The following is a 71,310-nucleotide window of genomic DNA, read 5'->3' as shown; positions in this document are numbered from 1 at the left end:
CACCCAGTGACCCCTACTTCATGCCCAGAAGATGGCCAAGATGCCCTCCCTCTCATGATTTGCATAAGGTCATAGAATCAGCATTGCTGACAGATGGCCATCTAGCCTCTGCTTAAAAACCTCTAGGGAAGGAGAGCTTACCACCTCTTGAGGAAGTCTTTTCCACTGAGGAACTGCTCTGTTAGAAAATTCTTCCTAATTCTTTCTAACTCCCCATTAAAAAATGTTGGGATTTTCCTCCAATGTTTGTGGAAACATAGCTCCTGTCTGTACTGGGCACCATTGGGGAGATTTTTTGTTCCACACTCTGGGGGCCAGCTTCAGAATTAGATATAGGATATAGGATTAGTTTCAATTTTCCAGACCCTGACCTGGATAGCCCCAGACTAGCCTGATCTTGTCAGATCTCAGAAGCTAAGCAGGGTCGGCCCTGGTTCGTACTTGGATGGAAGACTTCCAAGGAATGCCTGTGTTGTGACGCCGAGGCAGGCAATGGCAAACCACCTCCAAAACGTCTCTTGCCTTGAAAACTCTATGGGGTCACCCTAAGTCAGCTTTGACTTGACGGCACACACACAAAAAAGATAGGATAGCATGTAACAGTGGCTTGGACCCTTCCCCTGACTGGGAAAGTTCCCAGTGGGCCACTTGAGAGTCCCTCTGCCATAATGCCAGGGCTAGTGATAATATGCTTCAGGGGATGCTTGACTTGACTTAGACCTGGCTTGGACCTCTTGCCATCAATGGCATCTGTCTGTCACTCCTCACCTTTCTCCTATGCTACCGCTGCCCAGGTAAACGTTGAGCATCCCTTCCCACTGGGCAGTTCCCCCCACCTCTGCTTTCCCTGGGCCACATGGCAATTCCTGACTCATGCACCTCTTTTGCCTCTGACACCTCCATGAGTTGGTACAATTTCAGGCATGTGGCGGAGCTGAGCAGACTCCCTTTTGGGGAGCAGGCCATGGAGCAGGAAGTGACAACAGTAAGGTGCTGGACTCTCAGGGAAGGGCTGGAGTGCAGGAGCCGAGCACACAGGTCCCACGTTCAATTACTGGCCTCTCCAGTTCAAAGTCAGAGGAGCCGGGTGTTGGGACTCAGATACTGTAGCCCTGCAGATAGTAATGAGAACTTGGAAGTTCTTCTAGACTTGTTGATGCTGCAAGCAGACTGACAAAGGGGGATTAAGAGGCGGGAGCCTGTTGTTCTCTGTTTTTCCCTTGCAGGATCCAAGCATCCGCAGCCTTCAGAAGAGCGGAGAACGCCACTGAGCCAACATTTACCTGGCATGGTGGCTCAGCAGGAGATCCTGCCCTATTAGAGTGATAGAAATTAAGCTCCGTTTCTGTTAACACGTTAGCAGCTCTTGATTAAAAAATAATTACCCTCTGCCTTTTCAAAATGAGCTGTGGAAAGCAGTTATTCTGTGTCTGGCATAGCTTCATTCTTTCAGTGTTATTTTTAAGTATCTGGGTAAAATACTTTGGGGACTTCTTATTACAGCCATGAGAGTCCCTCCCTCTGTTAAACTGGCTTACTACACTGCCACACAAGAAAGTGCTCCCCACAATAGCAGTAGGGTTGCCAACCTCCAGGTACTAGCAGGAGATTTCCCACTATTACAACTGATCTCTAGCTGATAGAGATCAGTCCACCTGGAGAAAATGGCAGCTTTGCCAAATGGACTCTATGGCACTGAAGTCCCTCCCAGCAGGCTTCATGTGGAGGAGTGGGAAACAAACCCGGTTCTCCAGATTAGAGTCCATTGCTCTTAACCATGACACCACGTTGGCTCTCCAGACCGTCAACTGGGCGTCGTACGAGAAATTTTCACCCTTCCAAAGAGAACAGGAAGCAGAGAAGACAATTTCCTTGGAGGACACAAGGCATTGTAATTCAGGAGCATCTGCTGATTGTGGTTTGTGTCTTGCTACCGTGTGAGTAATCGTTTATCTCTCACCATGAATGAGAGGAGGGAAGGGAAGACCGAGGACGTGAGGGTCATCAAAACATCTATCCATGGGGGATATAATGAAAGGCACCGAGAAGTCATCTTTGTTGACAAACGTCCGGGCTGGTTATCAACCGGGAGGCAGAAGTCTAGTAAACAGTCTTGGATGATCTTGAGAATTAAAAAGAGCTGGGGCAGCGGAAGAGAACTGGAGCCTCCATTTAGCCAGCTGAAGCTCAGGATATTGACAGGGAATCGGGTGCCATCTTGTTGAGGTGGTTCATTGGGGGATGTGGAAGAAGGAGAAGGAGAAGAAGGAGGAGTAGGAGTTGGTTTTTGTATGCTGACTTTCTCTACCTTTTAAGGAGAATCAAACCGGCTTACAATCGCCTTCTCTTCCTCTCCCCACAAGAGACACTTTGTGAGGTAGGTAGGTGGGGCTGAGAGAGCTCTAAGAAAGCTGTGACTATCCCAAGGTCACCCAGCTGGCTTCATGTGGAGGAGTGTGTGTGTTAAGTGCTGTCAAGTCGCTTCCGAGTTATGGCGACCCTATGAATCAAAGTCCTCCAAAAAGTCCTATCTTTGACAGCCTTGCTCAGATCTTGCAAACTGAAGGCTATGGCTTCCTTTATTGAGTCAGTCCATCTCTTGTTGGGTCTTCCTCTTTTCCTGCTGCCTTCAACTTTTCCTAGCATGATTGTCTTTTCTAGTGACTCTTTGCCTTCTCATAATGTCACCAAAATACGATAGCCTCAATTGAGTCATTTTAGCTTCTAGGGTCAGTTCAGGCTTGATTTGATCTATAACCCACCACTCTTAACCATTACACCACACTGGCTAGAACAGGGGTCCCTAACCTTTTCAAGCCTGTGGGCACCTTTGAAATTCTAAGACTGGGTGACAGGCGCAACTACATAAGCGCACACATACAGAAGAAGCCCAAGTGCAAGGCGCAAGGGGAGTAATTTTTAAAAGTACACAGGGAAAGGGGAGTGTGTGTGTGTGTGAGAGAGAAAAACCAACCCTGTAGGGGCAGCTGCCACCAAAACAATGTTATTTTAACTGTATAGCCAAGGAGATCTTCAGTGGCCTTGCTGGGCAGGAGCCCAACCTGGTCCCACCCATCCGCTTCCTAAAACCTCTTGGTGGGCACCAGCAAAATTAGGCAGTGGTATGGAGAAAATGGAGTGAGAGGATTTCCCCCCTCTGTCGTATAATACTAGAACTCAGGGGCACCCAATGTGGACAGCAGATTCAAGGCAGGCAACAGGAAACACTTCTCAAAGAGCAATTCACCTGTGGAATTCATTGCCGCAGGATGTACCGCCGGCTGCTGGTTTATCTGCCTTTAATGGGGGATAATATTAGACAGGGAGGTACCCAGAGCAGACCCCAGGGCTCCACTCCTGATATTTGCGGAGCCTCTGCAACATCCGAAGAATCCGCTCTTGGGCTCTGCTCTGCTTTCTCGGCATCACAGTTTTCAGAGAGAAATTCAACAGGGGCCTCTTTTCTATTCTGTTATTTTCCTCTTCACTCCCTTAAAAAAATTGTTTAGCAGTCCCTGTCACAATAAACGGATTAATGTTTGCCCTGGATTCTCTTTGGTTATGATTAAGAGGCTTTCACCAGCGTACATTAAGAACCAGACGATTCAACCCTCAGCATAAAAAACTAATTACAATGTCAACTATCTAAACTGCTTTGAACTCCAGAAGCAAAAACAAAATATCTGCCTCTTGGATACTCTGCTTAGGAGACTCTGAGGACCAGTGTGGTGTAGTGGTTAAGAGTGGTGGTGTGGAGTGGTGGTTTGGACTCTGATCTGGAGAACCGGGATTGAGTCCCCACTCCTCCACATGAGCAGCGGACGCTCATCTGGTGAACTGGATTTGTTTCCCCGGTCCTCCACATGAAACCAGCTTGGTGAACCTCGGCTAGTCACAGTTCTCTTAGATCTCTCTTAGCCCCACCTAACTCACAGGGTGTCTGTTGTGGGGAGAGGAAGGGAAGGTGATTGTAAGCTGGTTTGATTCTCCCTTAAGTGGTAGAGAAAGTCGGCATATAAAAAGCAACTCTTCTTCTTTCCCTTGTTTGGCCAAGCCACCCATGATCAGAAGAGCTCTGCTGGTCATATGAACCCATGAACCTGTCTTATACTGAATCAGGTCATCAGTCCATCAAAGTCAGTATTGTCTGCTCAGACTGGCAGCAGCTCTCCAGGGTCTCCCACTACATAAACCTTTACTTGTGATGCTGAGGATCATTCCTGGGACCTTCTGCATGCCAAGCAGATGCTCTGCCACTGAGCCCTGGCCCCTCCCCAAACACACATGAACACAAAAAGTTGCCTTCTACTGAATCAGACCATTGGTCCATCCTCGTCAGTATTGTCTGCTCAGACTGGCAGCAGCTCTCCAGAGTCTTTGGTGGAGGGCTTCCCCACTACCTAAACGTTTACTGGAGATGCCGGGGATTGAACCTGGGACCTTCTGCATGGCAAGCAGATGCTCTACCACTGAGCCATGCTCCCTCCCCAAACACACATGAACACATAAAGCTGTCTTCTACTGAATAAGACCACTGGTCCTTCCTGGTCAGTATTGTCTACTCAGACTGGCAGTGGCTGTCCAGGGTCTCAGGTCAAGGTCGTTCACATCACCTGCTACCTGAACTAGACTTTGAGGCGCCAGCCTGTCAATCTGCTCTTTCCACCAGTCCTCAGCAATGCTGAACTTCTGAACCTGAAAACTGATGGGCAGTTCAGCTCACAAATGCCTGGAGGACAGGGGTGACCCCATTGCGGGCCCATAAAGTTGCCCTCCCTGCCCCAAAGTTCACTAAACTTCAGTGACCGTCTAAGGAGAGTCTCTTGCAGAGACGCTGAAAATTTGGAGACTCCAAAAATGCCCTCTCAGGAGCCATGCTAACAAGCCTCACAGATATGCTGCACGACACATTTTGAACACATGAACACATGAAGCTGCCTTATACTGAATCGGACCCTTGGTCCATCACAGTCAGTATTGTCTACTCAGACAGGCAGCCGCTCTCCAGGGTCTCAGGCAGAGGTCTTCCACATCACATACTTGCCTAGTCCCTTTAATTGGAGATGCTGGGATTGAATCTGGGACCTTCTTCATGCCAAGCAGATACTCTACCACTGAGCCACAGCCCATTTTCAAGTTGTGGGAGGCATTTTCCTTTGCATCTCCTTTTGTGAAAGGGGCAAAGTAAGGATCATTTCCAGAATTGTTTAGGCTGCTAGAAACACAGGTCCAGAGCCCCACAGCAAGATGATGAGATTATGGTAGATGTCTAGCAAAAAGAGATAATTTTCCCAATGTGTCTCTGAGTGATGATCTCTATTGGTTGCCCCAACACGAGAGCCAGCATGGTGTAGTAGTTAAGAGTGGTGATTTGGAGCGGGGGAGTCTGATCTGGAAAACCGGGTTTGATTCCCCACTCCTTCACATGAGTGGCAGAGGCTGATCTGGTGAACTGGATTTGTTTCCCCACTCCAACACATGAAGCCAGCTGGGAGACCTTGGGCTAGTCACAGCTCTGTTAGAGCTCTCTCAGCCCCACCTACCTCACAGGGTGTCTGTTGTGTGGAGGGGGAGGGAAGGTGATTGTAAGCTGGTTTGAGTCTCCCTTAAGTGGTAGAGAAAGTCGGCATATAAAAAACAGCTCTTCTTCTTCTTTTTCAGTGGCATAAGAACATAAGAAGGGCAGATTCTCTGAGATAAATAAGAGAGAAATCAAATGCTATGAACTGTCACCTATCAGACCTTCACAAATCCTAATATAATACTGCTGCATGTCAGCCAGCAAATACAGTCAAATATTGTCTTGTCAAATATAAAAATATCTTAAAATCAAGGTGACAAATTTCATCAGATATCAAATACCGGTGCCAGATACCAAATTCTCAGCAGATATTTGAATGATGGGTGAGCATTTGACATCAACGTGCCCAGAGAAGATATCCTGGCTATTATATCATATGCCACTTCACAGTGCAAAAGTATTGTTCTGGCACCAGGGAGAGTAAGGTAGCATCACCCTCCAGTTTGTAATAAAGCAAAGTACAGATTTTCAGGATTCTGTAGCCGCCACCTGATCCAATATTAGAAGCCAGCTCCCAGTACATTCATAACTATGTAGGTCGAGGTCGCCTTCCCCCAACTGAAGCAGCAATAAAAGCTGATAACTTTTTCTTTTCTTTTCTGGGACGCCTAGAATCACTGGCTTGTGCTTCCATTCCAACAATTTCCCCATGTGGTTTGCTATTTCTGGCCTTACAAAGATTAAGGGGAGTCCCAACAGAACCCTGGGATGTATCTTGTACCTGTGTTTAACTTCCCAGTTTCCCAGACAAAATCCTATATCTAATTTAAAAAGTATACTAGGGTGTAGTGGTTAACAGTAGAGGTTTGGAGTGGTGGACTTTAATCTGGAGAACCGAGTTTGATTCCCTCTCCTCTACATGAGTGGCGGAGGCTAATCTGGTGAACTGGGTTAGTTTCCCCACTCCAACACATGAAGCCAGCTGGATGACCTTGGGCTAGTCAAAGCTCTCTCAGCCCCACCTGTCTCACAGGATGTCTGTTGTGGGGAGGGGAAGGGAAGGTGATTGTAGGCCACTTTGAGACCCCTTAAAGGTAGAGAAAGTTGGCATATAAAAAACAACTCTTCTTCTGAGTAAAGGTATGTGCAAATGAGGTCCAACAGTTGCACTCCACCACCCTGGAAAACTCTAGGTATTTCCCAACCTGGAAATAGCTCCACATAGGGTTGCCAGGTCCCTCTTTGCCACCAGTGGGAGGTTTTAGGGGCGAAGCTTGAGGAGGGCGGGGTTTGTGGAGGGGAGGGACTTCAATGCAATGGAGTCCAATTGTCAAAGCGGCCATTTACTCCTGGTGAACTGATCCCTATCGGCTGGAGATCAGTTGTAATAGCAGGAGATCTCCAGCTAATACCTGGAGGTTGGCAACCCTAGCAGCACAGCAACGGAACTAGAGGCCTTCTGTACTGGGTGCAAAAAACTCTTTACCGTGATGCTTTTAATATTCGGATCGACAGAGTATAAAGTACAGTTGATGCCTTGGGGGGAAAGAATGGGGGGGGGGGAGGGAAGCTCCCACGTAGGTTTTCAGAAAGTGTCCTGATGATGGTTCGTTTCTGATTGACAGCTCCCCGGAGGATGGGCCTGATTATTCACTAAGTAAGTGCCGCGTTGGCGTTAGAAAGAAATCTTCCCCCCATGATGCCCTGATAAGGCTTCGCCGACTGGAAGGGGGTACGCTTCCACGATCAATTACATCTCGTTTTCTCGGCTGGGGGCTGTCAGACAGACGGATGATCGGGGAGGAGAGGAGTCGACAAGCAGATTCAAGCCAATGATCCATCAAGCGCAGCGCTGGCTCAGCCGCCGTACCAGGCCCTCTGGCCCAAAGACCAGGAACGCTATGGGGTGCGAAAGCAGGCCGGCGAATGACAGGCACGGAGACTGGCAAGACCAAAGGCATCGTGTTAGTCATGTCTCTCAAAATGGAGGAGTGAAACTGTTGTGGCACAGGAATAGGGATTTATCTATTTCATCATTTAAAACAAGAAGAAGAAGAAGAAGAAGAAGAAGAAGAAGAAGAAGAAGAAGAAGAAGAAGAAGAAGAAGAAGAAGAAGAAGAAGAAGAAGAAGAAGAAGAAGAAGAAGAAGAAGAAGAAGACTTGGTTTTTATATGCTGGTTTTCTCTACCTTTTAAGGAACATAAAAACATAAGAAAGGCCCTGCTGGATCAGACCAAGTTCCATCAAGCCCAGCAGTCTGTTCACCCTGTGGTCAAATAGGTGCCTCTAGGAAGCCCACAAACACTATGACTGCAGCAGCATTATCCTGCCTGCGTTCCAAAGCACCTAATATAATAGGCATACTCATCTGACTAGTATCCATTTTGACTAGTAGCCATGAAAAGCCTCCTCCTCCATGAACATGTCCACTCCCCTCTTAAAGCCCTCCAAGCTGGCAGCCATCACCACATCCTGGGGCAGGGAGTTCCACAATTTAACTATGCGCTGTGTGAAGAAATACTTCATTTTATTCGTTTTGAATCTCTCACCCTCCAGCTCCAGCAGATGACCCCGCATCCGGTATTATGAGAGAGGGAGAAAAGCTTCTCCCTGTCCACTCTCTCTAATCCATGCATAATTTTATAGACCTCTATCATGTCTCCCCTTAAGGAGTCACAAACCATCTTACAATCACCTTCCTTTCCTCTCCCCACAACCGACACCTTGTGAGGTAGGTGGGGCTGAGAGAGTTCAGAGAGCACCAATAAATCAAGACTGCCAATAAATAAAAATGAAATTAGTCAAATTGCCTCCTGAAAATTAACAGTGAGGGGGCCAGGCGCACCCCCCTGGGGAAGTTGTTGCATAATCATCGGGCTGCCCCTGAAAAGGCCCTCTCTCATGTGCCCATCAGCACCAGTCAAGCCTTTTTGACTGGCAGGACAGATCGCAGGGCCTCTCCCTTTGATTGCAATTTCAGGCCAGAACATATGGGAGAAAACAGTCCTTCAGATACCCCAGAACCTCTCCTGGGAAAGGTTCATCTGGTGAGCATGCCATGCTTGACTGTGGTGACAGGAGATCTCCAGCTAGGATTCTCAGGTCGCTCTTCCCCACAGTTTTTGGGGCGGATACTGAGGAGGGTGGGGTTTGAGGAGGGGAGAGACTTCAATGCCATAGAGCCCAATTGCCAAAGCGGTCATTTTCTCAAGGTGAACTGATCTCTATCAGCTGGAGATCAGTTGTAATAGTAGGAGATCTGCAGCTAGTACCTGGAGATTAGCAACCCTGCCTCTGAACCTAACTTACATCACAAGGTGGTTGTGAGGATAAATCAAGCAAGGGAGAATTTTGTACATTGCTTTGAGCTCCTTGGTAAAAGGGTGGGATGAAAATGCAGTTGATCGACTTCAAGAGCCTGTATGTCTTCTTCTGACAACAGCCCCACAGGAAGGGAAATGTCACTTGAACTTTGTGGCTTCTGGTTTGAACTCAACGGTGCCCAGTTAGTACTGAAGTTTGAAACATTGAGCAGTGGTCAGTGAATTAGGGTTGTCAGCCTTCCAGTGGGGCCTGGAGATCTCCTGGAATTACAAATGACCTCCAGGCAACAGATATCCATTCCCCTGGAGAAAATGGCCATGGACTCTATGGCATTATACCCCACTAAGGTCCCTCCCTTCCCCAAACCCCACCCACCCCAGGATCCACTTCCCAGATCTCCAGGAATTTCCCAGCAGTGGTCAAAGTGAAGCTTCATTCTCCTGTTCCAGAAGTCTATGTGGCCTTCTGCTCTTCCTATGCACTTGAGAGCCAGCGTGGTATAGTGGTTAAGAGTGGTGGTTTGGAGTGGTGGACTCTAATCTGGAGAACTGGGTTTGATTCCCCACTCCTCCACATGAGCGGCGGATGCTAATCTGGTGAACCGGTTTTGGTTTCCCCACTCCTACACACGAAGCCAGCTGGGTGACCTTGGGTTTGTCTCAGCTCTCTCAGCCCCACCTACCTCACAGGGTGTCTGTTGTGGGGAGGGGAAGGGAAGGTGATTGTAAACTGGTTTGATTCTTCCTTAAGTGGCAGAGAAAGTCAACATATAAAAACCAACTCTTCTTCTTCTTCTTCTTCTTCCTGGCTTTCTTACCTGACTTGAGACAATCATCTTAGATGCTGAAGACATGGAAACATCTTGATTTGTTCGACATAACTATCAAATTGAGCGGTAAGAAAACCCCCCACAAAAGATTACCTGGATTCACAGGGAGATTATGGCCAATTGAGCAGCATAATAAACATGCAGGACCCCAATGATGCAAGACGAATGTTTTCCACACATTTGGTCGGCATCTCCTGGTATGAAGGTCCCAGCAATGTCTTGTAGGCACAGATGATTAATTGTTACACAGAGGCAATTAGATTCAGTTAAATGATCCATGCATGTCGAAATAACATCTGCCAAGGCTCTCTGGCTCAAAATACCACAGGATCAACAGAGCAATCCAGGCACTAGCTTGTTCACATTAATAACAACCCCCCCCCCCCAATTTTGATACGGCAGAAGAAATACATGAAGCTTTTAATGGTTTGGACACTATGAGAATTTCTCAATCTTGTCAAGATTTCTAAAATACTCTGCCTATTCTTGTAATGTCATCCATGCATCAAGTTAGGAGGCCGACTAGATAGATTTGCCAACCTCCAGGTGGGGCCTGAAGATCTCCCAGAATTCCAACTGTTATTCAGACTGCAGAGATCAGTTGCCCTGGAGAAAATGGCAGCTTTGGAAGGGGGACTCCTTGACACTATACCTTGCTGAGGTCCCTCCTCTGGTTCCACCACCAAAATCTCTGGGAGTTTTCCAATCTGGAGGGGACAACCCTAGGACCGGGTGCATCCTTGGAGACCTCTCAATTGTCTTTACTACTGAGTACCTACAGATTTTTGTTCTACGGTATGTGGATGACCACCTCCAACTATATTTACCAGTCTTTGCTATAAGGTCAGCTGAAAGGAACGACCCCACAAAGGCTGGAGTCATTTATCTAGATTCTAGAGGGAACACATGCATGATGCAAAGGACTTTTTTCAGTTTGGGATGCCAGCCTCCAGATGGCACCAGGGAATCCCCTGGAATTACCACTCATCTCCAGACTACAGACATCAGTTCCCCCCAGAGAAAACAGATGCTTTGGAGGGGGGACTGTTCGGCATTGTACCCCACTGCGCTTCCTGCCCTCCCCAGGCTCCATACCCAAATCTCCAGGAATTTCCCGGCTTGGATCTGGAAACCCTACCCACCCATCCCCCTGCTGGTGGCGGGGGAGGACCTGGCAATCTTATTCTCAGTAGCTGCCTCATTCTCTGGATTTCTGTTCCCCTCCACCCTCGTGTGTGTCATCTGCTTGCTGAAAGCCTTTTGGCAACAACTGAAGACTTTTAAAATTATTTTGGAAGTTCTTTGTAAAGTTGATTTCCTACTATGGCTTTGTTTGGTTTATGGTATTATATATGGACAGCCTAGGTACCTGCAAAACTGTCAGGGAAGGAAGATCCTATTTTTCCTAGGGTTGCCAGCTCCAGGTTAAGAAATTCCTAGATATTTGAGGGGGTTGCCTCTCAATGGAAGGGTTTGGAAAGAGGAGGGACCTCAGCAGGGTACAATGTAATAGAGTCCACCCTCCAAAGCAGGCATTTTCTTCAGGAGAACTGATCCCGGTAGTCTGGAGATCCGTTGTAATTCCAGGAGATCTCCAGGCCCCATCTGGAGGTTGGCAACCCTATGCCACACTGGCCCCAGCCTTCTACGTCTTTGCAAGCCAGGTTGCCCAAACCAGAGTTGGTAACTCTAGCCAGCAGGTGGAAACATTTTTTGTTTCAATGATCCCTCCTTCCCAACCAGTGTTGGGAAATACCTGGAGATTTTGGGGATGGAACCTGGTTTGAGGAGGCGAGGGACTCCAATGGAGTATAATGCCTTAGAGTCCACCTTCTAAAGCACCCCTGTTCTCCAGGTAAACTGATCTCTGTCACCTGGAGATCAGTTGTAATCCCAGGAGATCTCCAGCCACCACCTGGAGGTTGGCAACCCTAGTTGTGAGGATAAAATGGGATGGCTGCTGTTTACATTGTCCCAAGATCCTTGGAAGAAGGGCAGGGTGAACATCTGCTCAATCCAAGATAACTTTCTGCATGTTGGCAGCTCAGGGCTTTCTTGTCAGAACTTCCTAAGTTTCCACCCCAGCCGAGGGCTGGGTTTGTTCCCTCATCTTGATACACCTGGGCGGCAGAAGAAAAGAAAGCAGGCTTCTCCATACATCTCCCATTTTGTGAAAAGGTCACTTAGCGCTTTCACAGCAAACTATGCAGAATTAATTTTTATTGTTGTAAGGCACACTCTGGAAGTGGAATTCATGGCGGAAGGAAGAAAATCGGTGGGACTAAGATAAACCTGGATGTAAACCCCACGAAGAATAGAAAAGGCGGCATTGTTCTACTTGTTCAACGAGAAAGTAAAATCCAACCATCAAGAAATTTTTAGATTAATTTCCCCCATAAAAATGCTTTGGGTGGGAATGGCAGGCCTAGGGTTGCCAGGTCTCTCTTCACCACCATCAGGAGGTTTTGGGGGCATAGCCTGAGGAGGACGGGATTTGGGAAGGGGGAGGGACGTCAATGCCATAGAGTTCAATTGCCTAAGCAGTCATTTTCTCCAGGGGAACTGATCTGTATCGGCTGGAGATCAGTTATAATAGCAGGAGATCTCCAGCTAATACCTGGAGGTTGGCAACCCTATCCAGGCCCCACCTGGAGTTTGGCAGCCTTAATTGCAGCTTTAATGAGGTTATGGGATAGCATTTCGAGCCATGGAAGCCCCGGCGTCAGGGCACACTCGGGGTGTCCAGTTGTCAGAGTGTTCCTCCGCTGGCAGGTTCAGAGCAGAGACCCAACGACAGACGGAGCACCAGCCGGTGTTCCTCCCCCCCACACACCTCCCCCCACACACCCCAGTGACCCCCTACTCCATGCCCAGAAGATGACCAAGATGCCCTCCCTCTCATGATCTGCCCAAGGTCACAGAATCAGCATTGCTGACAGATGGCCATCTAGCCTCTGCTTAAAAACCTCCAGGGTAGGAGAGCTTACCACCTCCTGAAGAAGCCTGTTCCACTGAGGATCCACTCTGACAGTTAAAAGTTCTTCCTAATGTCTAGACGGAAACTCTTTTGACTTAATTTCAACCCGTTGGTTCTGGTCCGACCTTCTTGGGCAACAGAAAACAACTCGGCCCCCTCCTCTATATGACAGCAGGAGATCTCCAGCTAGTTCCTGGAGGTTGGCAACCCTATCTATGGGGTCAGGTCTGAGGTGATGTTCCTGTTGTCTCGTGTAGTTTGCTGTCCTGGAAGCAGGATTTTTGCAATAACTAATGATACATGGAGTGTCGGAGAGTCAGCAGGTAATCTTGAATAGGAATGAGAAGGCAGTATTGTCAGTGGGGGTGGGCGGCTTAGTGGGAAAGCCACGTCTGAACTGGGCCTGAACTTCAGAAGAGTTTATCCCTGATTATGAATAGGCTTTGTGTGTGTGCATGTGTATATTCTGAGCTGGGGGACTTCAAACAATTTCTAAACTAACACATCACTGCTATTTACAGTTGTCATCTATTCCTGTGGAGCCAATTGGTACCCATTCATTCCAGTTGATTGTTTCCAGGATAGCGCATTTGGCTTTGACTTGTCTTGGAGGGAACCAGAACAGAAGCGTTGATTGTTTACCAACAGAGGATGTAATTAAAAGTGAACGGATGCCGTTTCTTCATCATAATGGAGATCAATTAGAGATAAACACTGTCTCAATATTCATTAAGGGAAAGAGCAAACAGGGCCTGGTCTTGCATAACTGCCAAACACTTTGTCAATGGAATTGCTTCTGAGGGACAAGAGCCACAAACAGAAACCCAACCAAACAGTGCGGTTCGCCGACCAAAATTTCTCTCCCCGATTCTGAGAAACTCAGACATAGAATCATAGAATCATAGAGTTGGAAGGGACCACCAGGGTCATCTAGTCCAACCCCCTGCACAATGCAGGAAATTCACAACTACCTCCCCCACACTCCTCCAGTGACCCATACTCCATGCCCAGAAGATGGTCAAGATGCCCTCCCTGTCATCATCTGCCCAAGGTTATAGAATCAGCATTGCTGACAGATGGCCATCTAGCCTCTGCTTAAAAACCTCCAGGGAAGGAGAGCTCACCACCTCCCAAGGAAGCCTGTTCCACTGAGGAACCGCTCTAACTGTTAGAAAATTCTTCCTAATGTTTAGACGGAAACTCTTTTGATTTCATTTCAAGCCGTTGGTTCTGGTCTGACCTTCTGGGGCAACAGAAAACAACTCAACTCCATTCTCTATATGACAGCCCAAGTTGAAGATGGTTCTCATATCCCCTCTCAGTCTTCTCCTCTTCCGGCTAAACATTCCTAGCTCCTTCAACCTTTCCTCATAGGACTTGGTCTCCAGACTCCTTACCATCTTTGCTGCCCTCCTCTAGACACATTCCAGCTTGTCTACATCCTTCATGTCCAGGATCACTTTATACATTCTTTGAGATGTTCCTGTAGTATAACAAAAGTCAAAATAACAAAGGGTCTTGTGGCATCAGAAAAAGAAACACAACTCTTGAGGTAGAAGCCAGAGAAACCTGATAACCAAAAGGGTTGCCAGTTCTGGGTTGAGAAATACCTGGAGATTTTGGAGGCTGTGGAGGGTGGGGTTTGGGGGAAGAAAGGGGCTTCAGTGGGGTATGATACCATAGAGTCCACCTTCCCAAGTGGCCATTTTCTCCAGGGGAACTGATCTCTGTCACCTGGAGATCAGTTGTAATCCCAGCAGATATCCATCTACCTCCTGGAGGCTGGCAACCCTAGCTTTCCCTCTGTCCATTACGTTTTATACCTCTGCCTAAAAATGTAGAGGGTGGCTGTGACATCAGAGAGACACCTACTCCATGCCCAGAAGATGGCCAAGATGCCCTCCCTCTCACGATCTGCCTAAGGTCATAGAATCAGCATTGCTAACAGATGGCCATCTAACCTCTTCTTAAAAACCTCCAGGGAAGGAGCGCTCACCACCTCCCGAGGAAGCCTGTTCCACTGAGGAACTACTCTGTTAGAAAGTTCCTCCTAATGTCTAGACGGAAACTCTTTTGATTTAATTTAAACCCGTTGGTTCTGGTCTGACCTTCTTGGGCAACAGAAAACTTTATAAAGTTTGAGGAACTACCGGGCCATCTCAAAGATGAGAGCCCAGCAGCAGAATTGGTTGCGGATACTCCACACCCGATTCTCTGGGAGAGAATCTAGGGAGGGGCCAGGGGACCAACCACCTGCAGTCCCCGCCAACCCCAGTCCCAGGAGGTGGGGAAAGGGGTATTTCCTTGGCCTGGTATTTTAGCTCTGTAATTAGTCGCCTTCGCCTTTGGGAAGAAGCCAGCAAATAAGGGTTATTGTTTTTTCTCTCTTTAATTTTGGCATTTTTACAATTGTACTTTCTCATTAGGAGGACATTAGTAGAGCTCATTAGTGTGTCTGAAAGGTAAGGTTTTCACTCCAGCAGACAAGCAAGATGATTAATGAGCTCCCGAATTGGGACCGCCTGGTGCTCCTTCTGTCCTTTGGTCTCTGCTCTGAACCTGCCAGCGGCGGAACACTCTGACAACTGGACACCCCGAGAGCGCCCTGACACCGGGGTTTCCACGGCTCGAAATGCTATCCCATAACCTCATTAAAGCTGCAATTGAGGGTGCCAAACTCCAGGTGAGGCCTGGATAGGGTTGCCAACCTCCAAGTACCAGCTGGAGATCTCCTGCTATTACAACCGATCTCCAGCCGATAGAGATCAGTTCCCCTGGAGAAAATGGCCGCTTTGGCAATTGGACTCTATGGCATTGAAGCCCCTCCCCAAACCCCGCCCTCCTCAGGCTCAGCCTCAAAAACCTCCCACCAGTGGCGAAGAGGGGCCTGGCAACCCTAGGCTGGGAGGTCTCCAGGAATTGCAATTCAACATCCAGACTGCAGAGGTTGGTTCCCCTGAAGGAAGGGGCTCGGCAGCAGAAGGTCCTTGGTTCAGTCCCCAGCATCTCCAATGTAAAAGGACCAGGTAGTAGGTGGTGGGAAAGACCTCTATCTCGAGGCCCTGGAGAGCCTCTGCCAGTCTGAATAGACAAGACAGACCTTGATGAACCAAGGGGCTGATTCGGTATAGGGCAGCTTCATGTGTGTTGCTAACAGGGTTGCCATCCTCCAGGTACTAGCTGGAGATCTCCTGCTATTACAGCTGATCTCCAGACGACAGAGATGATGATGAAGAAGAGTTGGTTTTTATATGCCGTCTTTCTCTGCCACTTAAGGGAGATTGCTACACATTGCATTTCTTACCCTTCATGGGAAGCATAATGTAACCTACACCTTATGAATTTGTGAATATGTGAAACTGTAAGAAGAATATCCATTGAAGGACTGATGAAGAATTAATAATTAGGAATTTGAAACGGCCGTATCCTCATTGTGAACTTGGCTTCTTCTATACAAGATTACATGGAAACAGTTACCTGATGATGACGGATGTACTCTATTAAGAGACATTTTAAAATTCTCATTCGATTTCCTCTATATACATATTTGTTACCTGTATGGTATACCTTGTTGTCACTTTGTAGGTTTCATATGTTTGTTTTGTCTGTTGAATATTTATCAACATGGTTGTATTCAGTTTAGTAGCACACATAAATCTATTCTTGCACTGGATACGTTTTTCGCTCCTGTACTGATTTCCTAATCTCCTTGATACTAGTACAGTGGTGTCAATTTTCCTTCCAACCTCCAGGTACTAGCTGGAGATCTCCTGCTATTACAGCTGATCTCCAGACGACAGAGATGAAGCAGAAGAAGAAGAGTTGGTTTTTATATGCCGACTTTCTCTGCCACTTAAGGGAGACTCAAACCGGCTTACAATCGCCTTCCCTTCCCCTCCCCACAACAGACACCCTGTGAGGTAGGTGGGGCTGAGAGAGAATGACTTGCCCAAGGTCACCCAGCGGGCTTCGTGTGTAGGAGTGGGGAAACAAATCTGGTTCTCCAGATCAGACTCCACCGCTCCAAACCACTGTTCTTAACCACTACACCACGCTGGTTCAGTTCCCCTGGAGCAAACGGCCACTTTGGCAATTGGACTCTATGTCCCTCCCCTCCCCAAACCCTACCCTTCTCAGCCTCCGCCCCAAAAACCTTCCCGCCGGTAGCGAAGAGGGACCTGGCAACCCTAGTTTCTAACCGTGGGAAGGAAAGCCAAAGAAAGTCCATTTTAACTCCAATTAAATCCACACAAGACAACGTTGCTTTCACATATGAATTTCCAACACGGTGGTGGTGGGGGAGTCCAACAACCTCTGCACAGGGATCTTGAAAACAAGCAGAGACATTTCGGCTGCTCAGACAGGTGTGAAATCACCTCAGAGGCAAGCAACGGCTGCGACCAAGGTGATTATGTGGGTGTCGTGATGGGTGGGCGGAATAATCACACTGGCCTTTGTAAAGAAAGCAGGAAGGAAATCCATAGAAAATCCTTCTGCAGACAGCCCTGGGCGGCTGGCCGTGCTAATCTGTGGTGCAAAGGACATCCCATGCATCCCAAGGTGATGGAAAGATGAACATAGAGGATGAGCCCCCCCCCCCTTTGGCAGAGGAATGGAACATCGGGGGGGGGGGTCTGCCTTTAAAACATGGTGGTGGAAAGCGCTGTCAAGTCTCGGCCAATTTAGGATGACCTCTTGGGGTTTTCAAGGCAAGAGACATTCAGAAGTGGTTTGCCAATCGCCTGCCTCTGTGTAGTGGCTCTGGCCTTCCTTGGTGGTCTCCCATCCAAGCACTAACCAGGGCCAAACTGGAAGAAGAAGAAGAAGAAGAAAAAGAAGAAGAAGAAGAAGAGGAGGAGGAGGAGGAGGAGGAGGAGGAGGAGGAGGAGGAGGAGGAGTTGGTTTTTATATGCTGACTTTCTCTGCCACTTAAGGCAGAACCAAACCGGCTTACAATCACCTTCCCTTCCCCTCCCGCAACAGACACCCTGTGAGGTAGGTGAGGCTGAGAGAACTGTGACTAGCCCAAGGTCACCCAGCTGGCTTCGTGTGTAGGAGTGGGGAAACAAATCCAGTTCACCAGATTAGCCTCCGCCGCTCATGTGGAGGAGTGGGGAATCAAACCCGGTTCCCCAGATCAGAGTCCACCTCTCCAAACCACCTCTCTTAACCACTACATCATGTTGGCTCTCTTAGCTTCTGGGATCTGACAAGATCAGGCTAGCCCGGGCCATCCAAGTCAGGGCTTCATAATTGTGTGCTGTCATGTTACAGTTGACTTACGGTGAGCCCTCATGGGGTTTTCAAGGCAAGAGACGTTCAGAGGTGGTTTGACATTGCTTGCCTCTGCGTAGCGACCCTGAACTTGCTTGGTGGTCCAAGCACCAAGCGCTAACCAGGGCCGACCCTACTTAGCTTCTGAGATCCGACAAGATCAGGCTAGACAAGATGGCAAAGACCTCCACTGGAAATCCTGGAGAGCCGCTGCCAGTCTGAGCAGGCAATACCAACCTTGATGGACCAAGTGTCGGGTTCAGTATAAGTAGCTTCATGCATGTTCATGTGAGCCTGTGGCTCCTACATTCGGACTCCGTCCCCAGTGCGCTTTTTGCTGCCGAAACTCCACCAGAGATGGCTACTTGTGAGGAAAGAGATCACAATGGGTAGCCGTGTTAGTCTGTCACTAGCAGTAGAAAAGAGCAAGAGTCCAGGAGCACCGTAAAGACTAACAAAATTTCTGGCTGGGTAGGAGCTTTCATGAGCCACAGCTCACTTCTACAGATGAATCTGAAGCTCCTGTCCTGCCAGAAATTTTGTTAGTCTTTACGATTCTACTGGTCTCTTGCTCTTTTCTACTGTGAGAAAAGAGGTTCCCCTTCCCCACTTCTCCATAAACAGCAGCTGCAATTTAAAGAAACTGGAAAAGATCCATTCACAGATACCTCGTTGGGAAGTTTAATCTTACACGGTTTGGGACCATCGTACCTGCGGGACCGCCTCTCCTGGTACGCCCCCCAGAGAGCCTTACGATCGGCGAATAGTAATTTACTGGTGGTCCCTGGCCCGAAGAATGTACGGCTGCCTCAACAAGGGGCCAGGGCTTATTTTTATATGCCATCTCACCCATCTCGCCCCCTTTTTGAAATCTGGGGGCTGATCAGCTAACATTTGTCGCTGTGGCACCTAGGGTAGTTACGGCCATCTGAGTAGGGTTTTTAATGGTTTTAATGATTATGGTTTTAAGGATGTTTTAGATGCAATCTGTTTTTAATTATTGTTATCCGCCCTGAGCCTGGCTCGCTGGAGATGAGGGCGGGTTATAAATTTGAATAAATAAATCTGACCTTCTGGCAATGTTAGGTCAAGCGTTCCAGGGCAGTGAAACATTTCAACCAGGACCCTGGTTCATACCGAGCACTGCTTGCAGCTTAAATATATAGTATTATTATCAAGTTGCCCAGATTTTTTGTACTGCAGTAGGCACCTTGCCCCAGAGGAAAGCATTGCCTTTCTTGGTGCAGATCCATGTGGCCCAGCCCAGAGGGGTTCAAGCATGGAGAATGAATCTGTGCAGCTCTGAACAACATAGTCTGAAATTTTGGCTGCAAGATTGACCGGTTTGGTGGGGCCCATTTTTGGTCCAGGTGGCCACATTCTGAATCTAGAGCACCTAATCTACTGAATCAGGACAATTTGGAAATAAGGTCCCTTCTTAAAGTAGAGAATGGCTGGCAGTTCTCTAGGTAACTGCATCCCCAGCAGTTTGAGCAAGCGTTCGTAGAGGTTCAGTAACTTGGTGTTATACTGCCCTCTCATGGAAAAAATTACATGGCTTTTGTGTGTGTGCCTGTGTTTTTTTCCAAACAGTGAACTGTGCTTCTGCTCTTCGTTGGAGCAGGGAGTTCCTAAGGTGGCTCCTTGCACACCAGAGGAAAGTGCCATGGCTAGTGGAAAAGGCCCATGCGAGGCAACCCCAAAGGTACACCCCAAACTGCCATATGTATGCATTCACCGTTGCAGCCCCCACCTGCCGGAGGAGGTTGAGAGGGCTCCCCACTCCCCTGGCATTCTGCAAATGATGCAAAATTGAATTATTCAGGAGGGCATTTTTACAAAGGTAATAAGGCTGTATTATAACTGAATGGTTTGGGAAGATGCTTTTATGAAGGCAAAAAGACTGTGGACTGTACTACCACAAATAGAGCCAGCGTGGTGTAGTGATTAAAAGCGGTGGTTTGGAGCAGTGGACACTGATCTGGAGAACCGGGTTTGATTCCCCACTCCTCCATAGGAGCGGCGGATGCTAATCTGGTGAACTTGGTTGGTTTCCCCACTCCTATACATGAAGCCTGCTGGATGACCTTGGGCTAGTCACAGTTCTCTCCGAACTCTCTCAGCCCCACGTACCTCACAGGGTGTCTGTTGTGGGGAGGGGAGAGGAAGGTGATTGTAAGCCGGTTTTATTCTTCCTTAAGTGGTAGAGAAAGTCAGCATATAAAAACCAATTCTTCTTCTACTGTCTGTTGCTGTAAGAATGATCCTACTATGTAACTTCTGCATTTGTTAGTGTGTCATGTTACTGCTTAGTACTTAAGCTGTGTTGAAGCTCAGCTTCAGATTTATCTATGTATAATTTAATCCATTTATACCCCGCCTTTTGCCCCAGCGGAGACCCACAGCGACTCACATCGGTTTCCTCTCCTCCGTTTTATCCTCACAACAACCCAGTGAGGTACGTTAGGCTGAGAGAGTGTGCATCCAGCAAGCTCCATGGCATGAGTGGGGATCTGAAGTAGGTTCTCCCAGATCCTAGGACAATACTCTGAAACACTACCCCACATGGGCTTTCTGCTTGGTTCCATATTTCTGCAGTCCTATTCCCATTGCATTCTTTATTGGGCGCGCCATCCTGTTGATTGTATTGATTTTCACCTGTGCAATGTGCCTTGAGTCTCCGCGAGAAAGGCGGACTATAAATAATGTAAATTTTAAAAGAAAATAAATGTATTTGTGGTCACTGGGGCTTTGCTTGCTTAAACCCTGCCCTGGCCTGCCACCTTGTGGTCATTGTCGAATTCACACTTCGTACTTGCGATAAGACCGTTTTATGAATGGATGGCTTTCGGGGTCATCTAGTCGAGCCCCCTGCATAATGCAGGAAATTCACAACTACCTCCCCCACACCCCCCCCAGTGACTCCTACTGCATGTTTTGTTTATTTATACCCCCATACTTTTTTCCTTAATGGGGACCCAAAGCATCTCACATTGTTTGCCTCTCCTCCACCTTGCCCTCACACCAGCCCTGTGAGGTAGGCTGGGCTAAGAGTGTGTGGCTGGCCCAAGGTCACCCGGCCAGCTTCCACAGCAGAGTGGGGATTTTATTTTTCATTATTTATTTATTCACATTTATAGCCCACCCTCATTCCCGGTCCAACCGGGCTCAGGGCGGGTTACAACCTTTAAAATCAACAAAACCACAAAACATTTAAATCAGTAATTAAAACACACAGTGAAAGTTTGGGCTCCCACACCTTGGCCTGACTCTCCAGCTGCTACCCCACATTGACACTTATTGAGGTGAATCCTTTCGGATGCAGCTTTTTGGTATATGGAAGACATATTGATGTCCCGTTTTTACTTTTTAGGGGAACGTCTCAAAGTTATGTTTTTTTTGGGGGGGACATAGTGGCGTTCCGTGAACATGGCAAAACTAAGAGTGGATAATTGCACTAAGGATTCTAGTCCTCATTATCCAGTTTTCATTCTAGGCATCTTACATGCAGATTGCTTCTTGGTCAGTTATTGCAGTTAAGAAGAAATGATGACACCGCTTGCCCCTTCCCAGAATCAATCGGAGAGGCTGCCGGATCCTCCAAGCAAAGGGGATCGCCCCCAGGAACGATTCCTGAAGTTAGGTCAGAGGAGACCACATGAGCAACATCCAGCCAGGGGGTACGGGCACTGTCGTCCCTTCCAGCTCTAGGATTGTATGATTCCGTGATTCTATGAAAATGAAGGTTGTTGTACAAAATGATTCGCAAAGTGACTTGAATAAATTATTGGGGACTGTGGTCTATACTACTGTGTATAATTTGCTGTAAGTTGAATCCTACTATGTAATTTTGCATCAATTAATGTCATGATAACAATTTGCTTTGCTTCAGTTCTGCTTTTCTATTTCTGGTTGGTTTGACAACCCCAAACCCTATTTCATCCTTTACTGGATGTCCCATCCTATCGATTTTATTGACTCGCACTGTCCATCTTGAGCCCCAGTGAGAAAGGCAGACTATAAATAAGGTAATTAAACAAATAAATAAGAAGCCCCGTGGCACAGAGTGGTAAACTGCAGAACTGCCATCCAAGCTCTGCTCACGACCTGAGTTCGATCCCAACGGAAGTCGGTTTCAGGTAGCCGGCTCAAGGTTGACTCAGCCTTCCATCCTTCTGAGGTCGGTAAAATGAGTACCCAGCTTGCTGGGGGTAAAGGGAAGATGACTGGGGAAGGCAATGGCAAACCATCCTGTAAACACAGTCTGCCTAGTAAACGTCACGATGCGATGTCACCCCATGGGTCAGTAATGACCCGGTGCTGGCACAGGGGACTACCTTTACCTTTTTAAAAAATATCATTGGCTGGAGCTGGATTCTTCTGAAGGGTGTAACTGTGCTCGTCTATAGAAGGACAGTCTTAGAAATATGTGTTCATACATTGCAATCTTTTCATTCCACAGAATATGTAAAACAGAATTGTTTGGGAGAACATAAGAAGAGCAGTGCTGGAACAGGCAGAAGGTCCATCAAGTCCAGCATTTCACACAGGATCCGACCAGCTGCCTCTAGGAAGCCCACAAACAAGACAGCTGCAGCAGCATCCTCCCGCCTGTGCTCCTCAGCAACTGATACAAAGAGGTGTACTGCCTCTGGTACTGGGTGTGCGTGTATATGTACATCTCCATCATAGCTAGTAGTTATGGATAGCCCCTTCCTCCATGAATTTGTCCACTCCCCTTTTAAAGCCTTCCAAGTTGGCGGCTATCACATCCTGCAGCAGTGAGTTCCAGGTATTAAACTATGTGCTGTGTGATGAAATACTGCCTTTTGTCTGTCTTGAATCTCCCACCGGCTTCAGTGGATGATCCTGAGTTCTAGTATTGTAAGAGAGGTCCCTTTTTGTAAAGTGAATAAGGTTGTAGTTGCTGGGTTGGATCCATTGGTCTTTTTCATTCTGCATTGCCCAGTCACCCTCCTTACTGACCCTTCTGCTGTCCGACATGGCTCCCCCCCCCCCGACATTTGTGCCCTGAGATCTCCACCATAGTAATTTCTGGTGGCCTAAGGGACTCCTTTTTTCAGGAGCCAGCATGGCATAGTAGTTAAGAGCAGTGGACTCTAATCTGGAAAACCAGGTTTGTTTCCCCACTCCTCCGCATGAGCAGCGGATTCTAAATCTGGTGAACTGGGTTTGATTCCTCACTCCTCCGCATGAGCAGCGGACTCTAATTTGGAGAACTGGGTTCAATTCCCTACTCCTCCACATGAAGCCTGCTGGGTGACCTTGGGCTAGTCACAGTTCTTTCTGAACTCTCTCAGCCTCCCCTACCACACAAAGTGCCTATTGTGGGGAGAGGAAGAGAAGGGGATTGTAAGCTGCTTTGAGGCTCCTTAAAGGTAGAGAAAAGTGGAATATAAAAACCAACTCATCTTCTTCAGCAACTTAAAAGCTGGGGAGACCCAACCATCACTTCGCATGATCTGGACTATACTTCTGTTGATACAGTCCAAGATTGCATTTGCCTTTTTAGCTATTGCATCACACTGCTGACTCATGTTAAGTGTTTGGTCTACTAAGACCCCAAGATCCTTTTTGCACACACGACTGCCTTGTGCAGGAGGTTACAATGGATCAGGGCCGCCTCCAGCTCTCATTTTGCACAGCTGCTCTGAGCAGCCCCAGGAGAAAATATATAAATGGCCAATGGCTCAATGGAATGACATCGCTCCTGGAGAAAACATGGAAAAGCTGTCAGTCCTCCCTAGGAATCACCAGGAACTTTGTGGTCTTGCCCAGCTCTTACTTAAACATAGCTTTGGGGCTCAACGGCATCATGTCAGAGAAAGTCGGCATATAAAAATCTACTCCTCTTCTTCTATCACTGAAAGGAGAATCAAACTGGCTTACAATCACCTTCCCTTCTCCTCCCCACAACAGACACCCTGTGAGGTAGGTGGGACTGAGAGAGCTCTAAGAGAACTGTGACTAGCCCAAGATCACCCAGCTGGCTTCGTGTGCAGGAGTGGAGAAACCAACCCAGTTCACCAGATTAGCCTCCGCCGCTCATGTGGAGGAGGAGTGGGGAATCAAACCCGGTTCTCCAGATCAGAGTCCTCCTCTCCAAACCACCGCTCTTAACCACTACACCATGCTGGCTGTTCTAGGGAAAACAATGCTGTCAGTCCTCTCTGGGAATCACCGGAAACTCTGTGGATTTACCATAGCTTCTGATCATTCCCAGGAGAGGACCGACGGCACTTCCAGGTTTTCGCCGGAAGTGATGTCACAACGTTTTCCCTGCGTCCTCACCCCGGATCCCCAACCCCCATCTCCCCCGGACAATCCCCAAAGGGCAGTTACTCATGTGGGAAACACACAACACGCAGGCTAGTTCATTGTTGCTGTTTTATTTTTTTGAATTTGTACAGCTATATTTTACAGAATGCATTAATGCAGTTTGATGGAGCCCAAACCCTGTCACCCGAGATCGACTGATTGTAACACAAGTGTATAAAATGAGACCAAAATATTTTTTTAAAAAGGGAGAGAAAACAGACAGACGTTCTCCAATGAGAGATTGCAACGACCTCCTCTTAGCAAGATCAGACCGTACCTCAAACCGGGCTCTAATTTAAGTCCATACGTTAAAAAGAAAGGCACTGTGAAAAAATGAAAAATAAAACCCCAAACATTTTACATATATACAGACTGAAAACTAGAACAAAAAAAAAATTACACTTTATATTATTTTAAATTCCTTCTGCAGCTTGGTTGGTTTAATACACACCTTTTTTTTGTAAATTGTAAACCTTCACTTGCAAAAAAATACAAATACACACTCAATGCTCTTAGACAAAATATTTTCTCACCAATACAGATGCAATACTTTAAAATATCTTCTTAAGTGCTCCAATGCAATAAAGACTCTCAAGATCAGCCATCTGCCAGCAGAGGCCCACGTGAGACTTTAACGCATTTTTAATATATATATATATATATATTTATATATATATTTAATATATATCTTTTAAAGGTTTATATTTTATATATATTTTATTTATATATATATATATCTATTCATATATGTACAACTCTGCCATAGATTCCTTCACCTTTGGTTAAAAAGTTAAAGCCCTCTCCGCTTCCAATAGCATATACAATCTCTTTCTCTTTTGTTAAAACGCACAATTTTGCATAAAAAGAAATAAAATTTGTTCCCGTAAAATGATATACATTCCTCATCTTCTGGCTGCGAAGGGTTCAAAAGCCGACACTCCACGGCACAGACTCTGAAAGAAAAGGTCTCTTCCGACCTCTCCCCTGCACACTAAATAGATCAGACTATGTCTTCTAAAGATTCACATAACTGGGAAACAAAATAATTAAAACAAAACCCGTTTATTTTATGTTTCTTTTCCACCTGTCTGCACTCTGGGCTTCTAGAGGCACTCCATTGTGTGACAAAAAAGGGTTCTTTTTTTCTTAAAAGTGTTATAAGTATCCTTTGGACACGACACCCGTCCGTCCCAATCTCCATCTCCACCACGTCTGATTTTGGCCCTCCCAAAAAACGGGGTCCGTCTTCAGCAAGCCTTTGGGAGCTCTGGGGGGACCTCCGCAGTCGAGACCCGGTACTGCACTTTCGTGTTCGTGATGGCCCCGTGCTTCTGGCGAAGGTGGAGGCGGAGTTGACTTTTGTGGCGGAAGTGCAGGTTACACTTTTCACACTTTGGAGGAAGGGCGAGAGAGAGAGGGGGGGGGGTTCAGGTATTCATATATACAGAATTGATCCAAATACTTATACATATATATTTATACCAACACTGGCAACAATTTGAGCTCAAAACAGGTGGGGGGAGAAAGAGGAAAAAGAAGAGGAAGAAGAAGAGGAAAAGGAGGAGGAGGAAGAAGAGGAGGAAAAAGAAGAAGAGTTTTTATATGCCGACTTTCTCTACTACTTAAGGAAGAATCAACCCGGCTTACAATCACCTTCCCTTCCCCTCTCCACAACAGACACCCTGTGAGGTAGGTGGGGCTGAGAGAGTGTGACTAGCCCAAGGTCACCTTCTTGTATAGGAGTGGGGAAACAAATCCAGTTCACCAGATTAGCCTCCGCTGCTCATATGGAGGAGCGGGGAATCAAACCCAGTTCTCCAGATCAGACTCCATCACTCCACACCACCGCTCTTAACCACTACACCATGCTGGACAAAAGCGACAAGGGATCTAGAAAGCAAATCTTGTAAGGACAGGTTGAAAGAACTGGATAGGATTGGCCTGGAGACGATGAGCAGCATAAAGGAATCTCTACACTGGAGAAGAAGTGCCTGTGAGGCAATAGGATCGCCACCTTCCAAACCCTAAAGGGATGCCATGTTGAGGATAAGGTGGATAGGTTTTCGATTGTGCTGGAGGACAGGACCCAGATTAATGGATGTAAACTATAGCAAAAGAGGTTTTGCCACAAGGGGACTGTTCCATCTCACCATGGAAGCTTGCTGGGTGACCTTGGGCTAATCCCACACTCTCAGCCCTCACCATGGCTAGTACTTGGATGGGAGACGCCCAAGTAATACCAGTGGAAAAGAGCAAGAGTCTAGTAGCACCTTAAAGACTAACAAAATTTCTGGCAGGGTAGGAGCTTTCTCTGAAGAAGTGAGCTGTGACTCACAAAAGCTTTCTTGCTCTTTTCTACTGCTACAGACTAACATGTCGGCTACCCATCGTGATCTATCGCCAAGGAACACCAGGGTCGTGATACGAAGGCAGGAAATGGCAAACCACCTCCAAACAAGCTCTGTGGGGTCACCATAAGTCAGCTGTGACTTGTTAGCAAACCCCCCACCTCCCCCAAAAAAAACCAATAGGACTATAGGGCGATGAAATGTCTCAGGAAAGTGCTTTAATAAAGCAAACAGAACTGCAGCCTATACTACTTATCCGTTTGCTGTCAGCATCATCCTGAAGTTCCTGCGTTAGTTTCTACTGACTTAAACGCCATTTTTTCCTGATCGCATCTGCATTCTGATTCACATCTAATATTCTATGCTTGTATCAGAACGTCTGCCATCCTAGTACATCGCTCATTAGACATCCCATCCTGTCGATCGCATCCGCTTAAACTGCACAATCTGCCTGGTGTCTCAACGAGAAAGGGAGACTCCAGGCACAGCAAAACACACATGAAAAATAAGCCAAAGAGTAAAGGCTCGCTTACATGGTACGGCTTCTCTCCGGTATGGATCCGAAGGTGGCTCTTGAGCGTCTGGAGGTGCCTGAAGCGTGTGCCGCAGATCTCGCATGGATAGGGCTTCTCACCGGTGTGGATCAGCACATGAGCGCGGAGGTGTGCTACCTAGCAGAGAAATGGGGCTGTCAGACACAGAGTCGCACAAAAGGAAGTCGGGACCTTTCTAACTGAGCGGACAGACCCCCCCCATCTAAGTCTGAATAAGAGATTCCCTGCCTCTGAAATCAAACGTCTCAGACAGCTGTCAAGATGTGTTCGTACCAATGTATTTCAGAACACTTCATCTGCTTTCCAGCAAAGACTCAGAAGCTGTGAATTGCAGTGGTCACTGAGAATATGATTGTCCTTCAGGGGAGGGGCTGTGGCTCAGCAGTAGAGCATCTGCTTGGCATGCAGAAGGTCCCAGGAAGAAGGTGATGTGAAGGACCTCAGCCTGGGATCTGGAGAACTGCTGCCAGTCTGAGAAGACAATACTGACCTTGGTAGTCCAAAGGTCTGATTCAGTATGAGGCAGCTTCATGCATGCAAATGCATGAGCTCTCGTTTCAGCAAGACTCAAGAAGATCCCTGCTGGTTGAGACCACAAACCCTGCCCCCAATTTCTCACAGTGGCCAGACAGATGCTTCTGGGGAAACCCTCTAAGCTGGGCGATGGAGCTCCTTTTCTGCTGGCCCTGCCACCATAACTGGCACTATTCATTGCCATATTGCCTCCCAAGACAGAAGGTGGTGAGCCTCGCCCTCACTGGCAGTCTTTAAGCAGAGGCTGGGCAAACAGTTGTCAGGGATGCTGATCCTGCAATGAGCAGGGGGTTGGATTAGGTGGCCTCTATGGCCCCTTCCAACTCTATGGTTCTATCTAATCTCCCTTTCAAGCCACCTGAGCTGGAGGCCATCACTACATCTAATGGCAAGGAGTCCTTTAAATGCCAGGACATGGTGTGGTACAGAAATTATTTTTTCACAGCTGTCCTGAACTGTAGGGTTGGCTTCTTATAAAAGAAGGAGAAGAGTTGGTTTTTATATGCCGAATTTCTCTGTGTCAGGCACTGGACTGGGAGTCATGCCCTGAGCGCAGGTGGCTCTCCAAGGACTCTGGCTTGTGTAGCTTCGGCTATTGCTTTGTCTGCAGAGATTGCTGAAAGTGTGATAACTGTAACTGTACACCTTCCTGGGAACCAGGGAATCGTCCTGGCAATCAACGTACTGCTTGATTTCTGTTATTATGTGCTGCCCTGTCCCTTTCCCCCATTTATTATGTGCTGCCCTGTCCCTTTCCCCCATTGAAGTCCATGAATAGCTTAACGTTAGTTTCTGCTCCTCGCTGTATCCGTTCCTTAATAAATTTGCTTCTTAGGATACCTGCCTGGACGTCTGGTTTTTGGGAATAGCTAGGAGAACTCAGAGCTGACACTCTGCCTTTTAAGGAGAATCAAACTGGCTAACAATCGCCTTCCCCTCCCCACAACAGACACCTCATGAGGTAGGTTGAAGCTGAGAGAATTCGGAGAGAGCTGTGACTAGCCCAAGATCACCCAGTTGGCTTCATGTGGTGGAGTGGGGAATCAAACCCGGTTCTTCAGATCAGAGTCCACCACTCCCAACCACTACACCACGCTGGCTCTTATAATAATATGGCTGGCCCTCTAAAGCAGAAGCTATTTCACATGTCCTTGATTAATAATGCAGATTTTCAATAGCAGAAACATTCAAGGAGTCATGAAAACAATTCTGCTTCAGTGGGCCACCCTTCCCCACGGAAGACATCACTGCGTGGTGAGACAGGTCTCTCTTCCAGCACAGTTTATTCCTCCTGGCCCCAGCTGTCCAAGGTATCCAGCGGAGGCAGGTCTTCCCCAGTTCCGAAACTTGAGGCCTTTTTAACTGAAGACAGCAGGATCTGAACCTTAGACATGCAGAGCTGGTGTTCTATCACCCAGGTTCAGAGGACTGGTCTGGAAAGGTGGGTGTTCATCAAGAGACCTTCCCCCTCTCCAGGGTACAAAATCTGTGCACACACACCTGGACGAATCTTGCCCCACAGGTCTCGCATTTGTACGGCTTCTCTCCAGAGTGGATCCGCGTGTGAGTCTTCAGGTTGGCAGGCCGGTTGAACTGAGCCCCGCAAATCCCGCAGCGATAGGGCTTCTCACCTGCCACGACAAACAAAACAGAGCCCGCTGAGCGCCGGAGCTATGAAGGAGATCTCCAGAAAAAGCCCATGCACAAAGCTCAAAGCCGATTTGGCTTTTTAGCCGCCAGTTACGGACTGATACAAAACTATCACCGTTGCCCTTATAAGACAAACGTCCCGATTTCAACTCTGCCTACTGCTCAACAAGGATTCAGGAACAGAAAGTTTTAGGAGGAATTTGTGGGTCATACATAACCCACCATTTGCTTTTTAAAAAATCATACCAAGGTTCTAGCCCTGAAGCATTCAGACCTCCTGTAAGCGTAGAAGGACAATCATCATGCAGAAGGACAATCATCATGCTTATTTGTCACCATCCGTCTCCCATCTTTCTGTGCACCTCCACCACCCCCAGTTCTTCTACTCTTATAAACCCAGCAATCTCCCTCTTTCCCAACTTAGGGAAAAAACTATTTTTTTTGTCTATGCACAGACAAGTCCAGTTTAAAGAAAAACTGCAAGAGTTCCATAAAATCTGGCTCATTTATTTAAAATAAAGTTTTCTGGCAGTTCTCCAAAGGTATTTGCTTCTCTTAATACAGTGCTCTGGACCTCTGGAAAAAAAATGACCACTGGGCTAATGGCTGAGAAAAACCACCTTTCTATTGCCACAGTAGGTGCTGCACACTTCTTAAATTACTATCTAACAGTACAGGACTGTTACAATGCTCTGCTCAGAGCTCAAAGGCTTTTGCGCGCATCCCCTCTGTAACCCTGGTGTTGGTAGAAAGTTCCATCATGTCACAACCAACTATGGCAAGGATTTCAAAGACAAATGACAAATGGTTTGCCATTGCCTGCCTCTCCGTAGTGACCCTCGATGTCCTGGGTGGTCTCCCATCCAAGTCCTAACCAGGGCCGACCCTGCTTAGCTTCTGAGATCTGACAAGACGAGGCTAGCCTGGGCCTATAACCCTTGTGTGTGTGTTAAGTGCCATCAAGTCACGTCCGACTCATGGCAACCCTATGAATCAACGTCCTCCGAAATGTCCTATCATTTATAACCCTTGCAACTACTGTAAACCAGTAGGATTGTTCTGTATAATGCAGTGTTTCACCACAGGCCTCCCAGAGAGTTGGTGACTGAGATGAAGGTTTTTGGATGAGGGAGGGACTTCCTGACATACTTGGTCATTTGACCCGACCATACTAGAAACTTGAGACCTTGCAGTTGCCATAGATCACAGAGTGCTTTACAAAAAGAAAGGGGGGGAAGCTTTAAAGGCAGGGACATGATTCACCTTCCCCTCCACGAGCAGATGCAGGGCAATTCTCAGCCCCTCAGGGAGGGCATCTCAATACACTTTGTGAACTCTCTCAGGATGGCCAGTGAAGGCTGGCTGAACCATCCACATCTGCTCTCATCTGAATACCCAAAGCCCTTGAATCATCTGAACAGGGTAAGGTGGGCATGTGAACACGTGCTTCTTGGTCCTTCTGAAACCCCCCCACCCCAAGCAGAACAAGTAGAGGCAAGGAAGTTTGAGGTGGGGGCAGAGAAGGGGATCAGCAAAGTAATTTGTCGCATTTTGGCAGCATGTGGATCTTCTGAGCGCTCTCTGCCTCACTGTCCCCAATATACAGATGGGAAAACAGAGGCCCGTAAGATCTGAACCCGGGACGGGACCTCCGTTGCGCTGCTTCCTGGCCCGTGGCCCATCCCGACAGGCCAGTCTGAAGTGCCTTCCCCAGGGGGCCGTACCTGTGTGGACGGTTTTATGGCTGGCTAGGTTCCCCTTGTAGCGGAAGGAGGCCTGGCAGCGGTCACACTTGTAGGGCTTGTCGCTGTGCATTTGGAGGGAGTGTCTCTTGAGAGAAGCCTCTTCGGAAAACCGGCAGTGACACTCGTTGCAGAAAAAGGTTCCGTTTTCTGCCAAGAGACAGAGAGGGGGAAGAGGGAACGGGGCGTGAGATGAGCCAGCCCAGAAACACACGGAAACGTCGCCTGCGCCGCTGCTCCGGCCGGGAAGAGGGTCCCGAGTTGGGGTTCCAGGCGAACCCCCTAAACTAACACCCAACAGGACTAAAGAGGTAGCCCCGGGGCAAGTGGCAAACTGCACAGCTGCGGTGGCTAGTCACAGAAGCACCGCCGGCCCAGCAAGAATGGTTTGTAGAGCACCCTGTGATCGACCTTTCTGGTAGGGCAGATATTCGGGCCGCCCGAGCAAGGCCCTGAACAAGACCCTCCCAGCCGGGAAGCAGAATCACAATTTGGATTCTTGGCACTCCAACGAGAAAGTGTCAGTCCCATTCTTAAATTTCAAGGGGGGTGGTGGTTTCAATGTCTGCAGTTCTGGAATTTGCACATTCAAACTTGAAATTTCACATTCCTGGGAACAACAACAGGTAGGCAACCCGAGACAAAGACATGCTGGATTTCTACATGTGGGGGAGAAGACTGCAGAGACTGGAACCCAGGGATAAAACAGAAGGTTTGGAAGCTTGACATTTTTAAGTGAGTTTAAGACTTTGGACAAGGAAGAGCCACAGTTACTGATTATTATTGGTTATTGAGAGCCAGTGTAGTGTAATGGTTAGGAGTGGCAGACTCTAAACTGGAGATCCAGGTTCGATTCCCCACTCCTCCACACGAGCGGCAGACTCTAATCTGGTGAACCGGGTTGGTTTCCCTACACATGAAGCCAGCTGTGTGACCTTGGGCTAGTCACAGTTCTCTCCGAACTCTCTCAGCCCCCCCCCACCTCACAAGGTGTCTGTTGTGGGGAGAGGAAGGGAAGGAGATTGTAAGCTAGTTTGATTCTCCTTAAAAGGTAAAGAAAGTCGGCAAATAAAAACCAACTATTATCATCATCATCATCATCATCATCATCATCATTTATAGCCTGCCTTTCTCACTGAGATTCAAGGCAAATTACACTGAGTGAGTCAATGCAATCAACTCTTCTGGGCATGGAGTAGGGGTCACTGGGGGTGTGGGGGGAGGTAGTTCGAAATTCCCTGCAATGTGCAGGGGGTTGGACTAGATGACCCTGGTGGACCCTTCCAACTCTATGATTCCATGACAGGATGGGACATCCAATGAACAGGGCTATAGGTTTGGGATGGCAGAAATCAGAAACAGAGCTGACACAAAGTGTATGCATTAACACGGTCTCCATGTAAAATGGAGACGGTCAAAAGAAATGGACGTCACTGTACATTCTGTCTGAAACAGAGCCTGGCTGGTTGGTACCTCTATTTGGAAAGGAAGGACGGCAACAGAGGGAGAGGAATGAAGACGCTGGCCAGGGTGGAATGACGGAGGGGGTCACCCAAGACTCACCACAACTCGAATCTGAGTATTCGGACTGCGTTTCCCCCATCTCTTCTCCAAAGTTCGAGCCGGGGGTATGAAGGCACATCTCTGAATGCTGGGGAGACTGCGAGCCGCAGGAACTGCATTTGGACGAGTGGAGGTATAAGGGCGACTGCCCCTCCATGCTCTGCGGGGAGCCGTCTAACGACCTGTGCAACAGAGAGACAGCGTTGGACAATCGGGACACGAAGAGTCAGGAAGCAGGTTGCAATTTTACTAACAGGACTGAGGAGGGAGGGTTGGGAAATTCCTGGCGATCTGGGGGGGATGAGCCTGAGGAGGAGGGCAGGGTTTGGGGAGGCGAGGGACTTCAGTGGGGTATAATGCCATAGAGCCCCACCTTCCGAAGTGGCCAATTTCTCCAGGTGAACTGTTCTGTCGCCTAGAGAACAACTGTAATACTGGGAGACCTCCAGCCACCACCTGGAAGTTGGTAACCCTAAGGGAGGGGTAGGCGGCCACGCTTGCCTTGAGCTTAAAAAAACCTATAGAACCCCCTGCCCACTATATACAGAATAATTTTGTTGAGCAGAGATGCTATTTGGATACAAGTGGATTCGAGGCACCTTAGAGGCCAGTAAGGTTTTGGGGGTATAAGCTTTCGAAAGTCAAAGCTCCCTCTGTCAGCTTTGTATCTCGAAAGCTTATGCCCCCCAAACCTTACTGGCCTTGAAGGTGCTCCTGGCCTCAAATCTAGCTGTTTGACTGCAGACCAACACGGCTGCCCCATGAAACTATTCTGACACGTGGTTTTTCTCCGGCAGAGAACGGTTCCAACTACTAAGGGGAGCAGAATAAAGGGGAATGCTTTACACCGAAATCACAGATCCATGGGGATGTTTTAGGAAAGGCATATAAGCCAGTCACGAAATGCTGGATTCCCAGAGATCTGCAAGTTGAGCCAATTCACGTGAGGGATTTTTGTGGGTTCCTCCTTCCCACTGTATGTGTGTGTGTTAAGTGCCGTCAAGTCGCTTCCGACTCATGGCGACCCTATGAATGAAAGTCCTCCAAGATGTCCTATCTTTGACAGCCTTGCTCAGATCTTGCAAATTGAAGGCTGTGGCTTCCTTTATTGACTCAATCCATCTCTTGTTGGGTCTTCCTCTTTTCCGTCCCACTGTAGCTCCCTCAAAACCGCCCCTGAGAATCAGGGACACTTGGGAATAGTATGGGATATGAGGTGTAGGTTTCCCATTTGCCTGCTTATTCCCAATTGCAGCCATTGCTTGCGTATGCTCAGCTGGTCGGTAGGTGGAAACTGGGGCTGGGGGATTACAATCCTCCTGGGGAGAAACGTTAAAAAGAAAAATAAGGGATGGGGTGCTTACTGGAAATTCTGGCCATAGAGTTCCCGATGATTCCTAGAGCTACCCAGAAGTGGCAAGGGTAGCTCAAGCAACCACCAGAAACTTCTTGGTAATCTTAAGAGTTGGTGATAATTGCTAGAGCAACCCGTGGCACTTCTGGGTAGCTCTAGGAATGGCCGGGAACATTATGGTCAGAACTTCCACTGAGTGCCTATGACCTTGTTTTTCGTTTTAATTGGGATGCTACACACACACACACACACACCACACACACACACATCCCTCCCTCCAGCTGCCAGGCACTGCCTGGGAACTCTAACTTGGTGTGGCGTGTGTAAAGGGGGCTGCAAAACAAGTCAGGAAATGGACAGAAATTGCCCACCCCCTCCTTTCACAAGCTCCACCCCCAGCCCACACCAGAAGAAGGGTTCTGCAGATTTCCACCTCTGGCTGCAGCTCCCGATGCTGCAATCTGCATGGTTCTTGAGGACGTCCCCACACTCAGAAGCATCTTTGGGGAACGAGGGGGTCATGTATTGGGTGGGAGGAGGCAGCAAAAATCCCACCCACAATCTTGCTCCATTTGCAGGATTTAGCGACTGGTACTGCCTCTGATGCTCAGCTCTTGAAAATCATTCGGGTTCTTTTTAACAGCTGGGGTCAGGAAGCAGTTTCCCTCCTGGCTAGATTGGCCAGGGATCCTGAAGGTTCCCCCCCTCCCCAATCTTCAGGGCATGGAGTAGGGGGTCCCTGGGGGTATGGGGGGGTAGTTGTGAATTTCCTGCATTGTGCAAGGGGTTGGACTAGATGACCCTGGTGGTCCCTTCCAACTCTGTGATTCTGTGAACCACCCAGAATGACTCTATATTTGAATATGGCGGCTCTACATCGACCTTCCAGCAACAAACTATGATTTGGACCACAACATTGCAAGACAAACTGGAAACCAATATTACAAACTGGGCTCACACTGCAGAACAATAAAGGACTCAGCTTCAGCTATAGTTCTCTTTTTCAAACCAAAATAGCCCGATTACCGACCAACAAACAAAAAAGCCTTCAGAATTGTAAGTCTACATTTTGGAATCTGAACAGGGCACCATAATTCAGGTTTTAGGCGCCAAGAGGAAGGGCTTGTGCAGTGGAATATTTGAGCAGCCTCCTCTCACGCAAAGGATCTGAGCGCCACTACTCGATCTCAGCCATCCTTCCAAAATTTGGATTTAGAATTCAGGCACCAAGACTAGATATTCTACTTCCAAATGCCAACCTGGATTTAAAACTTGCATCTCTATTCTGCAGCAAGACTACTTGTCAGATCTTGGAAGCTAAGCAGGGTCGGCCCTGGTTGCTACTTGGATGGGCGACCACCCAGGAAGCCCAGGGTCTCTATGCAGAGGCCGGCAATGGCAAACAACCTCTGCTCATCTCTTAAGGCCGTAAGAAGACATAAGAAAAGCCCTGCTGGATCAGAACAATGCCCATCAAGTCCAGCAGTCTGTTCACACTGTGGACAACCAGGTCCTGAACACCCTAGGAGGTCACCAGAAGTCAGCTGCAACTTGACGGCACTTTTCACCATCAGTCAGTCCTGACCTGGATGGCTCAGCTAGCTCGACCTCATCAGATCTCAAAAGCTAAGCAGGGTTGGCCCTGGTTTGTACTTGGAAGAGAGACCACAAGGATATCCAGGGTCACCATGCAGAGGCAGCCAATGGCCAACCACCTCTGTTCATCTGTTGCCTTGAAAGCCCTTTGCAGGGTCACCATAAGTCGGCTGCAACTTGACCGCACTTTATGCGCATGCACAGTAACCCTACTCAGAATATTGCCTTGATATCGGCACATGTAGGAACCAGTGCCTGACATGTAGGAACCAGTGCCCACATTCCTGACCGCCCAGATTCCCCTCACTGGCAGTCTTTAAGCAGAGGCTGGACAAGCACTTGTCAGGGATGCTCCAGGCTGATCCTGCATTGAGCAGGGGGTTGGACCAGATGGCCTGTATGGCCCCTTCCAACTCTGATTCTATGACCTTTTGTGGAAGCAAGAAACACAACAAAGGGCACGGTGAAACAGGAGCTTCTCAAAGGACACAGCCAAGAAGTGAAATTGAGTCTGGGATCCCGAGGGAGTGGGGTCTGTCCTGGGGGGAGAACTGGAGTTTAAGTTTGCCAGCCTCCAGGTGGGGCCTGGAGATCTCCTGGAATTACAACTGATCTCCAGGTGACAGAGATCAGTTCCCCTGGAGGAAACGGTTGTTTTGGAGGGGGGACTCCATGCCATTACAATCCTCCCCAGGCTCCACCCTGAAATCTCGACATGAGGCGCACCGCATCAATCAAGGAAGCCACGGCCCTCCATTTGCAAGGCCTGATTAAGGCTGTCAACGATAGGATGCTTTGGAAGAAGTAATTCACAGGGTCGCAGTAAGTCGGAAGCAAGTTGACGGCACTTAACACACACGCACACACACACCCTGGTCCTCGTTTGGCATTCTATCCCCTCCACTCACCTGTTCACGATGCTGTTCAGCCTGCTTGCTTGGGGAATCGTCGAGTCTTCTCCGTTAATGCTCATTTTGGTGGGAGACTGCACGTCTAAGTTCTCCGGCTCCATGGACTGTTGGCAAGCCAGGGAGGGCGCGTAAGAGTGCGGCGAAAGGTTCCCCGCCTCGTTCTGGTCGGGGCCGTCCTGCTTGGCGTTCTGGTTGAGAGAGTTGAGAACAATGAACTTGTACTTCTTCCAGTTGCAGGCCTTGGGGTCGGAGGGGCTCTTGGCCGATGAGGAGCCGGCGCCCTGGCCGATGCGGGCATTCTTGCTGCTGCTGGACTCGGTCGGCGAGTTGGGCTGGCAGTCCGACTTCTGGGGGCTCTGAGGGCTGGTGAGCACCTTGCGGTTCATCAGGGCATTGGTCGGCTCGAAGTGCTGGCCCATTTCTTCTTCCGCGGAGGACTTGTCTTCTTCCTTGCTCACCTTGTCGCAAACGAAGTAGGGGTTGTTCCGCGCCAGCGGGGTCGCCGGCTTGGGACCCGGACTGTAGCGCGGGTCACCCTTGACGTCTTCAGCGGCGGCTTCTTTCGGCGAGTAGACGGCAGCACGGCACGTGTTGGGGGAGACATCGGTGACGGCTCGGGTGTAATCAGGAGCACCCGCCCGGGAAGTGTTGCAAGGCAGCGCCCGTTCCCGTGGGAAAAGGTTGGCCCGGGAAGCGTCCAACAAGGGCATTCTTGACTCTCGCAGTTCTTCATCGGAGAAAAGGTAGCCATTGACAGTCATGGGGCTGTATCCAGTGTAGGAGAGGGGGGAGCCGGACAGGCTGCTGTACAAGTTAGTGGCAAAGGCACGCCCGTCGCAAATCGGCCCATTCCGAAGGGGCATGCCGTTCTCCGACATGTCCCTGGTCCTGTATGCCATCATCTCGGGATGACTCAGCATCCGATTGGCCAAGAATTCATCCCGGGGAGTCTTCACAGCAGACATCATCTCTGCCTCGCTGAACAGAGAGAGAGAGTGACAGACAGACAGAGAGAAGCTGCGTTAATTCATAAGATGGTAACCCCACCATTGATCAAAACCTGTTTCTTTCTTCCTGCTCTGAGAAGCAGCCAGCAGAAAATGGCTCTGGGTCGATATGGCAGAAAGCTAAAGTGGAAACGGGTTGGACTCTGCTCAACTGGAGAAAAGATAACAAGCCATCTTCCCCGGAGTTACAGGAATAACCCTAAAAAGTTTTCTCAAGTAATTGGAAGTCCCTGCCCCTCAAGTTGGGGAAGATCAAAAGGCTAAATCTATGGGATTTACTCAGGGGAGGGGGAACACTATTATGAACATGGTACAACCATCTTGCAATTTGTCTGCATTTTGTGCCACTCTAAGGGGCCATGTCTAAAAAAAAAACCACAGCAGAAAAATAAAAGGCACCTACAAAACCAGAGCAGATGTTAAAATTAATTAGACTCCAAAATGGATCCTCGTTCAGAAAGAACCCCACAGAGATAGCTGTAGTAGAAAAGGGCCAGAGTCCAGTAGCACCTTAAAGACTAACAAAAATATTTTCTGGTAGGGTATGAGCTTTTGTGAGCCACAGCTCATTTCTTCAGATACAGCTAGAATGTGAATCCACCTGTCTTTAAGTAGAGGAGAGTGAATTCAGACAAGCATTCGTATGTAAATGTTGACAGTATGTAAATGTGAATAGCAGGCGTGATGGGATTAGGTGTGGTATGCAGAAGAGTCTGTGATGTCCAGGGGAGAAATGGGTGTGGAGAAATCAGCATTGGTAATGAGCCATGAATGCAAGGTCATTATTCAAACTAAAGTCAATGCATTTACCTGAGCTGAATAAAGACCTTGCATTCATGGCTCATTACCAATGCTGATTTCTTCACACCCATCTTTCCCCTGGACATCACAGACTCTTCTGCATACCACACCTAATCCCATCACGCCTGCTATTCACATTTACATACTGTTAACATTTACATACCCTACCAGAAAATATTTTTGTTAGTCTTTAAGGTGCTACTGGACTCTTGCCCTTTTCTACTACTGCAGACAGACTAACACGTCTACCCACTGTGTAAGAGATAGCTGTGTTTGTCATTTTGACTGTGGCAGACAAAGAGACGTGTGGATCAACAGACTTGAGAGCCAGCGTGGTGCAGTGGTTAAGAGCAGTGGTTTGGGGTGGTGGACTCTGATCTGGAGAACTGGGTTTGAGTCCCACTCCTCCACATGAGCGGCGGATGCTATTCTGGTGAACTGGATTGATTTCCCCACTCCTACACATGAAGCCAGCTGGGTGACCTTGGGATAGTCACAGCTCTCTTAGAGCTCTCTCGGCCCCACCTACCTCACAGGGTATCTGTTGTGGGGAGGGGAAGAGAAGGTGATTGTAAGCTGGTTTGATTTTTCCTTAAGTGGTAGAGAAAGTCGGCATATAAAAACCAACTCTTCTTCTTATGGTGGCACCAATTTTCATGAACTAGACCTTAAAGAGCCACAAGAATCTTTGGGGGTTACCGCATTATGTAGTCCCAGTGATGTATTAAGAGTTTGAAAATGTTGTAAAAAACATCGCTTTAAAAGGGTTTTTGGATGCCACGGCTAAAAAATGGTTGGAAGACGTCTTCACAGCTAAAGGGGCCAAACAAAGTGCGAACAGTATTTTTTATAACATTTTCAAACTCTTAATACATCGCTGGGAATACATAATGCGGTAACCCCCTGTCTTGCTTTGGCTACACAGGAGAAGTTCAGCCTGGAGCATGGAAGCCACACAGGATACTCAGACGCTTCAGGATGGGTCTGGGATGTTGAAGAAGAGTTGGCTTTTATACCCCCCTTTTCTCTACCTTTAAGGAGTCTCAAAGCACCTTCCCTTCCCCTCCCCATAACAGGCACCTTGTGAGGTAAGTGGGGCTGAGAGAGTTCAGAGAGAACTGTGACTGGCCCAAGGTCACCCAACTGGCTTCATGTGGAGGAGCGGGGAATCAAACCCGGTTCTCCAGACGAGAGTCCGCAGCTCTTAACCACTATACCTCACTGTCTAGCATGCGGGACACAGAATTTGATAACACTTGGGAGGCCCCCAAGAACATCTTCCTACTTGTCCTTATTTGGTTGAGACTGGTACATAAGGACAACCGTTCAAGAAGTCCTTAGGAAAGAAAAGCTCTGGAGGAAAGCTTGGGTATTTACTCCAGAGGGAGGAGAGAGTGGACAACACTAGAAAGCTGAGGTTATTCCTCGCACTCAGATCTAACCAACATGGCCTGGCTCACCTGGAGCTGAGAAGCCTGCGGCACGTATCCACGACGTGTTCCATCTGCAGGTAGAGGGCGGTGGTCATGACGGCCACGATGTTGCTCTCCCTCAAGTTGAGGCGGGAGGTGTACATGAACTCAAGAAGGATGCCAAATCCTTCGGGGTTGACCTCAGGATCCAAGTTGATGATGTTCAAATTGCACTTCAGCTGGTCTGTGAAGATGCTGTAGAAAAGGCCACTGGGAAGAAAGGAAAGGAGGAAACGCACCAATCATTTCAAAGGCTTACATCCTGTTATGTCTACCGTGAGGGTCTTCAACGCAGCTTACAAACAAGGCTTTAGAGTCATCCAGCAATCACGGCTTCCATCTGTAAATCTCCCATTCCAGGATGACTAACAGATTCGCTTGTGCCACGCCCAATGCCCAAGTTGAAAGGCCAAGCCAGAGGGCTAATACCCTCTGGGATGCCCTACAACTAGGGTTGCCAGCTTTGGGCTGGGAAACACCTGGAGATTTTAGGGGTGGAACCTGAGGAGGATGGGGTTTGTGGAGGGGAAAGACTCCAATGGGGTACAATGCCATAGAGTCCACCCTCCAAAGCAGACATTTTCTCCAGGTGAATTGCTCCCGGGAGATCTTCAGCTACCACCTGGAGGTTGACAACCCTACCTACAACAATGTCCATTGGTGTCACATCTCTCAGTGGTGAAAAGGCAAAGGGAGTAATGACCTACAATTATCAGAGACTTTTCACTAAAGGCTTCTCCAGGCCAGGAAGTACCAGGAGAGGCGATTTTTCCCACAGAGCTTCTGTCTGAATGACCCTGACCAACCTCGTTGACCAAACAAGCTTCAGGACCTCAAAGAGACGATACTGAGCCGTCGGCACTGATAGCACCACAGTGATCTCAACTGAAAACATCTTCTGGATTGTCCAGACAGTTTCCCCTATTTCCCATCCCCATATCACATTAATGCACTTGAACCATACGTATCAAAATTCTTTTATTAAAAAAAAAAAAAGACTACGTATCCTACTCATGGTTGTGGAAAGCACTGTCAAGTTGCAGCCAGCTTATAGGCAACCCCATAGAATTTTCCAGGTGAGAGATGAGAAGAAGTGGTTTGCCATTGCCTCCCTATGTTGCAACCCTAGACTTCCTCGGTGGTCTCCCACCCAAGTCCTAACCAGGGCTGACCCTGCTTAGCTTCTGAGATCTGATGAGATCGGGCTAGCCTGGGCCATCTAGCTCAGGGCCCGCATTCGTTTGCCCATCCCATTTAAATGGATGAGATCGGGCTAGCCTTGCAAGTCACACAGAGGGGGTTTGCCATCACTTGCCTCTGCATAGTGACCCTGGACTTCCTTAGTGGTTTCCCACCAAAGTGCTAACCAGGGCCGGCCCTGCTTAGGTTCTGAGATCTAACAAGATTAGGCTAGCCTGGACAATCCAGGGCAGGGCGGATGAACAGAGATGGTTGGTCATTGCCTGTCTCTGTGTAGCGACCCTGGACTTCCTTGGTGGTCTCCCATCCAAGTACTCACCAGGGTTGACCCTGCTTAGCTTCTCAGACCTGATAAGATTGGCCTGGCCTGGGCCATCCAAGCCAGGGCTGCCCCACTCCTACCAGCCAAAAAAGGCCATATTCCTCGCATACACTCAGCATGCCATTTTGTGTTCCGTCTACTCTGCAGGGATAGCGGCTGCCCCTCACCTGCAGGCCATCAGAACTGTTTTGTGGGCTCGGAACTGCTCCCGGTTGACCACGATCACCACATCCGTCAGGATATCCCTGCTCCTCAGGCGGTTGAGATTGAGGAGGACATCACTCGCATGCCGTGTGAACTGGATGCAACTGTCTGCCGGAGACGCCATCTTGTGTCTGTCCTGGAGGAAGCAGAACGGAGTGAAAACGGAAAGCCATGAGTGGGCAGGAAGACACTACTGGCAGGTGCTAACAGCGGATGGTTTTCTTAGCTCAGAATGGCTTTTGGATCAACAGAGGCACACCATCCAAATCGCAAGATGTCATATTTCTGCTGTACACTGCATTGGTAAGGCCGCACCTGGAGTATTGTGTGCATCTCTGGAGGCCTCGCTTCAAAAAGGATGTGGACAGAATGGAGCAGGTGCAGAGAAGAGCGATGAGGATGATCAGGGGCCTGGAGACCCAACCCTACGAGGAAAGGCTGAGGGAATTGGGAATGTTCAGTCTGGAGGAGGTTGAGGGGGGGACACGATTGCTCTCTTAAGGTATTTGAAGGGCTGTCACTCAGAGGAGGGCAGGGAGCTGTTCCTGTTGGCAGCAGAGGACAGGACTCGCAATAATGGGTTTAAATTGTGGGCGGAAAGGTACCGGCTGGATATTGGAGGGAAAATTTTCTCAGTAAGAGTTGTTCAGCGGTGGAATGGGCTGTCTAGGGAGGTGGTGAGCTCCCCCTTCCTGGCAGTCTTTAAGAAGAGGCTGGACAAGCACTTGTCAGGGATGCTCCAGGCTGATCCTGCATTGAGCAGGGGGCTGGACTAGATTGCTTGTATGACCCCTTCCAACTCTGTGATTCTAATTGGGACTGTGAAACGCCGAGTATTCTGCCAGGTCTTTCAGCCACAGGAAATTTCCAGAAGAACTGCTGCATCAGGAAAAGTCACCGCCATGCCCTAAGCGCGCCACTACTCCGACTCAAGGTGGACCAAGAGCCATGCAGTTGCCTCGTAGCAACATGGCATGGTGCCCATGAACGGAGGCGGTTGTACACTCCAGCCATGTGATTCAGCCCAAGGGCCCCACCCATCTACCCAGCTGTTGTGGAGGAGAAGGACTTGGAGAACAGGTGCAGTGTCCACGGCTATCCACCGCAAGCGGTCCCTAAAAGGCGCCTTCCGTAGTCAAAGGCAATGCCCCAGGAAAAACAGGGGGCGGCATTTCCCAGCATGGTCATACTGGACAGAACACCAGAGGGCAACTCCACAACTGGGAGGCCAGACAGGCAGCTCTCAAGAGCAGCATGCTGCTGGTAGTGGCTCCCTTTCGTGGAACTTCTTTCTGAGGGAACGTTCTGCGCCTTTTACCCTTCAAGTCCATTGGATAAAGGTTGGCAAAAGTCCCTGATGCCCTTTAAGAGCCAGCGTGGTGTAGGGGTTAAGAGTGGTGGTTTGGAGCGGCGGACGCTAATCTGGTGAACCGGGTTCATTTTCCCCACTCCTACACATGAAGCCAGCTGGGTGACCTTGGGCTAGTCACAGCTCTCTTAGAGCTCTCTCAGCCCCACCTACCTCACAGGGTGTCTGTTGTGGGGAAGGGAAGGTGATGGCAAGCCGGTTTGATTCTTCCTTAAGTGATAGAGAAAGTCAGCATATACAAACCAACTCTTCTTAATGATCTTGTTTGATTGGCTGCTTTTAAACAGGCTGCTTCTTAGCCTCCCACAAGGGTCACAACCAATCATGGACCAACCCTACGGTCTAGAATTCATTCTCGAGAACTCACTGTCTGCAGGGGTGGGGGGGCGTGCCCTGTTCTGATTTTTAGTGAGCTGTTGTTCTTTAGCATGCAGCTCCCTCCTCCAGAAATTAAATCTGGGGTTGAGGAGGAGGCGCCTCCAGGTTGTGTATCTGGATACTTCTGATCCAAAACAGTGCCCCAAGTTCCCTGTTCCATTCCTGGTGCTGCTGCAGTCGTCTTGTTAGTGGCTTCCTAGAGGCACCTGGTTGGCCACGGTGTGAACAGACTGGTGGACTTGATGGGCCTGGGTCTGATCCAGCAGGGCCTTTCTTATGTTCTTATTCTGGAGTGGAGATACACGAAATGAAAAGGGCACTCCCAATATTGCGGGATTCCCGAAATTCAGCTCCCCTGAAATATCAGGATTGGTTCAGCTCCCACTGTTGGTAATGGGTGGTAAATCTGGCAACTGGAGCCAAAGTCTACTTCTGGCTACACCCAATATTCCTGAAACTAATGTTCTCAAAAAGAACTGCCAAAACAATATCCGCACTCCCAACATTTCTGACAATCATGCCCTTTCTGAAATTCCAAAACAAAATTCAAACGAAAAGTTTTGAAGCATACACCTTTAGATGCATCGTCTCGAGTGTCTCTGCACACGCATGAACATTAAGGCATATTTCACGTACAGCAGTTGACCTGACTTTCTGAAATGTAATATTTGCCTACTGCAGAATGATGTGCTTTCTAGCATTCTGTATGGTTTTTTGACCCTTTTGGTTAGATTAGTCAAAAGGTGCTCTCAGGGCCATGTGAGTCAAGACGCAACCCGCAGGCTTAAATAAATTAAAAGAGAAACCGGGCAATGCCCAATGGGGCGCCCGGAAAATGGGACCCGCAGAGAGACAAAGAAACCGGGAAGGGGCTTTTGATAACTACTTGCTGGGTGCCTGCCGCAGTGATGCACACCCACGCTGTTCCCATCAGCAAGGGAGTTTTGTCAAACACAACCCCCCCAATACATTTCCAGCTGAGCTTAATGAAGTATTCCACGCAGCCCCACTTCTAAAGAACACATGAAGCTGCCTTATACAGAATCAGACCTTCAAGGTCCATCAAAGTCAGTATTGTCTACTCAGACCGGCAGTGGCTCTCCAGGGTCTCAGGTAAGGGTCTTTCACTTCACCTACTTGCCTAGTCCCTTTAACTGGAGAGGCCGGGGATTGAACCTGGGACCTTCTGCATGCCAAGCAGATGCTCTACCGCTGAGCCACAGCCCCTCTCCATGGCTCTCCAGGGTCTCAGGCTGTGGTCTTTCACTTCACCTACTTGCCTAGTCCCTTTAACTGGAGAGGCCAGGGATTGAACCTGGGACCTTCCGCATGCCAAGCAGATGATTTACCACTGAGCCATGGCCCCTCCCCCAAGCGTGAAATCAGAGCCACGTACCTCGTGCTTCGATTCACAGTCCAAAAGTTGCTTTCAGACCTACAATTAAAAAAATAAAACATAAAAACATGAGACAGAAGCCACCGAATATCCGTACATTAATTTTGGATAACAGGAGATGGGCTACGGATGGTTGATTGGTCAGAACAGACACCCCAGGGCAGACCTACTGAAGAGGTGGAAAGCTACTGAGCAGGGCCCCGATTCATACTGAGGCCACAGTGAGAGTAGGGGGGAGCTTTAACCGTCCCATCGCCCCCATAGATTTCCCATGCAAGTTATAGCCCCTTGGCTATTATTATCTCTGACAGAGGAACCGCCCCCCCCGCTTGGATCCCCTGCAGAACTATTCACAGTACACTGTGTGTGTTTTGATCAGTGCCAGTGCAACCATGTGTTGGCAGAAGGATTTAAATCAGGGGCATCCAATTCATTTATGAGGGCTGGAGATGACATTAGTAGGGTTGCCAACCTCCAGGTACCAGCTGCAGATCTCCTGCTATTACAACTGATTTCCAGCCAATAGAGATCCGTTCACCTGGAGAAAAATGGCTGCTTGGCAATTGGACTGTATAGCATTAAAGTCCCTCCCCTCCCCAAACCCCGCCCTCCTCAGGCTCCACCCCAGAAACCTCCCGCTGGTGGTTAAAAGAGACCTGGCAACCCTAGACATAAATGTCACTTGGTCGGGCCGGGGGTGGCTGCCTTGGCTGGCTCACGAGCCGGAGAAGAGCTCTCAGGGGGCCGCATCAGGCCCATGGGCCGTATGTCTAACACCCCTGATTTAAACCCCTTCTCTCCTCCTGGCCTCGATACGAATTGGGGCCTTAGGTAGCAGCTTACTAAAAACCGAGAGGAAGCTCCAAATCACAGGCTTCCCGTTGGGAAATCTGGGCCTGAGTTACAAGACTCACAGGTGGCATAGGCCATCGCCACCCGGACCCACCCCTTCTGGTGCCCTTCGTTCCCGGCTGCCAAAGCCATGCGGGTCAGAGAATCAAGGAGGGGCTGTGTGGATGGACTCATCTGCTGCACCTTGCAAACACAACCCGCTTGCACAACAGGCAATCTTTGTTTTCAGCTGAATTCCAAGACCTGCCACCACGGAGTGAATCAGACCAAGCCTTGCATCAGAAGTCCCCAGTTTGACTCATCGCGGGGCCTCTCATGCATATCTCTGCCTCTTCAGTTTCACTCTCCCCACTGGCCACATGGCGCTAATAAGCGCCTACCTCGCAGGGTTGTTAAAGACTTTCAAAACACACACGCACGCAAAATGGATGGGAAGTCGTTTCAACCATTTACAAGCACCACATTAACTCTCGTAAATTATTGCATTCCTGTTTGACAACAGCTGATTGGGAGGCCAGAATGCTGCGGTTGAACACATGAAGCTGCCTTCTACTGAATCGGACCCTTGGTCCATCAGTATTGTCTACTCAGATTGGCAGAGGCTCTCCAGAGTCTCAGGCAGATGTCTTTCACGTCACCTACTTGCCTAGTACCTTTGACTGGAGATGCTGCCGGGGATTGAACCTGGGACCTTCTGCATGCCAAGCAGATGCTCTACCACTGAGCCACAGCCCCTCCCCATGGCTCAGTTGGGGGCAGCGGATCCCAGTCATCTGGGATCCCCCACCCCAGCAGCTCCACAAAGCTCATTAGCTGGGGGGAAATAAATCCCGGTTGGGGCCAAGGCACAGAGAAATGAGAGCACATCCAGTTTGGAGAGGCCAAAGTGAGACATCGAGGAAATCATCGACAGAAATTTATGACATGGATTGAGGGGGCGGGGAGAAAAAGAGGAAGGTTGACAGCTTCAACGCATTGATTATGAGCCGCGAGATACTTGCAACGGCACCAGCGGGGGCCACCATTACCTTTCAACCCCAGTTTCCTTATCAGTACAGTGGGGCGTGGGATCTCCCTTGCTGGCTACTGAGGAGACAGGTATTAAAGTACACCGGAGAGCTTGCAATCTGCTCGTTCTACCTCCCTCGCCCTCCAACATGCCTCCAGTCAAACAGATCAACAATGTTGGGCAGTGTTAAGACTACCTTGTGCCAAGTTGGATGCTTAAAAAGCAAGCAACCCCGTTCCCCCCCAAGAACTAAATCCCGAAACAGGTTTAAAGGATCCACCTAACTTCCTCATCTCCGAGTATGGAACTGGTCTAGTCCAGACTGGGAGCAGGGCTACCGGCTGTAGAAGGATGTCCAGGCTCTATAGGTGGAGAACTTCCTAGACAAAGAACTTCCCAGCCAACCACTGAGAATGCCTTTCTGCAGAAATGACATCACCACACAAGCATTCACCGCATCCATCTAGGCAGTCTGTCGCAGCAAGACTTCCAGAAACTCAACAGCCTACATCCAGGAACCCATCAGGCTCCTGAGGATCAACCAGGTTCTCTTACGCAGGATCTACAAGTTTGTGCTGAATGTGGATAATGTCAGATTTTCAAGTTCCTAAGACTCATGAAACCAGAAAGAAAAAAACCTACAAATACATTGCAAGGGGGGGGGGCAGGTTCAACTGAAAGTTTACGAAGAACACAATGGACTGGGTTTCGGGGTCCAGAAAGACGAGACCACCTCATCCCGTCTAGAAAACCCATTTCCCTCTTACACTACCCAACTCTCTTCTCATTTCTCCATAATAACTCTCTTCTCATTTCTATATGATTCTCAGGCCGGACAAAACACAAAACCCCTCTGGGCACAGGCTCCCCTAACCCCACCCCCCAAACCTCCCCTAAATGGTATAGGTTACAATAGATGGATACTAAATGGGTGCAAATTCATAATCAATTTGACTAACGACAGTCTAGTTATATAATCTGGGGTTTCTGCTCTTGGTGTTGGAAGGTTTCATTACATCTTTTAAAACTTGAAACCTCCCCAAGAATCCTTTGGCATAGAAACACAGAGCTAGAAGGAACCTCCAGGGTCATCTAGTCCAACCCCTTGGCACCACGCAGGAAATTCCCAACTACAGGAACCATGACCAAGGTCACCTCGGAGGGTAGCAGCAGGCCACGGATGTCAGCAATTTGCCCGTGAACGTGCTCAGCAACTTTGTGAAGCGCTGGGGAGGAAAATTCACATCACATCCAAGTGGTCGTTTTAAATCACAGCTCAACTCTTTTTCTTTTAAACCTACCTTAAAACAAATCCTTTTTCTTCCCAGCATCGGCTTTTGAAAACATCTTACTAAAAAGCCACACTGAAAAGCTCTTGGGATTTAGCCCACAAAAATAGCCCCACGCCCAAAGGAGAAAAGGGGAGGGGAGGGAAGAAGAGTCAAAATTGCGGCACCACATCCAACTGCCAACCTAAGAAACGCACGCCATTAAAATTCCATTTTCAGGGGTGAAAAACGAGGCAGCAAAATGGGTCGCCATAAGTCAGCTGTGACTTGACGGCACTCTCCATCCCCATAAACCTACAATGTCTCTTGGTAGCCAGGCTCAAACCTCAGGGCTAAGCAGAGGAACTTTCTTGAGTTACGGCACCCAACTCTAGGAAGCTCTGCTTGTTCAGACAGCTGCAACTTAAGGGTAGGAGGGCCCTTCCGATCCCAACACCCACACGCTCACGGAACTCGACCGACAACACGATCTGGAAATGCAGGCTGAAGTAGGCCCTAGACGCCCGTTCCACCAACTTACATGCAAACCTACGACGTCTCCAGTCCTTTGGACATTGGAGGAGAGATGACCCCCAGGACGCATGACTTGCCTCTCCACCTTCAAGCACTCCTTTTCTCCAGCTTCCTAGGGATCGTTCCAAGGCTCAGAGAGATAGCACCCAAGCTTTGTATGCAAACGGCGCGGGGTCCAATGCCCATATCTCCAACGGCAGGATCATCTCCAATACTAGGAATGAGAGAGACCCCCCAAAGAGGTACTCAGGAAGAGGCTACTTCCTTCATGCAGTCAGAGAAGATTTGTTAGCTCAGCTCTGCAGAGAAACAAGCCCTGCATTACTGTGGTTGAGAAAGAGTTCGCAAGCTTGCAGACAAGTTCTCCTGCCAAGGAGCGTCATCGGAACCTCTCAAGAACTTGTTTCTTCTCCGAGAGGAGCAACCGCCGCCTCCAGCTTCAAGGCTTCTTCATTCCTGGTTCAGTGGGACAGAATACTCCCCTCTGACCCACCATGGTGGAGTGGAGAATTTGCCCATCAATGCAGGTTTACTGTTCTTTTCCCAGCCCACAGATGCATCTGCCCATCTTGGCAAACTTCACAGAAAAGGGCCCATCTCTCCTGTGCCCATGGCTGATAAAAGCTCCTTTTAACAGGGCACCGTGGGGTGGGGCAAATGGGGTCCTAAGCAGCCCCCTCCCCAAGACCGCTAAACTTCAACTGCACCTGCTAAAGGTCGGGGGCAGCCACTGTTCCCCCTTATAGGGGTCTACAGGGTACAGCTTCCAACTGCTTGAAAAGGGCTCCAGTTTCAAGCCAAAAGTTGAAGAAGGTTGGTTTTTTATATGCTGACTTTCTCTACCACTTAAGAATCAAACCGGCTTACAATTGCCTTCCCTTCCCCTCCCCACAACAGACACCCTGTGAGGTAGGTGGGGCTGAGAGAGCTCTAAGAGCGCTGTGACTAGTCCAAGGTCACCTAGCTGGCTTCGTGTGGAGGAGTGGGGAATCAAACCCGGTTCACCAGATCAGAGCCCATTGCTCCAAACCACCGCTCTTAACCACTACACCATGCTGGAACCAAAGGAACTCATGAAGCTGCCTTATATCAAGAACTTTAGTCCACCAAGGTCAGTCTTGTCTACTCGGATGAGGAGTGGCTCTCTGGGGTCTAAGGCCTTTCACATCATCTGCCTCTTGGCCCTGTTTACTTGGAGATGCCAGGGATCAAACCTGGGACCTTCTGCATGCCAAGCAGATGCTCTACCACTGAGCCACAGCTCCTTCCCAAACAGGAAAACCCTCTCCATCAGCTCTTGCTTGGACCTCTCTCTTAGAAGCACAGAATTCAGAGGCAGCCCGTGCTCACCACGTTCCAAGGAACACTCCACACCAACTATTGTCTAGCACTGTGGTTCCCAACCTTTTTTTGACCAGGGACCACTAGGACTTTTTGGTTCAGTGCAGGGACCCCAAGGTTCAAAATAAAAATTCCGAGAATTTGAAAATAAACTTTAATCATAACTGTTAGTTAAACATTAAACTTAAAATAATATTTGAATATATATTTTTATAATAGAGAACTTTTAATTGAAAATATCAATTTATTATGGGTTTATAACTTTGTTTCGTGGACCTTAATTTAGTTCTCGCGGACCCCTGGTTGGGAACCAGTGGTCTAGCAGCATCAAACCCTTGCTAAAATCCAGATTTCAAAGTACAGCATATGATAGGGGTGCTATTATGCTTCTGTCCACTAGATGGTGGCCCTGCATAAGGAACTCAGCTCCAACCAGCTGCTCATTCAACTAGCTGCCCTCCTTCCCATTCTCTTTTTTTTTTTATAAGGACCGGGGGTTTTGTGTGTGCAAAGGACCGGTTTTTTTGCCCCAATCAAATGCAGTCCTAGAAGGCTGCATGAATCACCTCCTAAATCTCAAGGCCAAGAGAAAACCAGCCAGCGGTCTTTAAAAACCAGACCTGCAAGATCTTGCATACTAAACCTGCCTAGGTGGACCACACGTATCCTTGGACACAATACACAAGCCGCTCTGAACTGTAGGCAACTACCTGGCTACAGCAGACCAAGCTCCATCTCATTCAGAATTGGGGCCCCAACAGCAGCCCGCCAGGTGCCTCAGGAAAGTCCCCCAAACAAAGGATAAAGGCCCTCCCCAGCCCTTGTCCCTAGCCTGGTATTCAGAGGTAGACGGCCTCTCTACATTTTCTTACTTGTCCATTTTCTTACTTGTGGTTGTTGACTGACTTTGTGTACAGTCCCAATCCCAGCTTTTGAGCAATGAGGGAAAAAAGCAGGGCCTTCACTGCGCTTAAGGGGGGTTAAGGACATAAGGACATGATGCTGGATCAGACCGAGGCCCATCAAGTCCAGCAGCCTGTTCACATAGTGGCCAACCAGGTGCCTCTAGGAAGCCCACAAGCAAGACGACTACAGCAGCACCATCCTGCCTTAGTCCCAAAACATCTAATATAATGGGCATGCTCCTCTGATCCTGGAGAGAATAGGGATGCATCATGAGTAGTATCCATTTTTACTAGTAGCCATGAATAGCCCTCTCCTCCATGAACATGTCCACTCCCCTCTTAAAGCCTTCCAAGTTGGCAGCCATCACTACATCCTGGGGCAGGGAGTTCCACAATTTAACTATGCGTTGGGTGAAGAAACACTTCCTTTTAATCTGTCTGGGTGGTCCAAAAGCAGAGGGGTAAAAATAGCTTTTCCTCTCTTTGTACTTTTCAGACTCGCGGCTGGTCAGTTCCAACCTCACTTAGGCGAAGAGACGGCTGCTCACTGCCCCCAGGCTAGACGGCTTCACTCAAGAACAGTGAAAGAAACGGGAGGAATAATATTCTCCGTCCTTCAGATGGAAAGCTCCATATTTTTGGCACTGGGGAGCTGCTAAAACCCACAAACTGCTGCCTTTCAGACATATTTCATATGTAGGTTCAACGGCAGGTAAGAACCTGTCTCGTTTGGGACAAACATTTATTGCATATATTCATTTCTGTCGGCCCCCCATGCCCACTCCATGCTTCTCATGCTCCAGGCCCTCCAGAGCAGAGAATTGAAAACCACGGGTTGTGAATACTAGTTATGAAGCACACCTCTACAGGGTTATAAATGATTTGGATGAAGGAACAGAGGGGATGCTTATTAAATTTGCAGACAATACTAAATTGGGAGCTGTAACAAACACGGCAGAAGACAGAGCCAGGATACAGGATGATCTTGACAGGCTGGAGAATGGGGCTAAAACTAATTAAATGCACTTCAACAGAGATAAAATGTAAAGTTCTCCATTTAGGTAGGAAAAATCAAATGCATAGTTATAGGATGGGGGAGACTTCTTCTGGGCATGGAGTAGGGGTTACTGGGGGAGGTAGTTGTGATATTCTTACATTGTGCAGGGGTTGGACTAGATGACCCATGTGGTCCCTTCCAACTCTAGGATTCTATGAATCAACCACAGTGCAAACCCTGATGTTCCTCAATGAGACTGAGAATGATGGAGACCCTTCCCAGGGAAGGAGAGATCCTGTGACACGGCAGCGCAAGGCGAACACCAGTCTCTTATGGAGCGCGCTCGCATTTCACACAGGGCGATGGAGTCCCAGAAAGTCTGGCTAACTCTTCTACTGAACGCAGCCTCTGGACCATGTTTCCCACCCCCCAAAAAAACTCTGCTGCTATGCACCAAGATCGCAGGGCAAGCAGAGGTATGGAAAGTTCTCTTCAAGGAGAGTCAAAGAGGGTCTTAATGGGAGACAATCCGCAGGGCTCCCCCAGCCGTCAGGGAGACTCGAAAAGGTTGTCTGCTTTGAGCACCTTCCGTTTAAAGTGAGGGCCCAATATTTTACAGTCATGTACTCTTCAAGCAGTGGCTGGACAAGCACTTGTCAGGGATGCTCTAGGCTGATCCTGCATTAAGCAGGGGGTTGGACTAGATGGCCCGTCTGGCCCCTTCCAACTCTGTGGTTCTATGATTCCATGAATAGGAAGAAAGCATTTGCAGCTCAGACCAGGCAGACTTGGGCATGGATTGTTTTGAGCCCCCCTCTTCTCAGCCCCTCCTGACGCCCCTTTGACTGTGGTCCACAATGGTGGAAAAGTGCCGTCCAGTCGCAGCTGACTTACGGTGACCCCGTAGGGCGTTCAAGGCAAGAGACTAACAGAGGTGGTTTTGCCACTGCCTGCCTCCGCCTAGCAACCCGGGATTTCGCTGGTGGCCTCCCATCCAAGTACCAACCAGAGTCAACCCCGCGTAGCTTCTGAGATCTGCAAAGATTTGGCTAGCTTGACCCATACAGGTCAGTTAGGAAAGGACCATTCAGTTGCAGCTGACTTCTGGTGAGCCCGTAGGGTTTTCAAGGCAAGAGACTAACCGAGGTGGTTTGCCATTGCCTGCCTCTGTGTAGCAACCTGGGCTTCCTTGGTGGTCTCCCATCCAAGTACTAACCAGGACCGACCCTGCTTAGCTTCCAGGGTCTGATGAGATCAGGCTATTTTTGGCTATCCAGGTCAGTGCAGTGATGGATACAAGAATATATATGTGGAGCCTCCAGTTCTAAGTTCCAGTGGGATCCACTTTCTTGCCAGAGGAGTTACGTGCTTCTAGGGAATGCAGTGGCATGTAAGAGGGAGCTGGTTATCAGCAGCCCCCATTGGCAGGAAAATCACATGGTTTCCCTGACCGCTGCTGGCAGAAACCCCCCCCCAACCCAGCATCCTCAAGGGTCACAATTCTGAGCAATCAGGTGGGTAGCCGTCTTGCTCCGCAGTAGAACATCCTGATTCGAGTCCAGCAGCTTAAAGGTCAACGCGATTTCCAAGGTGTCAGGATTTTGAGAGCCAAAGCTCCTTCGGCCAGATATCTCGGATTCTGAACTCTCGCGTCGTCACAGGTTCTAAATTCATCCCAGCTGTTCGAAAAACCTTCCCACCCCACTGTTGCCAGCTGCAATCGCCGCCGGCACTTCCAGTTAAAAAGAATCTTAGACGGAGGAAATGGGAGAGGTCTCTGCCCAAAGCCTTGGAGAACCCACTGGACCAACCGTTCGACTCCATGTCCGGCAGATTCATGCGCTCACCCACAAGCACGATACACACTTCAGCCGTACGAAGATCCACAGGAACGTGTTCTGTGGATACATTAACCTAGTCCCTTGCACAAGCGTAACAGGCCAGATTCGAGCCCAGTAGTACCATAGAAACCAACAAGATTGGGGGAGGAGGCATACGCTTTCAGGCGTCAAAGCTCCCTTCGTCAGATACTTTGACTTTCTAAAGAGCTCATAACTCAAAAATCTTGTTGGCCTCCAAGGACTCAAATCTAGCTCCACTACTGCAGACCGGCATGGCTAACCTCTGAAGCTATGCACAGTAGCATTCCCAGAGCCGCTGTTCTATAGTGGGGGCGACCCTATGAGCATTATTAGGAAGGCCCTCTTCATATATGTCCTTGTGTAAACACCACAGCCCTCAATGCATATAGGAACCGGGGCACCAAGTTGAAGATGCACGCAAGCCCCCTCTCTGCACACTGCCGTCCCCACACCTTCAGCAGCCGGTGGCTCTCTTGGCTCCGTTCCAAAATTAACGCTAGAATTTCACCCAGAGTGAAATCCAAAAGCACCCTCCGCCCGCAAGATGTGCAGCAAAAAGTCTATCATGCTAACAACGTATTTCATGTGCGGGGCATCTGCGCACCCCAAACACGGCCAAACGTCATGCAGCCAGGCCCCAGTAGTGGGCAGGTGCTAGACAGGAATCCGGCACAGGGCTATAGAGACGCCGCAATGCAGAACATCTCACTGCGCATGTGCGGAGGCCGCCCACACAGTCATGGCACAACGAGGCAGTTGTGCCAAGCGCATGCCAGAAACTTACTGAAACACAGTTGCGCCACAACAGGAAATGTGCAGGGACAAATACGTTTGGAATCTAAGGCAGACTCTCGAAGGGAACAGGGGCAGGACTTTGGCGGACAATCCCACGAAAGAAATCCGAGCTTGCTGGACCAGGCATTTGAAAAATCTCAGCCGGGCTGGAGTATGCATCATGCTCCCCAGGATGGGAAGGATGGGGAAGCGTCAGCCGGTCACCTAATTTCCCAGTTCTAATCTGGTCAGAGCCAGACGTGGGTCAGGCCACCTTTGAACACTCTGCCCCCAAACCCTCACCTGTCACTCACACACATACACTTGAAGCTGCCTGATACTGAATGAGACCCCCCTTGGTCCATCAGGGTCAGTATCATCTACTCAGAATGGCAGCGGCTCTCCAGGGTCTCAGGCAGGGGTCTTTCACATCACCTCCTACCTGGTCGTTTTTAAACTGGAGAAGCCAGGGATTGAACCTGGGACCTTCTGCATTCCAAGCACGTGCTCTGCCACTGAGCAACAGCCCCTCTCCTACTCAGCCACATCACGTACCACCTGGTCCTTTTTAATTGGAGATGCTGGGGATTGAACCTGGGACCTTCTGCACACCAGGCAGGTGCTCTGCCACTGAGCCATGGCCCCTCCCCAATGTTCCCTCTCCTCTCACTGGTCTGGTACACCACAACGCCATCCCTCCTCCTGCACAAAGCGTGTACACACTGTACTAAGGAAGTTTGGGAGGTGGGACTAGGATGCAGAAGCCCCCAAGGGCAGTGGACGGAAGTCCTGGATCTGGAGGAAGGACCAGCCGCTGCTTCGACACCCACATGCCACGACAGTGGCAGGAGGGAACCCTGTGCAGGGGCGAGGAAGGAGGGCGGCTTCCTCTCTAGCGGGCCTTGCTGGCCTACCCTACGGTTGGAAGTCATGCAGAGCATTCCGGTGTCTTTCTTCTTCTCCTTAAAGAGCAGGCAAGCCGGATCCGCACTGCAACCACTTCCCAGCCCATGGGGGCTCTTCCCCATCGACAAGTAGCAATTCCACAGGGATAATGGGTCAAGGATCCAAACTTGGGCTAGAGAGGACTCCTGTTTCAGCCCATTGGTAGGACAGGCCAAGCCCTGACCTGGATGGCACAGGCTAGCTCGATCTTGACAGATCTTGGAAGCTAAGCAGGGTCGCCCCTGGTTACTACTTGGATGGGAGAACAGCACAGACGTCCAGGGTGGTTACGCAGAGGCAGGCAATGGCAAACCACCTCTGTTCCTCTCTATGGCGGGGTTTTGTTTTTTTTTGCCGTAAGTTGGTTGCACCTTGACAAACTTTTCCCTGACCTACTAGATAGGCCGAGCTTGCCTGATCTCGTCAGATCTTGGAAGCTAAGCAGGGTCAGCCTGGTCAGTACTTGGACAGGAGATCACCAAGGAAGTCCAAGGTTGCTACGCAGAGACAGGCAACGGCATCGCTTGCTTTGAAAACCCCATGAGGGGTTGCCACAAGTTAGCTACGACTTGATGAAAAAGAGAGACGCCAGCAGGAGATGCGCTAGGTGGCCGTGGGTCTGGATATTCCACAGTGCAGACTCATCCTTCCCCACCCACTTCTTCCCTGGCAAAACCCACAGGTCTGGTCACCTTTGGAAGATTAATTTAAGCGTCCCCAGAAACTTGGGGAATTGATTTTAAGAAGTTCAATCTGCCTGTGGGAGACACACCCTCCACATTTTCCTTCTGTGAGCATTTCTGGGCCGCTGACTGCCCGACGGCAACGAGTCATTTGACCCTTAGTGGTAAAAACCAGGGAGAAAGAAAATCAGGGCAGCATCCGAGCAAATGGCATAATGCACCGATGAGACGGATGCTTGCCTAAAGCAGACACACGCACCCAAGAGGTAGGGGATAGTTGTCAGATGGCCTACTTCCAAGAGGGACCTGGGGCTCTCTGGACTACAGCGACCAGTTCCCCTGGAGTAAAAGGCTGCTTTGGAGGGTGGGCTCTATGGCATTGTACCCAGCTGAGATCCCTCTCCTAAGGTTCTGCTGCAAAATCTCTAGGAATTTCCCAGCGCAGACCTGGCAACTTTCAATTCGGGCAACTTTCAATTCGTGGCCACGTTGAAGGGCAAGACACGAGTCTTCAGATCCGGCCCTGGAAAATCTGCTTCCTCTTTCCCTCCATTTCTCCGAAACATAAAAGAGTTGCGATGGGGCCTTAAGAGCTTGCAGCATGGTCGGTTTCATTTCGGTCAGCTCTGATCAAGAGGTGTTGGTTGGATGTTGTTTCTTGTTCTGGATTTTGCCCAGGTCCTTACAGCTGTTTACAATTTTTATTTCGCCCCCAACCTGGCAAGGGGATGGTCCCTGCAACCTCTTCCCCAAGAAGATCGTTTCAGAGAAGTAGCCACGTCGGTCTGCAGTGGAAGAGCTGGGTTCGAGTCCAGTGGGCACCTTAGAGACCAGCAAGATTTTCAGGGTGTAAGCCTTTGAGAATCAAAACTCTCAAATCTGACAAAGGGAGCTTCGACTCCCAAAAGCTTATAACCCCAGACTCTTGCTGGTCTTTAAGTTGCTACTGGACTAAGTTGCTAACGTCCTTCCCAGTTGCCTGGAGGAGCCCCCTCCCGCCAGCCAGACCGCTGAAAACTTAACTGCACATTGAAATTAACATTCCCAGTTCCACACACAGAAGGACGAACAGCCACGCAGAGGTGGTCGTTCAAGAGCTGGAGTGTGGTGAGGAACAAGACGAGGTCAGAACAAGACAAGGTCCGGTTCTCAAACAAAGCAACAACCTTAACACAATGGGGTTTTTTTTACTCTGCTATTTAATCAATGCATATTTGCTCATGAGCATTTTTGAAGGGGGGAAAAGGTGAAGTCCAAAAAAAAAACCTGTGGCAAATTTCACAAGCGTGGAGTCTGGACAAAATCATGAAACCAAAAGGGGGGATGGGGGGCTCCCATACATCTGCGCGGCCCCATAAACGAGCTCAGGTAATTTAGAATCCGAGAGTAAAGGGAAAATCCCTCCCTGACCTCTCCACTTATTCATGCCGTTCTTCTATCCCCCCCCCCCAATATTCCAGTCTCTCCTTCCTCTGGAACAGCCCCAGGGGGTCCTTGCACCCCCACCCCCCCACATCCAAACCAGAATATTTAGAAAGCAACCAGTAAGTAGCCCATGGTCCGATATCAGGATGACCATCAATAGAAAATGTACAGTCCTTTTCCAAGTACAACATTTCACAGCACACAGGTTTACGGAGCAGCTTCCAAAAGAGGAGTTTCATTTGCAGAGCAGACCAGGCCAAAAAAGGAATTCCAGAAGACCCAAGAGGTTGAAGAGATTCATGTTTATATACCCACATATTGCATCAAAGGGGTCTGAGGCGGTTGCAAGGGGCTTACATTTTCAGGAGTGAAGCAAGCGTTCGAGATTTTACAAAACCGACGCTTGGGAAAGGAACACCCAAGTAAGAACAGGACTCCGTGGCCAAAACCACTTCCCCCGAACGCCCGCCTTCCGCCCGCCCATCCACCACAAACGATACTGACCCCAAATGCAACGTGAAAGTTGATGGGAGAGAAACGCTGCCGAGTAAACAGGCAGCCTCCGGACTGACCACTGAACAAGCACCATCGCTGCGCTCTACACCCCTGCAAAATTATAACTTGGCTGATGGGTTTTTTCTTTTCCCTCTTCACAACAGCAAACTCTCCCCCACTCAATTTATAACCGGCTCCGTCCTTCCAAGTTTCTCCACAACCCGGGAGCTCCTTCCTGACCTGCAACGTTGGCCAATGCGAATCAAAGACCAAAATGAGAAGGCGCTCATCCCAGCTACGTTAAAGGACCCCAGAGTCTAGCAAGGGAACGGTGAAGCGTAGGCTCCGATCACGCTCCGTAAACTCAGCGGGACTTGAAGGAGCCAATCATCAACTGGATCACATCCGTCAGTGAGCCCATTCGAGAGGTTTTGAGATAAAGCTGTTTTTAAAATTATTCCTGGATAACAATTTCTGATTTGCGGGTTTCAGTGCCGAACACAGAGGCAACGGATACATTTCCTTCCGTCCTTCTCCACGTACACAAACACACCCTCCCTTAAACCAGCAAAGTGGGATTCTTTTACAGGAGGATGCTTTCCCCCCTCCCCCGCCAAAGTTTTTACACTTTCTCATGGGGGGGGGGGAAATAGCAAAAAGCTTCTTACGCAAGATGTCAGACTTATTTGCTGCTGAGGGATTCTGCAGAAACTAGCACAAGGGGCCGAAAGATGACAATAACTGTCCATATGAATCTGATTTACAGAAAGTCACGCTTGTCTGGTTCAGTATGGTCTATTCTATTCCGACTGGCAGCAACTTTCCAGGTTCTTGGACAGAGACGACCTGTTCTCAGGATTAATCTCGGGACCTTCTCCATGTGTTTTTGAGCCAAACCACAATCCCCAGCTTTAGAGGAAAGAGGGTTTTGCAATACACATTCATGCATACTTTATAGAATTGCACTAAATTAAAATTTAATCCATGCAATGGGAAGGCTGTAGCAGCAAAACAGGTAACAAGGCATATTCAGGGGTAATCCGTTCTCTCCCCCAACTCTCTACTTAATCAACTTAGTAGACTGGGGGGGGGAAGGGGGGAAGCCAATAGTCAGGGAGATTGTCAAAGATACTCTTCAAGTCATTTCTCAGCTGCAAAATGAAAAAGCCACCAGGGCACGCTCGAAGGGAACTGGCGTCCCACAGGCTCATCTTAAGCCTTCGGTTCAATATTGTGAGTGATAATTAAAATTTTAACATCTCAGGACCAGCCTCTCAAAGCATTTTGAGTTGATGGGAAAACTAAGCATCCAAGATCCTTTAAAAGGCAACAATTATTCCCCTTTCGATACATTCTGCAGGCTGCTGGATTTCTTCGCCTCTTTTTAAAACGATTTCACAAACCATTCTTTCGCAGCCAAGTGCAAGAACACACAAAGCTGCCTTGTACTGAACCAGACCCTTGCTCTATCAAGGTTGGTATTGTCGGCTCTGACTGGCAGCAGCTCTCCAGGGTGTCAGGCTGAGGTCTTTCCTGTCATCCACAACTTGATCTTTTTTAACTGGAGATGCCGAGGATTGAACCTGGGACTTTTCTGCACGCCAAGCAGATGCTGTGCCACTGACCCATGGCCCCTGCCCAACATGAACACATGAAGCTGCCTTATATTGAAACGGACCCTTGGTCTATCAAAGGTCAATACTGTCTGCTCTGACTAGCAGCGGCTCTCCACGGTCATAGGCTGAGGTCTTTCACATCGCCTACTGCCTGGACCTTTTTAACTGGAGATGCCAGGGATTGAACCTGGGGCATCCTGCATGCCAAGCAGAGGCTCTACTATTGAGCCACAGCCCCTCTGAAACTTGGGTGCAAATTCCTATTCGCTCATGACATCTGTGGGCAAGCCCATGTCTGTGACTCAGTTTCCCCCTTCAGGCCTTCATGCTAACCGGCAGGCAGACAAAAGCAACTCCTGTTAAAGATTTTGCAAGTTTTGAGAGTGCGGTATGTGGCAAGGCAGGAGGGGTGTGGCTTGGTTGCCCCCACCTCCTGCCCCCCGCCTGAAATTCTCTCTTAAACAGTTTGTATCCCCCCAGCAGATCTCCCTCTCCCCAGCACAGGAAGGTTATTTCATAATATTGCTGAAAGCACAAACAAAGAGGTGGAGGGTAGCTCAGTGGTAGAGCCTCTTCCTGGCATGCAGAAGGTCCCAAGTTCAGTCCCCGGCATCTCCAGTTAAAGGGACTAGGCAAGCAGGTGATGTGAAAGACCCCTGCCTGAGACCCTGGAGAGCTGCTGACGGTCAGAGTAGACAATACTGACTTGGATCGACCAAGGGTCTGGATCCGTATAAGACAGCTTCATAAGGGGAAGGGCCGTAGCTCAGTGGTAGAGCCTCTTCCTGTCATGCAGAAGGTCCCAGGTTCAATCCCCGGCATCTCCAGTTAAAGGGACTAGGCAGGTAGGGGATGTGAAAGGCCTTTCTCTGCCGGAGACCCTGGAGAGCCGCTGCTGGTCTACCGAGTAGGCAAGACTGACTTTGATGGACTCGGGGTCTGGTTCAGTATAAGGCAGCTTCACGTGTGCACATGTGAGTGGGGGATGGGAGCGGGGGATGGGACTCCGGGGGGCTATTCCCCAGTGCGCCGCCAGATGTCGCTATTGCCCCATGCGCAAAATAGGGTGGTTTGGAAATGAAGTTTTCACAACAAAGTATTTTCCCCCCTCTCTCTTTCCCCCCCCTAGTCCGAGGAGGGGCCTCTCTGCCGAGACGGGAAGCTTTCAATTTCAAAACAAAAGTGGACTTTTCACACTTTTCCTCCCCCCACCCTCCCCCCCACAGACTTTGCCGCAGAAGCAGCCTTTGCTTTCTCATGCATTTCCCGACTGGGGACCCGATTCGAGTTCTTTCATTTTTATTAGAAAGGGACGGAGGGAGTCGAAAGACATCGAGGGGGGGGGGCAACGTCCCGGAGTAATTTGCCTCCGCTCGCAGAAAGCCGGCTCTGCCTTCCCTACCCCGGACTGACACCAATGGGGGTCACCCGCCCAAGACCCGATCCGGGCGCCGAGCAAGGACGGCGGCGCCTCCTCTGCAGCGGCCCCCTGGGCCCCGATTCCCGGGCGAGCGCCGCTTCCAGCCGGACTCCCGGCCCCACCCGCCTCTCCCGGGGCCCGCGCGGCCTCGATCCAGGCACCCAGGGGTCGTCCGGCAGTCGCCCCTCCGCGCCCCCCCCCCGGACCTGCCCCAGACCCCCGGCTTAAAGCCCGTCCCGTCCAGGAAAGCGGCGGGAGGAGCCCGTAAAAGAAGCGCTCCCGTGCAGCCGGGTTCATTACTCCGGGGTTACCCCGGGGTAGGCGCCGAAGCGGGGTCGCCTCCCCGGCCTCCCTACTAAAGAGCGAGTCAAACGGAATTCTAGCCAAGGTTAAGTTATCAGGGCGTCGTTACTCCGCAGCAGTTGATCCGGAACAAGCGAGGAGGATGGGGGGAAGGCATCTCCCCCCCGCCCCTGCCCCTGCCTCGCTACTACTCGGAGTTGCTCTCACCCGGCTCGGCTTTCCTTCCACCGGCCGGGGACAGGGGGGGCGCCACTCCGCTCTCCGCCAGGCTCCTATATCCGCTGGCATCCCCCCCACCCCCCAAGACCCGGGGGGCTCCAAACCTCCCCGACCCGCCGCTCCGCCCGGCAGCATTCGGGGTTTGCAAAAACCGACCCCCCCCGAAAAAAATGTGTTTAAAAACGGCACCCCCCCCCAAATCCAGACTTCTGCCGATCCTGAAAAAGGCTCGACGCGATTTTATTTGCATGGATCAGTCACTTTTGCGGGGGGGGGGGCAAGTGACGCCCCCCCCTCCCCCGGCAGCCAGACGATTTGCTATCAACAGCTTCCACCCACCCCCCATGCAACGGCAGCGCCCCCCCCCCCGAAGAGCCGCTGCTCTCCCGACCCCCAGTGGAAGCTCCCGGGGGCAGAGACCCCGCCAGGCCGGCCGGGGCAGAGACCCCCCCCCAGACAGCGCAGACCCCCAGCTGGGGGCTCGAGATCGCCCCGGACCTCGAGGGGCGCCCGAGCCCCCCGACCGCCCGAAGCCGGCCCACCGACCCGACAGCGCCGCGACCCCCGCCCCGCGGAGACCCTCGCGAAAGCCGCCCACCCAAACACTCCGCGCTTCCCAGTCGGGGTGGGGGGCACCAACCCTTCCGCAGCCCCCCCCCTTGTAACATTTATTTCAGCCCCCCCCCCAGGCCAATCTGCGGGCTCCCCCCCCCAGGCCCGGGTTGCGGGGCCCGCCGAGCTTTTCTGCACCGTCACGCGTCGCCCCGGCGGGGCCCCCGTCCCCACGCGCCCGCACGAGCCGCGGCGGCCCCGGCCCCGGCGCGCCCGCCCTGAAGCCGGCCGACACGCGTCGGGGCCGTCCGCACGCACCCGCGGGCAGGCAAGGCAAAGCTAGGCTCGGGGAGCGGGCAAGGGGCTCCCGTCTCGGGCTGCCTTCTCCGGGGGAAGCGGGGGAGCCGGGGGAAGGGAGCCCTGCACAGCCATTGCGGAGGGAGGGAGGGAGGGAGGGAGGGTCGCCGGGGCACCCCCGGAGGGGAGCCGGGCGCGGGGAAGGAGCCGCCGAGCCAGCCCCGACGGCAGCAGCCCCGCGCCCCGCAGCCGCCTCTCCCCGTCCCCCCCCCCCCGTCCGGCCTGCGCCACCTGCCAGGGCGGGCGGAGAAGGAGGCAGCAAACAGGAGCCGGAGCCAAAAAGCGAGACGGGGCGGGGGGGGGGAGAAAGAGAGAGAGGGAGAGGGAGAGGGAGGAAAGGCGCGTCCGCAACGAGCCGAGCGGGGATGCAAAAAAAAGCGCCGGGCTGGGAGGGGAAGGGGAAGGGGCTGGGGGGCGGCGGGCGGGGGGGGGGAGAGAGAGAGAGGGAGAGGGAGCCCCAGCCAGCAGCCGCGCAGGGGACTCGAACCGGCGGCGAGTCAGCCGGGCGCGAGCGCGCGGCGCGTCGTCACCTGGCCTCGGCGCTTTCCTAGAAACTCCTTGCATCACCGCTTCTCAGAAGCCCCGTTCTAAGAATCAGCGCCGCTCAATTCTCGGAATTTGAGCGGCCGGCGAGACCATCCCCGGCGGCCCGGGGGGGGACGGCCGGACGCCCCCGCGCCCCGGGGCCGCGCCGGGGCCCCGCGACCCCGCCCGGGCACGCGGGGCGAGGAGGGGGCGGGACCCCCCCGGGACCCGGGTTCGGACCCCCCCCGCCCCCGCCGGGAGGCCGAAAGCCGAGGGTGGCGCGTCCCGGGCTCCCCCGCCGCCGGTGGAACGCTCCGCGCCTCGCGGGTCACGTGGGGCCCTCGCCTCCCGTGACGTCAGGGCTCGGCCTGGATACAGTGTGGCGGAGTCCTGCCGGGCCCTGGGATTCGGGGAACTCGGGGGCGGTGACGTCAGAGGAGGGGGGCGCTGCTCTCTCTCTCTCTCTCTCTCTCTGCCCCTGCCCCCCCCCGTTGAAACAGCCCCCCTTTGCAAAAGTCTCCCTTCTCCCCCCCCCCACCCCCTTTGCAAACCCCCCACCCCCTTTGCAAAGCCAGCAAGACCGCCTTTAGGCAAAGGCATCTTTCTCCGGGGGGGCGGGTGTTTGGGTGAGCGCTGGGTGGCTTGTTTGGGTTTTTCAGGTCGGAAGAAGAAGAAAGGAGGGGGGTGGGGTGGAGGGGGGGTGGAAGGGGAGAGGGAAGGACGCGCTATTTATTTATTCATTGCTTTATTGCGCTGCGAGCGAGCAACCCCCCCCTCCAAGCAAACCCGCCAACCCTGCAGTGTGTTCTCTCTTTTTTTTTAAATAAAACAGGAGGAGGGACGAAAGGGGGGGGGGTCAGCAATTCCCGGGGCCGAGAGCAGGAGAGAAGAAGCCGCGGGGCCCTTTCTGCTGCTTGCAAATATTTGTGAGCTTTGGAAAGAAAGCCGGTGTGTTCCGTGGATACCGGACGGGGCGTTTGCGTTTCAGGGCCCGGCTGTTTCCAGAGAAAAGGGGGGGGGGCTCTGCTGCTTGGAGGACCGGCCCGGCTGCTTTTCCCCACTTTTGCGCGGCGGCGGCGGCGGGGCTTCCTTTCCAAAAACGCGAACCAACGAGGAAGAGGACGCGGCTCGCTGTTGCAGGACTCTCTCTCTCTCGCCCTCTCTCTGACGCGGTGGGTCGATGCCCCGAAGCCTCCCCTCTCCCCCCCCCACACCCTTCTTTGCAAAAGAGACGGTTGCCAAACCCGGGGCTCCCTCGTATGGGGCAACTACCCGGGCTTGTAAGGGAACCAGGGGAGAGGGGAGGGGGGAGGCTAGAAAACATTGAACCGGAGTACCCTTAGTCCTTGGAGGGCAGCCAGCTGGCCGGGGTGGGGGGCTCTGGTGGGGAGAGAGCGGCCGGCGGGTTGTTGTTTTTTTTTGGGGGGGGGGGGCTGGCCAGAGACCCTGCTTTTCCTCCGGTGCTGTCAGCCCCGGAACGAAATGGCCTCTTGCAAGAATTATTGCAAAATCAATTTGGGAATCCCGGCTTAGAAAAGCAGTTTGCAAATTCGCCTGGATGAGAACACTTTTCTGCATGCAGCTGTCACGAGATCTATCCTCTATCCGATGTGTATTATTATTATTATTATTATTATTATTATTATTATTATTATTAGTATTAGTATTAGTATTAGTATTATTTTCTTGCAAGGCCTCCTCCTGCACTTGGGTCTGGGGAGGCGGGCGGTCTCCCCCAGCCTCTTCGTAAATAGGTTAGCTGCTCTTCAGGGACTGGGGGAGGGGTGAGAAAAAGGTGCGGGGGGGGGCCGCGGCGCACGATTCGGATCAAAGGTGGTTTTGTGTGCGGCTGGGGAGGCAGAGCTGGCCAGCCCGGGCCCGGCCTCCGCTTCTCCTCTGCGCCGGGGCCCGGGCGGCGGGTGCCTCTCTTGTTTGTTTGTTCAAGGATAATAGGAACCCCCCCCCCCCCTTAACCGTTGCGGGATCATGGGAGGATCTAAAAATATCATCTCCCTCCCGAGCGAAGGGGAGGGGAAAACGCAGAGCTGGAGCAACCCAGCCTGGCCGTTTGTTGACCACCCTCGGCCCGTTTGGATCGGCGCCGGGCTCAGCCAAGGGAAACCGAGGAAGGAAAAGGCAAATAGGTGTGAGACGCCCCGGCCGGGACTTTCTGCGCTCGGGGCCGGCCGAGCCTGCGGGCGGTTTGAAGGCTCGGGAAAGGCAGGCCTGCCCCGAGAAGGAAGCAGCCAGCCAGCCAGCCGCCTCCGTGTAGTTTTTCTCCGGGTTGCAGGGTCCCATTCCCCCCAGCTGCTGGTGGGATTCGCATTCTAGCCCGGGGAGTTCAGGGAACGAATGAAGCAGCAGAGGGGACGTCGATGCCCCCCGCCCTCCCGTTTGTTTGCAAGAGTAGCAAGACGCGTCGGTGAGTTTTTTGGGGGAAAGATCTAAAGGCATCGACCTGCTGCGATTAAATAAACTGCAATGTATCCTACACAAAACACTTTGTTTCCCTCCCCCCCCCCCCGCAACATAAGAGTCTTTGTGCTCAGACATCTGTCTGTTTCCCAGAACTGTGGACGGCAGAGCCGTTTCCAGGTAGTCCCTCATATACCCCCTTAGCAAATTTTTAAGAAATCACATCAGACTTTTTGGGATTGCCAGAAATTCTAGGGGAGATTTTTTTAACCTCTATAATCTCTTTAGTTCTGTCGCAGTCTTTCCCAGCTGGTGTAGACTCCCTGCGGTTACACGGGTTCCCACTTTTGCACCAAGCTTGAACTTTCTCCACATTCCCTTTTCCTGGGCGAATAATTGACATTTCTGCAAGAGTCACCCCCTCCGGGTTGAGCCCCGGCCAGCCTTTCCCGAGGTGGCCAGAGGGGGCAGTGCAGAGCAAGGGGAAATTCATCCCTGTCCCATAAACACCAGTATCACTAGGAAGGGGAACCACCTTCTCTGCTCCCCCCCCCCCAAACACCACAAGCAGAGAGGCAAATGGTAAATAGGGTTTTTTTTGTCAATTGTTTCTGCTTCCATGTATGCAGGAGTGGGAGAGGAGGCTCCCCCCCCCCAAAGCAAACATCCCATCCATGCATGTTTTAAAAAAGCAGTAGCTAGTTTATTAATGTATTTCCACACGACATCCAGCCCCATGATGCCGCTCCGGTCAAGATCCTGTCTTTAGACACTGGGAAAGGAGAACGTGCATTTTCTGTAATCAATCTTTTTGTGGCCCCTAAAAAAATAAAACACACCCTAACAAGATGATATCCCAGCATACGTTTTTCCTTGGGATGCTGGTTGTCCATGAAGAATTATGCTGCAATAACATCTGGTTTATCTTTTAAGGTACCGCAAAAGTCCGGTTTTGTTTTGCTGCAACGGATTAATGTGGCGTCCCCTGTGCAATTTTCTTTGGTATCCTTTGCATTGATAAATCCTTGGCTTCAATGCCTGATTCAGGTGAATGTGGGATAGCCCCCCTTCCCACCCATCAACTAGGTTAGTGGCTACACGTGAGCTGGTATGGCCCTAGTTCCAAGCCAACCACAGCCACCAACAAACTTGGGGAAGCCACAGCCCCTCGGCCTTAGCCTCATCATCAGTTTAATCATGCCAGCCTACCTGTCAAAGGGCTTGGAGTGCCCAAAAGCTCGCTGGGGGCTAAGGAAAGGATCCAGATTGTTAGGGGAACAGTTCTTTCACCGTCCATCCTGAACCACAACCCGTGAATGCTCCTTATTTTCCATCTCCGTTCAGTCTCTGAACTGCCCCTACATTTTCACCAAAAAAAGTTGTTTCCTACCTGGCCGTCTCCGCCAAGCAGCCTCGCGCCTCTACCTGTCTCCTGACATCTTTAACACTTAGATGTCCTACTTTCTCTCCCATGTAAAGGGGTGCTGGGGGGGGGTTGGGGAGAATGCTTGGCCCGCAGCCAGGAAAAGCCAATATTACTTTTCTGTTCTTTGCGGGAAATAAAGTTGCCCTCCCTACCTTGCTGAATGCAGCCTTGGGGAGGGGCTGCATTTCAGGATGCAACTCTCCATTGCAATTTCTTTTGCTGTACGAAAGAGCAGGGTGAAGGAAGAGGGGTTTTGCTCATTTCGCTTGCACGGGAGGAGGCGAAAGAGTCTGTGGTCTGGGCCAGTGGGGGAGAGGAATTTCCCCCCTGCTTTGCCCACCATCTTATTATTATTTATTTATATTTGGACTTATAGCCTGCCTCCTATCCCTGGCTAAAGCCAGGCTCAGAGCAAGTTACATCAGATAAAAACAATACACATAATAAAACTGAGAAAATGCAGAAAAAAATCAGCCCTTATTAAATTTTAAATTAATTTTAAAATTTAAAACTTTCGATCTTGCCTGTGAGTGTTCCCTCTAGAACATTCCCCACCCCCAAACACGCACATTTGCCTGAGCCGCATCATGCAGAGGCTGCGGTGAAAGGCACCTTCCGGCTTCCCATTTGGATAAAGGGTGCCATTTCTAATCGAATGGGAATGAAAAAGGAGTCATCTCCCAGAGCAAAGGTCACAGCCTGGCCTGCCCACTCCCTTGACCTGGAGTCCGGAGGCATTCTCTCCCTGCCTCTCCCCTTGGAAAAGGGCCGGGTGAAGACCACCTGCCGTTCAAAACACGGCTGGGGTGGGGCTTTGATTGCCCAGCTTCAAAGTGACCGTTTGAGTAGCTGTCGAATTGAAACATACGTTACAGAATCTCGATAAAGAGCCTCAATGTACGGCTCTTCCCAAGGGGAACCGTGTTCCTCAGATGCACGGCAGGGAGGCACACACATAATTTATCATCCCAACCACGTTTGCTTAGAAGTAAGTCGCCGCTGAGTTCAAGCAAGCATGCGCTAGGGAACCGCTGCTTTAAGCAGACATATAGTCCAGAGAATCATTTTAAAGAAGGTGACGCCTGTTCACCAAACTTGTTTTTGGATCTGAGGAGAAATGTAGTGTCCTTAAGACGGCCCTGAATCACTAAACGTGCATAGAAGGAGAGCCGGAGTGGGATTGTCAGGCTAGGCGTTGGGAGACCCGTGTTTGCGTTCGAATCTCTGCTCAGCTGTGGGGTTCACGGGGTCTTTCTCAGACTGCCCTGGCCTACCTACGGGTCTCCGGGAGGATAAGACGGTGAGCCCTATTTATGCTACCCCAAGCTTCTTGGAGAAAAGGTGGGATATGTACACCGTAGTTTTCACCAAGGGAAGCTTGTCACAGGGTAGATTAAAATTAACCTTTTAAAATCGCGAGGGATATATTTATCTCCCTGAATTGTCCTGTTGTGCTTTTAAACTCTGGTGCAAAGGATTGTCCTTTTGATGCCTTCCCTTTCATTGAGATGAGGTGTGTGTGTGTGTGTGGCAGGGGGTTCATAGAACCCAAATGGTCAGGGAGGGAGCCTCTATGTGTAGCACTAGTCCTGATGGCTAAATAAATCCTCCATGTCTAGAGGCAATGCACCTCTAAATCCCATGTGCAAAGAACAGGAGAGGGCAGTTATATTCTTGTTCTTACCTGGGACTTCCCAGAGGGATTTGGTTAGAAATAGATGGACATGACTTGATCCACCAGGACACTATTTATGTGCCTGTGAAGCACATGCCCCACGGCCCTCTTTTTCATATTTCTAATGTGTATATATATATATTTGGATGCATCCCTGCATTGGTAAAGAGTGAATAATACTGCAGTCCAGAGCCACATACATTCAAATAAATTCACCCCTTCTTCAGTCTTTTCTCCTCAACCAATGCAATCCATGCGACGCACCAAAATATAGAGCAGGTTGGAAACATAGACGTTCCAAGGACAAATGGTTTCGAATGACTCATACTACGGTCTAGAACGGCAAGGAAGATTTACAAATATTGAAAACCTCCCCGGCTGCCCACTTTATCTCTCACATTTTGAACGAGAATCTTTGGCATCCCCAGAATTTGACTGCGAATCTTTCTCAGCGTTTGACGTTTACAGCTACAGGTATCTCTCTCCCTCAACTGTTTCGGCAGGCCTGCAATATGAAAACCCTGTAATCTGTCAGCTGTCAACTGCTGCATGTCGGTGCATTATCATCTGAGAAATCCAGGCAGGTACAAAATGCCATTGCATGTCAGATACAAAAAGCCTGAAGCCTAATATTGTGCATTTGTGGGATCAAACATTACAGGTATCAAATGGTGAACCCTGGCAAAATATTTACATAACCAGAGTGGGCCTGGAGACATCCAAAACCTCACCGAAGAATTCAGAGAATGCTTTTTTTTAAAAAAGAACATTTGTTTACCCTCTACAGTTATCGGAGCTGTACACACAACAGAGAAGAGACCCAAATATTAGCCCAAGGTATCGCTGCCAATCTGGGGTGGGTGGGGTGGAGATTTTATTCCTAGTCTCAAATACAACAATTGGACCCCGAATGCAAGCACAACCTATCCTCCCTGCAATCCCAAAAATGGTTTGATTGGGTGCTTGTCAGTCATCCTATTGTTTCTGGTTGTGTTGGCTATTCCCGATAACCCATGTGGAGGCAGCTGTTTTTTGCACCTCTTTTGGGTGGGGGTGGAAAGTCAGTTTAGAAAGTGCAAAATAATCTTAAAACCGGCTGTGTCGAGAGGTTTGAGTCCACCCACTCGCCACCTAGGCCACATAAACCCACACTGGAGGGCGAATCAAAGAGGTTTTCCTTTTCGTTTCTTTTTCCAAATTAGCCTCCTCCTACACTCGCCGGTCTCTACAAAAACTGCATTTCTTTATAATCCAATTGCACCTCCAGTTATGAAATTTTTAGTGAGCGAAAAAATAAATAGCATGCTTCCTCAGCTCTTTAGTTACTCCGATGTGGAGTAGATTTTCTACCCTGCTCCTCCAGCACAAACGGAGTTGGGTTCTGCCTCGAGTGGGGATTTCTGTCTGTGTTGGCGTTTGTCAACGATTATGTTATTGCTGTTGATACCAGATGATATTTGCAAGTGTGTAAAAGAGGATCGTTCCAGATGAAGAAATGTGTGTGAATCTGTACGTTTGCCCTTGTGGGTATGCAAACCACTGATGACGCAGCCTCTATCCTCGCAGTGAAGATTATTATTATGGGCTATATTTAAGAGTCGTAAAAAAAAAATCCTTTGCTTTGACACATATGCATAGCATGCAAATGAGGGGCCACGTAACATGCAAATGAGAGGCCACACCTTCATTAACACCTTCATGTCTCCAGGCATTGAAAGGAATGTGGGCGGGCAAAGCAATACATAAAGCCCAGCCCAAATGTATCTATCTGGCTCCCCCCCTTTTAAGTTTTTATATAAGAAAGGCCCGGTTACACAGGGAGAGGAATTCTGAAGCTTTGTTTTGCATTCAGCCTAATTTATTTCCCCCCTCCCAATAGCATGGAATCATGCTTACTTTATGCACACTTCCTGGACTGTTTACTTTTTTTTTTTTGGCATTTTCTTTCTCCTGTAACCTGCCTTTTTATTAGCTTGTCTCCAGTCTTGTAAACATATAATCTGCAGTACAATGTAGGAGGTGTCCCGAGATCTTATCTCCCTGACATTCAGTTTTTAACTGCCTGCTTGTTTGGTGTACATAAGCATTACATGTGCCTACAAAGCGTGCATATGCGCGCGTGTGTGGGCAATGTGTGTTTTGTTTTAAACTAGCATCGTTTGATAAAACTACCGGGCCCTGCCTTTTGCCTGACCTGCGCACATGTTCAAATCTGCCCTCAACATGAGCACCAGAAGAAGTTGTTACAACGTCAGGATGCCATGATCTCGATTCAGGCAGTTCCTTTAAGATGCTGAACACTGAATTTGAAGCTTTAGACGTGCAAAGCTTTACTAAGCTACATTCCCTTCCTGTGAGTAAGTCAGAGGCAAGAAATGCATATATAGGCATCAACATTAATTTCTCAAATGTTGCCAGAAGGAATTGACTCTTCCTCAAAGTCAGACTCTCAGATCTGACAATCGGAAGCTCGTGAATTCTTATTGGTGTATGTCTATGTGTAGCACTAGTCCTGATAGCTAAATAAATCCTCCATGTCTAGAGGCAGTGTACCTCTAAATCCCAGGTGCAAAGAACAGGAGAGGGCGGTTTCATTCTTGTTCTTACCTGGGACTTCCCAGAGGGATTTGGTTAGAAATAGATGGACACGACTTGATCCACCAGGACACTATTTATGTGCCTGTGAAGGAGAAACACTCTGCAATGCCCAGAGGCCCTCTTTTTCATATTTCGAGTGTATATATTTGTGGATGCATCCCTGCATTGGTAAAGAGAGAACACTGTAAGGAATATTGCAATCCAGAGCTATATACATTCATAAATTAACCCCTTAATATTGGTCATCTACTTTTCCTAGATGCCCAAAGCAGAGTGCTAAACAAATGAAAAAGGTGGATACTTCCCAACATACCTTTTAATTTTAAAATTTCATTTCATTTATATCCTGCCTTTCTCCCCAGTGGGGACACAAAGTGGCTTACGTTGTTCGCCCTCTCCTCCACTCCTCACAACAACCCTGTGAGGTAGGTTAGGCCGAGAGTTTGTGA

General features: G+C 49.8%; 1 protein-coding gene across 1 annotated transcript; it reads right to left on the bottom strand.

Moving 5' to 3' along the window:
- Window positions 1-25,501: 25,501 nt before the first annotated feature.
- On the bottom strand, window positions 25,502-62,804 carry BCL6 (BCL6 transcription repressor). Its single transcript, XM_056849568.1, has 10 exons — window positions 62,753-62,804; window positions 44,666-44,704; window positions 41,486-41,658; window positions 39,785-40,006; window positions 36,514-37,494; window positions 32,656-32,837; window positions 31,075-31,242; window positions 29,201-29,331; window positions 27,146-27,283; window positions 25,502-25,655 (listed from the first exon to the last, which is right to left on the bottom strand). The coding sequence occupies exons 3-10, from the start codon at window positions 41,644-41,646 to the stop codon at window positions 25,512-25,514; spliced, it is 2,127 nt and encodes a 708-aa protein (XP_056705546.1). The 5' UTR covers window positions 41,647-41,658; window positions 44,666-44,704; window positions 62,753-62,804; the 3' UTR covers window positions 25,502-25,511.
- Between the last annotated feature and the right edge of the window lie 8,506 nt (window positions 62,805-71,310).

The sequence above is a fragment of the Euleptes europaea genome, chromosome 5, assembly GCF_029931775.1.
Source record: "Euleptes europaea isolate rEulEur1 chromosome 5, rEulEur1.hap1, whole genome shotgun sequence".
Classification (NCBI taxonomy): Eukaryota; Metazoa; Chordata; class Lepidosauria; order Squamata; family Sphaerodactylidae; genus Euleptes; species Euleptes europaea.
The sequence above is the reverse complement of the archived record's forward strand: the minus strand, read 5'-3'. Positions and strand labels throughout refer to the sequence as shown.

What these genes read in the sequence shown, in the direction of transcription:
- BCL6 (XM_056849568.1), bottom strand. Translation starts at nt 41,646, where the DNA reads ATGGCGTCTCCGGCAGACAGTTGCATCCAGTTCACACGGCATGCGAGT. An exon ending in ACAGTTCTGATGGCCTGCAG is followed by an intron (nt 40,007 to 41,485) that starts GTGAGGGGCAGC and finishes CTTTCTTCCCAG; the next exon opens with TGGCCTTTTCTACAGCATCT. An exon ending in CTGAACAGCATCGTGAACAG is followed by an intron (nt 32,838 to 36,513) that starts GTGAGTGGAGGG and finishes TCTGTTGCACAG; the next exon opens with GTCGTTAGACGGCTCCCCGC.